We start from the raw sequence: 72,089 nt of genomic DNA, 5'->3' as shown, positions 1-72,089 counted from the left end.
TATCAAAGAGTTATTCAATGATATGTTGCTGTGATGAAGTTTTATTTCCATTGGAATCTTTAAGAAATTTTAATTGTGGTAAAAAAAAAATCTCACAGCATAAAGGTCACTCTCTTAACCATTTTAAAGTGTACAGTTCAGTAGTGTTAGGTATATTCCCACTGCTGGGCCACAGATCTGCATATTTTTGTCTTGTGAAACAGAAACTTCATACCTGCTGAACTTCGGCTCCCCATTTCCTCTTCCCTCCAGCCCCTAGCAACCACCATTCTACTTTCCATTTCTAGAAGTTTGACTACTTTAGAGGCCTCTTATCGGTGGAATCGTATAGTGTTTATCCTTTTGTGAATGACTTATTTCACTTAGCATAGTGCCCTCAAGGTACGTCCATGTAGTAGCATGTGATAGAATTTCCTCCTTTTTTAAGGCTGAGTAATATTGCATTGCATGCATATGCTACATTTCCTTTTTTCTGTCATCCTTTGATGGACACTTGGATGCCTACCATGCCTTGGCTGTTGTGATAATGCTGTGATGAACATGAGGGTGTCCTTTGGGTTCTTTTTTGCACAAATATGTTTAAAATGTGGGGACAAATTGCAGCTAGAGATCCTTTAGGAGTCCTCTTAAGAAGAGTTGCTAACCTATAGTATAATATGTAGAAATGTATGCAAAATAAATGACATTAAAAATGCTCCACGAGTGAAGAGAATTAGGGAGATAAGATCGAAAGTATAGCTTCAAAGTGTCCTTTACTTGAGGAAAAACAAAAAGAGAGCTGTGGAGAAATGAAATGCATGTGTGGGCTGCATGTTGGGGAAGCTTCTATTGCCCCCACAAGGATAAAGAGAATAGAGTGAAGTGTGTAGATGGGAGTGGGACATCAAGTTTCAGGTGAATATCTCTCACTTGAGAATCCCCATTCCATGTTCAACTGATCATCCTGTTTTCTATCGAATCACACATCACATTAATCAGCGTTCCTGAAACACAAACATTTGGTGGCCCTTAGCCTATGGAGTAAAACTCTCTATCTTCACCTAGCAATGGAAGATCTTTATTATGTGGCCCTGAATTTATTGTTTTATTCCTCACTCATTTTATGGAAGCTATGTGGGGGAAGATTTAGCTGCTTGACCTAGGTTTTATTTTCAAACCTGTCAACCTTCTAATTGTGTGATCTTCAACTACTTATTTAGCCTCTTGGAATCCCAGTTTCCTCATCTTTAGAAGAGAGATGACACTACCTACCTTGGTGGTGAAGATTAAATAGAATAATACTTGTTTAAAAATGTATATATTTACCAAATTGAAAACAACAACCCAAATTTCCTACCTGAATCTTATTTCCTATTAATTATACCTTGTGGGCGTCCTTGGTGTCTCAGATGGTAAAGAATCTCATTGTAATGCAGGAGACCCGGGTTTGATCCCTGGGTCGGGAAGATCCCCTGGAAAAGGGAATAGGGACCCACTCCAGTATTCCTGCCTGGAGAATTTCATGGTCAGAGGACCCTGGTGGGCTATGGTCCATGGCGTTGCAAAGAGTTAGACACGACTGAGGAACAAACAGACACACACACATCCCTATCCAATTGTCCAATGATTGATTACTTCTCTGACTCTAAATTTGCTTATGTCCTACTATTTACATATAAAACATTCATCTTTTCTACACAATTCGAATCTTCAACATTTCCCAAGGGCTAAATCAAGTGCCAGTTCCTACATGGAAGCTTTCTTGGTGAATCTGAGTGGTGACAGGCAACTTTGCAAAGGTATGACATTGTGATACATGTAAAAGTGTCATCCAAATTCCAGTTTCTCTTCTTGTATGTCACACAATCAAGTTAGTCCAATAGAATTTAAGTTTCATTCAACTAGTGGAATAGAATGACTTAAAGTCCAGCTTCTGACATTCAATTCAGGCTATCTAGATTTCCCTGCATGCGTACGTGCTAAGTCAATTCAGACCTCTCTGACTCTTTGCTACCCCATGGAATGTAGCCCACCTTGGTTCTTCTGTCCATGGGGTTACTCCAGCAAGAATCCTGAAGTGGGCTACCATTCTCTTCTCCAGGGGATCTTCCTGACCTAGGGATCAAACCCACATCTCCTGCGGCTCCTGCATTGCCGGGTGGATTCTTCACCACTGCACCACCTGGGAAGCCCTAAAGTTTCACGATTAAATATTTAAACTTTGTTTGTAAAGGAAGGAGGGATATTTTAGGATGTGGTAGATACAGAAGGAAAAGATATGAGTTGCCCATCCCTGTGTCTCATACTCCTGGGCCAAAGTAATCTACTTGAATGGCTTAGGAGTCCTCTCTGAGAATAAATGTGTCTAGAGATGGATGCAAAATCAATGGACTCACATCAAGCTCAGCTGTAGTCATTCTCTATCACTGTTCTTTGAATTCTTCACACAGGAAAGTCTTTAGGTTTAAATTGGTACCTGGAGCATCTTTGAAAGAAGCAAACAGAGTATCCAGCTGGACACTTTCCTTCCCCACTCTATTGTCACATTACCCTCCTCCCATCTCCACCCCAACTGTCCCCCATGTATATCCCTTGTAATCAAGCTTGGTCCTTATTGGCCTCCCAAGGCTATCATATCAGAGGCAATGACTATTCCTCATTGAAATTTCCTGTTAAGACTGGATCAGAGGACCAGGATCTGATTATTACTGATTCAGTTGCTGCTGCTGCTGCTAAGTCACTTCAGTCATGTCCGACTCTGTGCGACCCCATAGATGGCAGCCCACCAGGCTCCCTCGTCCCTGGGATTCTCCAGGCAAGAGCACTGGAGTGGGTTGCCATTTTCTTCTCCAACGCATGAAAGTGAAAAGTAAAAGTGAAGTCACTCAGTCATGTCTGACTCCTAGTGACCCCATGGACTGCTGCCTACCAGGCTCCTCCATCCATGGGATTTTCCAGGCAAGAGTACTGGAGCGGGTTGCCATTGCCTTCTCCGACTGATTCAGTTACTTCATCTTAATTGGGAGAAATCACATCCTTCATATGGCTAGGTTCTACTGACAAACACCTGTTGTTGTTCAGTTACTAAGTCATGTCGGACTCTTTGCAACCCCATGGACTGCAGCATGCCAGGCTTCCCTGTCCTTTACCATCTCCCAGAGACTGCTCAAACTCATGAAGCTTGTCATCTCCCGAAATCTGTGTCCAGTAGCCCTCAAAAATGTCTGTGTGTTGTCTTTCCCTCAGTGCAGTTAGCTGAATAAATACTTCAGACTCTTTTTTGGAAAGAGTAGGGCAGTCAATACAGTTTATACATAGTGTGATGCAGCAAGGGCTTTCTTCTGGAGACTTGGCCGTCCTTTTAGGTTCTGGGTCTAAATTGACTCAGTTCCCTAAAGTGCACAAAAGATTATTTATCTAGGAATATCTTTATTCGTCCTTCAGTTTTCAAAGATATTTTTCAGGATATAGAATTCTTGTCTGACGATCTTTTTCTCCCCCCCAGCACTTTGACTATGTCATTCCACTGTATTCTCTTCTTCACTCTTTCTGATGAGAAATCGGATGTTAATCTGATGGAGAATCCCTTTCATGTGCTGAATTGCTTCTCTCTTGCTATTTTCAGGATTGTCTTTGTCTTTTGATATTTTGACTAATAATAACTTTCTCTATCACCATGTCCCTGTTGCCACCATGTGGGGACCTTGAAACCCAGCAGTTCCATAGTCACAGTGAAAACCAGAAAACTAGCAACCATGAAGGAAGTAGAATAGAGAATGCTTGGCTCTCCTCTTAAGTTTCCATTCCAGGGAATTGTTATTTGACCATCCTGATAGTTCCCTGAGAAACTCCACTTTCAGGGCTTGTGTTTATTTGGCCTGATTCAGACGTTGCTCAATGCAAATAGCCTTTTTTTTCTAAGAAGTGTTTGCCAAGTATAGAGTACAATTAGTTAATATCACAGCTGTGCCACTGATAACTAGCGGGGCAAACAACAATCACACACACAAAGGAAAAAAATAAAGGGAAATTTTGACAATTAGTTGCTCTGAAAAGCTCCAACATGTTCTAGGAACATCTGGAAGGCCATGACCATGTACAGGGCTACATGCGTGCTCAGAACACACCTCTGGCAGACCCTGAGGCTCTTTGCAAGCAGGAAGTGAAAGGTAAGCTAGAGTTGTGAACTGCCTGCTCAAGGCATGTCCCAACACAGTACACAGAGCTCTTTGGCAAAGACTGGGAAACTTACTGGTTCCAGGAATTTAAGAAAACCTCTGCTCAGTCATTAGCTAGCCACTATGCTAAGCAGAGACTTCAGTGGCTACACGTGACTCAGAAGCAGACTTTACATAATTCAGGAAAGTCAGTAAACAGAGACCAGCAGAACAGTGACAACAGCAAGCACAAAGAGCAGCTGTTTGTGGAATATTTTGGAAAAGCAAATGTCTAAATAAATGTATAAATATATCTTTAGATCAAAAGTGGTGTTTAACTTCAACTTGGCTTCTTATATGCAATTATTGGTATTTTTCTTTAGCTCTACAGTCAAGATATGGTCAAACTTTTGCCAAAGCCTCTTTAACCTTTAAAGATGCAATGCTTATTCTCTTTACCACTGTAGCAGATCTTCATATTGCCCCCAATTCTTCACTATCTCATTATAAATTATATATCCAGTGGCCTTGCACTGTGGGCAACCTTTATTTTCTTATCCCATTGATACTGATGTTGGCCATAGGACTTGTAAGCCGAGAGCTTAAATGTGCTGATATTATTTAGCCTTGCTTTCTTAGGCTCTGACAATTATTATGAGAAGAATATGCCCTGGGTTGCCACTGGCCCAAGGACAAGGAAGAGATGAATGACACAGATCTGCATTCAACCTGCAGGCTGGAGCAAAGCTCAGCTCACTGACAGCCTAAATTGAGCCATCCTAACCAATCAGAAGAAATACAAGGAAGAAAAACAAATGCTGCTATAACTCACTGCTTTTGAGAAGACTTTGTTACACAAGGTTATTGCATTAGTGGCTAATACAGTCACTAATTGTGCAAACAATGTGATTTTATGACATTTTAATTTTGACAAGTTAGACTTTTGTACTAATTTTAGTTTTTCTTGAGTTGATCTAGATTGTAACTCTTTGGAAATCAGAAAAAATATTTGAAGAATGGGGTTTAAATAAATATAGGACATCAAATTAATGCCCAATAAAAATTTGCTGATGATGAAGTATAAAATTGTCCTATTTTGTTTTTTTTAATGACAGTTCTGCTTCCTAGATCATTTTTGCTAATAATTATCAGTAATTTCTTAACATCCTCTGCAGATGCAATCTCAGTTACTACTGTAACTGAGAAAGTTAGAACTATATTTTGAAATGAAATCTCAAAGGACTTTTCAGTTCTGATAAGGTCTCACCTTCTTATTAATTAGGATCCCTGTGAAACACCAGTTCTAGAATATAGAACAGCATTGGACGTTTGTTTTCTGTTTATGCTTGTTATTCAGAAAATGGATACTTTCTCAGGTCTGACTCACAATTATTTACTAAAACCTACCTGACAAATGGACTTCTTTCTTAATTGAACCAGTAGGTAAAAACGGAGTACTAGAAAATCAAAATTGTAAAACTTCAACTGTGTTAAGGCGAAAAAACAGTGTAGAAAAGGTCTATCTACTTTAAGAAAAGAGTGCTTTGTCATTAAATTACCTTTTACTTCTTTTTAAATGCTGCTTCTGTTTTCACCAGCTTTTTAAACAAAGAAGCATTTATTAAATTAAAATCTATATGGATATGCAGAAAGAAAGTTTGATAAAGGGACTAAAAATAGCATTTACCTTGTTATGAAAGGGCTTCTCAGTTGGCACAGTGGTAAAGAATCTGCCTGCCAATGCAGGAGATAAGATGCAGGAGGCTGGGGTTCGATCACGGGGTCAGGAAGATCCCCGGGAGAAGGGAATGGCCACCCACTCCAGTATTCTTGCCTGGAGAGCCCCATGGAGAGAGGAGCCTGGCAGGCTAGAGTCCAGGAGGTACAAAGAATTGGACACGACTGAGCACGCATGCGCAATAATTTTTAGGCGAGGTGAAACCTTTACCCTCAAAGCCATACCTTATGTGTACCTGTTCTAACTTTGCTGCTCACAGGTACTGCTTCATTTAAAGTGATGGTGTAACTGATGTTTAAATGGTATGCTGTTATTTTTGGGGAATATAACTAATAAGAAGAGAGAAAGTAGTTTATTGCATTAAGTAGTTTATTGCATTGTCGAACAGTTAGTTTATTATTATTTTCAAAAAGAGGAGGAATACAGATAGAAAGCCTACTGGAAGTCTACACTCAGCAAAATTCTTCACATCATTGTTAAGCAGCTTATTTCCTGGTACCTTCGGGTCATCACAGTTGCTGTCAATTTTTACCATTTTGAAAGAGCAAGATTTGGGAAAGTTCAGTCAATGGAGTCACAAAGAGTCGGACATGACTGAGTGACTGAACTGAACTGACTGAATTCCAAGAGGCATCCTAAAATAAATCTGAATTTCCAATGAGCAGGTGGGAACATAAGTATCTAATTTAGTTCCCAGTTCTTACCATTTTAAGAGTACATTTGCAAACCCCAGCTTTGTGTCCTCATGGGCAGGTACAAGATGGGGGTGCTGGTTATCTCTGAACAGGATGCAGTGAGAATTAATTAGCTAATGGGTGACAAGTGCTCTAACTGTCACTGATTATGTGCGGGAGTTACAAGAAAAGATATGTACGTATGTGTATACACACACACACACACACACATATATATACATATATACATACATATATATATACACACACATATATACTATCTCTAGTATATGGCCTTTCATTTCTTTCTCACGATCTTGAGAACCACTCTCCCCCATTTTTATCCAGCTAATTTGGTCATTACATTGAAGATCCACTTGCATGAGATTTATTTTTTTAATGACTTAGAAGATTAATTTGGAAGGACAGAATATATTACTTCTCCTGTTGAGGAGATAGAAAATTAGACCAGCAATCAGAATCACAACTGGCTTCCTTCTTTGCTCTGTGAACTCAAGAGGCTCAACCTGAAGGTGTCACAGTCTTGTCAGCTTCACCTGAGAAGCAAAGAGGGCGTGCATCACAGGTATCCCTGCTCTAGACCATTGGCTCAGCTCAAATGAGAGACCAGCTTGAAGTTCTGCATTCCCCTCCCATTGCAGGCATTGTTCTTTCCTCAGGCACTCAATTACTTAAATTACAGAATTGGCAGGGACTTTTCAATTTTAGAGTGCTAATTGAATGTAGTCGTGTGAGATGAGAGACCTGTGATGCTCCAGGGAGAGCCCTGTAAATTTCATTGAGGTTTTTAGAATCAACAGGCTCAGACACAGGTGTGGTGCAGTAGAGGGGAGGGGATTCAGTGGAAAGTTTGTTGCTGTCCTTGAAGTTCCTGCTTTGGATCATTACTGAATGAGGTCTGTTGGTCCGCTTCTTTTTTTATTGTTGTTGTTGTTCAGTCTCTAACTGGACAACAGTTTAGACTGTTGTTCAGTCTCATGTCTACTCTTTGCTGCCCCATGGACTGCAGCATGCCAGGTTTCCCTGTCGTTTAGTATCTCCTGGAGCCTGCTCAAACTGATGTCCATTGAGTCGGTGACGTCACCCAATCATCTCATGCTCTGTCACGTTATTTATTTAATTACTTACTTATTTTTGGCTGTGCTGGGTCTTCATTGCTATGCTGGCTTTTCTCCAGCTGTGCTGAGTGTTGCGGTGCACAGGCTTCTCCTTGCCGTGACTTCTTTTGTTGCGAAGCACAGGCTCTCGGGCGTGTGGGCTTCAGTAGTTGTGGCTCCCAGGCTCTGGGGCACAGGCTCAATAGTTGTGGCACATGGGCTTTAGTTGCTCTGGGGCACGTGTGATCTTCCTGGATCAGGGATTGAACCCATGTCCCCTGCATCAGCAGGTGGAAACACTGAGCCACCAGAGAAACCCTGTAAGTCCACTTTTGAAGCTCACTTATTGATATTTGATATTGATTGTTGATAGCAATAATATTGATGGAAATATTGATGATAATGTTGATGAGATGAGTGTAAAGCAGGCAACGTTGGAGTGAGTATCAGTGTCTTCATTAGCCTGGGATGCTGTAAGAAAATACCATAGATTGGGTGCTTTGAACAACAATCATTTACTTCTCACAGTTCTGAAGGCTGGAAGTGCCAGATCAGGGTGCCTGCATGATTGGGCTCTGATGAGGGCCCACTTCCCATAGGAGACTGCCCTGTATCCTCACATGGCCAAAAGTGAACACACCTAGCCCTCTGGCCTCTTCTTACAAGGTCAGTAATCCTATAATGTACTCTACGCTCATGAGCTAACTCAAAGGCCCCATCTTCAAATACCATCAACACCAGTGTTGGGGTTCAACATACAAATTTTGCGGGGACATAAATGTTCAGTTCCTTGCTAGGAGTACAAACAACAATTCTTTCAAAATCCCAAGTGGTACTTTATAAAGACACACACACACACCACCAATACATGTCACAGTGAATGATTTCATGGAAATGAGAACAGAAGTTCAATAATAGGATCTTCCAGTTGGCAACTCTACTGATTGAAATGTCTGCTTCTGTAGTTGTTCTAGTGATACAACCTTGACCAGGGCAGACTTAATGTTTTTCTCTGCTTGGCTACACTTCAGGGAGATTTTTTCTTGCCTAGAGGCTCCGGATGTCCCTTTTCTTAGAGCATGTACTTTAGAAGACTAGTAGTTGTAAATTCTTTGCTCCTTGAAATGTATGTAAATCTTCATCCAGCTTCTCAACCCAAGAAATGACTTTCTCAAGGACTTGAGGAGTCATCTCTATGAAACTTAAACATCAAGTAAGAAACACCTCCACACACCCATCTTTGTCTCTGTGGGAGGTGAGGGCTAAGTTGGATGGGTGCCGACTAGAAACCTGATGGCATAATTACAGAGAAAACTGTTCACAAATATGACAGGAGGAGAAGGGGGGTGGGTGACAGAGGATGCGGTGGTTGGAAGGAATGTGCTGATACAATGGACATGGGTTTGAGCAAACTCTGGGAAATAGTGAAGGACAGGGAAGCCTGGCATACTGCAGTCCACGGGGTCACAAACAGTCAGACACGACTTAGTGACTAAACAACAACAACAACCATGTGGGCAATGCATCTCCTTCGATGCACCTACCCTCATGCTTAAACCCCTCCCCACCTTTGGTTTCAAGAGGAATTCATTCCTTTAGGTTCTATCTCTCATTGCAATAGCCTGAATAAAATCTTCCTTACCTGCTTACCTTTATCAAACCCTGAGATTTTTGCTCTGACATCCTACATGTTTGAGAATTGAAGTTACAAAATCCATAGAGACAAGAAGATACAGGATCGACAAAGAAGACTGAGGAAGCTTTAGGGAGATTGTAGATGGGTGGTGAGGATTATTATATTCTCTTAACACTGAGAGTTAGTCAGCAATCTACATTTCAAATGTAATTCTGGTCAGAAAATAAGCTCAAATCCAATACTCAGAATATAAGAGATTATAGAAAATATATAACTGTTTGCAGCTGTGGGTAATATGTTCCCCCACTTTCTCAAAGTTCCTCAGAAGATACTACATATTAGAAGATGGTTCCAAAGAAGAATTGCTGAAAACTTAAAACTATAGGAAAGAAACACAGTGTCCCTTGTTTGTGATAGAGTTCTTGTTTTGTTTGCAGAAAGAACCACTGTCAGATGTGGCTATTATAAAAACAATGTCACATTTGTAACAGTGGAAATCAGGTACTGTAGAATATGGAGTTAAAAAAACTTGAATATCTATAGTGAATTTTGTACAGTAAGATGATGGAGTGAGTGAGTGAAAGTCATTCAGTCATGTCCAACTATTTACCACGCCATGGATGGTAGCTCACTAGCCTTCTCTGTCCATGGATTTCCCCAGGAAAGAGTAGTGGAGTGGGTTGCCATTCCCTTCTCCAGGGTTAAGATGATTTATCTCTTGAAATTACACCAAGACATTGTTTAAAACAGATTTCTAAGTACCATTTTTAACTTATAGCTATTAAATTTAATTTGTTATGCTTATTGTGGCATAAAATATCTAATAATGTTTTACTTTTAATTTTCATCAAACTATTATTTGCCAACTGCTATAATTCAGGCATAGAACTAGGTTTTCTGGAAAACAGAAAAAGTTGCAGTTCTTCTCCTTAGGACACACATGGGTTAATGGTGGAAAGAAATGTATCAACCAGTATCTTAATGCCATATGATAAATGACCTAAGGACTTCCCTGGTTGTACAGTAGTTAAGAATCTGTCTTGCAGTGCAGGGGACATGGGTTTGATCCTTGGTCAGGGAACTAGGATCCCACATCCCACGGAGCAACTAAGCTTGTACACCACAACTGAAGCTCTCACCTGCACAACTAAGGTTTGACTCAGCCAAATAAATGAATACATATTTTAAAAAATGATCTAGGAGCCTATAGATGTAAACTTAAATTCCACCAGTCCACTATGCCCTCATTGCTGTCCTTTAAAATAACCCAAATAACCTGCAGAGATGTTCATAAATCTGTTGCAGGTAGCTTCATACACTCATTCATTTAGCAGGTATTTATTGAGCATCTACTATGCACCAGCATTGTTTGAAGTGTAAGAAACACAGTAGGATAAAAGAAGACCAAGTCTCTGCTTCCCTGGTAGCTCAGCTGGTAAAGAGTCTTCCTGTAATGCAGAGACCCTGGTTCGATTCCTGGGTCGGGACGATCCCCTGGAGAAGGGATAGGCTACTCCACTCCAGGTTTTCATGGACCGTTCCCCGCCCCCCCCCCCCGACTCCGGTGGCTCAGATGGTAAAGAATCCACCTGCAATGTGGATTCATAAACCTGGGTTCATTCCCTGGGTTGGGAAGATCCCCTGGAGGAGGGCATGACAACCCACTCCAGTACTCTTGCCTGGAGAATCCCCATGGACAGAGGAGCCTGGCGGGCTATAGTCCATGGAGCCGCAAACAGTCAGATACAACTGAGTGACTAAGAACAGCAAGTCCCTGCTGTCCAGGATGAAGGAGAAATAATAAACAGAAGAGAGATTTCTAATATATATGGTTGTGATGTGTTCTATAAAGAAAGACACAGCTACATGAGCATGATCAGCGAAGAGGGGAGAGTCCAATTTAGATAGGGTGGCCCAGGAAAGCCTCTCCAATGAGGCGTCACCTGTGAACACAGAGCTGAAGCAAAGGAAGGGAGGTGGAAAGTCAGAGCAGAAGTCAAGGGCCAACGCATAGAGACCTTGGAGGTGAGGCAAGAGTTTCAAATTTTACTTGACATGTGAAGAGGAGTCTTGAAGAATTGAGAGTGATATGCTCTGGATCAACAAACATTTTGTAAGGATGACTCTGGGCAATGTAGGAGGCAGGCAGAGACCTACTCAAGAGGAAGGTACTGACATCATCCAGGTGATAGCCGATGGTGGTTGAGATGAGTGTTTCCCAACCTTGGCACTATCAACAATTGAAAGGAGAGAATTCTGTATTGTAGAGAGCTATCCTGTGCATTGTAGGATGTTTAGTAGCATAACATGCCCACAGTGATGGCAACAAAAATGTGTCCAGACATCATCAAATATCTTTCAGAAGGCAAAAGTCATTCTCACTTGAGAACCACTTACTTAGACTAAGAAGGCACTGGCAGAAGTGATGAGAAAGGCTGGATTCTGGGTGTGTCTCACAGGCAGAATGGCGATTTGTCTTGAGTGTGGAGTCTAATGGACGGAGAGGAGGTAAACATAAAGGAGGTAGGAGATATGAGGGCTGTAGGAGAAGAGAGGTGATTCAGTGATGCTGGAGTTCACCTCATTTGATTAACTGGATTAATGCTGACACCATTACCCAGAAGAGACTTGAACAGACAAATGTGTTGGATCACGGTTATGCAACTGAAATTGTTTTGTATAGAATATTTTGATTTTGTGCATCTAAATAGCATAGCTTTTAAGGTACATTTGACATTTCAATCTTAAAAGGAATAAAGTTTGAAACTTTTTAGGGAACAATATCCCTTCAATATAGAGCCTGATTTCAGTGCCAATGACATTTTTCAAGAAGTTATGTTTCTGACCTATGCTCATCCAAACTCAAATTATTCCATAATGGTTTCATGTTCTTGCTAAGGTTTCCATATTTCTCCCTAAAGCACTAGATAGTTATGCTCTTTCCTGATTGATGTCTTGCCTTTTATCAACAAGACTAAGTGGGAGACAAGATGGATTAGAGCAGAGTTCATTTTCTAACTAGCTGAGGCTCTGTTAGATATAAAGTTTCAGTGCTAAACATTGTCCCAAATTCTGCAAGTTTGCTCAGTCTGCAGAAATACATTACTGACACTTACATAGAATGGCTTTGAACATGCATCAAAACATTTTAATAATTTAAAAATAAAATTCAAACACCTATCTATTCAAAACTCTTAATATAAGATTTTTGAAATGAAGCTAAATATGCAAAACAGTTTTCCTAAACCCTTGAGCTTTTCTCCAATCGTGCACTTTCTAGTCTCTGTGCTTATAAGCTCCTCACTGCAAGTACACCCTCTTCACCACACACACACACACACACACATACACACACACACACACACTGGCATCCTTGTTGGGTCTTGGAACCAATTCCCCATGGATAATAAGAAGCAACTGTAAATGAGTATATATGTGCAAGTACATATGTATGCATATACATAAGTGTGTATAAACAGAATACAATAAAATATTCTTTCTCTACACCAACGTAATTCTTGGACAACATCTGCAGATTTTCTTGAGTATATAAAGCACAATCACATAGGTCAGCCACTATCCTTACAAAGGAAAGTAAATTGGGAAATGTGCTGTTAATTGTTTTCTGTAAAATCCTTGTCTCAGAAAGTGAATTTTAGGGTTACCTGAGTCACTTTAATGTGGCATTCTTTTTGTTTAAAATGACATCTTTGAGGTGTAATAATAGAAGTGGTTTTTTATTCAAAACAAAGCGGCACAGTTCCATAATGCTTTCTGGTGAACTAATTATTCTCAAATATTATCAAGACCATCTTCTGGAAATTTTTTTCTCTCCTGTCCTCTCTCACATTATAGTTCTCGCCATTTATGACTGGCAATGCTCTGTGCACACCTCCTCTGTAATATTCTGTACTACATGTGCCCGATTATTCTTTTTTTAGCCTTTTAAAAAAATTTACCTTGTGCTATACTGTAGATTCTTGTTGTTCAGTTGTTAAGCTGTGTCTGATTCTCTGAGACCCCGTGGACTGCAGCATGATAGGCTCCTTTGTCATACTATCTCCCAGAGTTTGCTCATATTCATGTTCATTGAGTCAGTGATGCTATCTAGCCATCTCATCCTCTGTCATCCCCTTCTCTTTTTGCCTTCTATCTTTCCCAGCATCAGGGTCTTTTCCAATGAGTTGGCTTTTTGCATTAGGTAGCCAATATTTTGGAGCTTCAGCTTCAACATAGAAAAATGCTGCAGAACACTAGTCAGGTAGGGAATAGCTGAATTTACTCCTTCTTGCTATGAAGGAAATGGAGAGATGTAAGAACTCCACAAGCCCAGGGCCCTGAGACTCACTGACCTTCCATGCTAAAGTCGGCGATCACTTTCAGAAGGGTCAGTTTTCAGCAGCATGAAATTTTCCTTCTCTTTTACTTATCAGGCTTGAAGACATATCTGGGCTTCCTATAATACATATAAGTTATTTCTACAATAATTTTCAAAGAGTTCAATTAATATTGATAGGAGAATAAAGCAAAATGAATGTTTAAGTGTTTCCTTGCAGTGCCTTGTCCTCTGTCCTGGGAGTCCAAGCAGGGGACATCAAAACCATTTAACCACACCCTTCATAGCATGCAACCCAGGACATCTTCCTGTAGAGTTCCAGCCCCAGGCTTCACTATTGTAAGGCTCACCAATATTTCTGTCATTCTTTCTTCTGTTGATTATCCAGTGATAGCTCTATATCTAGATCCAAATGCTCATCTCTTATAACATTCCCCCTTAATGTCTATTACTCTCTTTCTGTGTTTGTTCATAGGTCTGCCATCTTGAAGACAATATCTTGATCGCACAATAATATTGATGCTTGCAACCATCCCTCACCCTCTCATTGCACTTGCCCAGCTCCATTTTCATAGCAATTATCACCTTCTAATTCACTGTATCATGGAGAAGGAAATGACAACTCACTCCAGTATTCTTGCCTAGAGAATCCTGTGAACAGAGGAGCCTGGTGGGCTGCCATCCTTAGGGTCTCATGGCGTCGGACATGACTGAAACTAGTCAGCATGCATGCATGCATTGGAGAAGGAAATGGCAACCCACTCCAATATTCTTGCCTGGAGAATCACAGGGACGGAGGAGTCTGGTGGGCTGCCGTCGATGGGTCGCATAGAGTCGGACACGACTGAAGCATTTTAGCAGCAGCAGCAGTAATTCACTATAGAATTAAACTATTGATTGTGCTTATATTTCATTTCCCATGTCCTCTCACTAGACTCAATTTATATAAAATTTTGCATTTGGGTTATTAAGGTATCCCATTTGGAATATAGTAAATACATGAAAACTGAAGGATGAGTGAACACTTGGCCTTTTAGCCATTCCCACTAGTGCTGACTGCACTGCACCCCCTGGACATCCCCTTCTGGCAGTCAGTTGAGGACTCATCAGTGTGACTATCTTTCCGTGATGCCTGGCCTGGAGTCCACCACACACTGACCGAAGGTCTCTATCTATGGCTTCTGTGTTTTGGTTCATTGTGAATTAACCTAGATTATCTCTTGGTGGCAAAAAACTGTATTTTCTGGATGATAGTTTTTATTGAACCAGAAACTGGCAGATTAGAAGAACGTTTATGGCACATTCAAGTTAACTTTTCACCCAGCTCTCTAAGACTTTGTTACCCTTGAAAAAGAATATAATTCGTTCTTCCTTGACAGGTCAACTTTCTAAATTTTTGACCTTGTCTTATTAAGAGGTTTTCTATATTTGAAACGATGAAGTCCTAAAATGAAACTTAAGATGTAAAGACTACAGGAGAATGGAACAAATTACTTGTTCTACCACATTCCAGGTTACTGTTCTGAATACAAGACTTGTTGTTTAGTTCGCTTAGTCATGTCTGACTCTTTGCAGCCCCATGAACTGCATCACGCCAGGCTTTCCTGTCCTTCACCATCTCCCAGAACTTGCTTAAACTCATGCCTACTGAGTCAGTGATGCCATCCAACATTCTCATCCTCTATTTTCCCCTTCTCTTCTTGCCTTCAATCTTTCTAGCATCAGGATCTTTTCTAATAAGTTGGATCTTACATCTGGTGGCCAAAGTATTGGAGCTTCAGCTTTAGCATCAGTCCTTATAATGAATAACCAGAATTGATTCCAGGATTGACAAGTTTGATCTCCTTGTAGTGCAAGAGACTCTCAAGAGTATGTTGAATACCACAACTCAAAATCATCAATACTTTGGCATTCAGCCCTCTTTATCGTCCAACTCTCACATCCATACATGACTACTGGAAAAACCATAGTTTTGATCATAGACCTTTGTCAGCAAAGTAATACTGATTATAAGATAAACAAGGATGAATTATATGTGATAACAGTCAATGACTAAAGGGGTCTTAAGTTCAGTTGCTCAGTCGTGTCTGACTCTTTGCGATCCCATGAATAGAAGCACACCAGGCCTCCCTGTCCATCACAAACTCCTGGAGTTTACTCAAACTCATGTCGATAGAGTTGGTGATGCCATCCAGCCATCTCATCCTCTGTCATCCCCTTCTCCTCCTGCACCCAATCCCTCCCAGCATCAGGGTCTTTTCCAATCAGTTAACTCTTCACATGAGGGAGCCAAAATATTGGAGTTTCAGCTTCAGTATCAGTCCTTCCAATGAACACCCAGGACTGATCTCCTTTAGGATGGACTGGTTAGATCTCCTTGTAGATCAAGGGACTCTCAAGAGTCTTCTCCAACACCACAGTTCAAAAGCATCAATTCTTCAGTGCTCAGCCTTCTTCACAGTCTAACTCTCACATCTATACATGGCTACTGGAAAAACCATAGCCTTGACTAGACAGACCTTTGTTGGCAAAGTAATGTCTCTGCTTTTTAATATGCTATTTAGGTTGATCATAACTTTCCTTCCAAGCAGTAAGCATCTTTTAACTCCATGGCTGCAATCACCATGCGCAGTGATTTGGAGCCCCCAAAAATAAAGTCTGACACTGTTTCCACTGTCTCCCCATCTATTTCCCATGAAGTGATGGAATCAGATGCCATGATCTTCATTTTTTGAATGTTGAGTTTTAAGCCAACTTTTTCACTCTCGTCCTTCACTTCTATCAAGAGGCTTTTTAGTTCTTCACTTTCTGCCATAAGGATGGTGTCATCTGCATATCTGAGGTTATTGATATTTCTCCCAGCAATCTTGATTCCAGCTTCTGCTTCTTCCAGCCCAGCGTTTCTCATGATGTACTCTGCATATAAGTTTAATAAGCCAGGTGACAATATACAGCCTTGATGCACTCCTTTTCCTAGTTGGAACCAGGCTGTTGTTCCATGTCCAGTTCTAACTGTTGCTTCCTGACCTGCATACAGGTTTCTCAAGAGGCAGGTCAGGTGTTCTGGTATTCCCATCTCTTTCAGAATTTTCTACAGTTTATTGTGATCCACACAGTCAAAGGCTTTGGTGTAGTCAATAAAGCAGAAATAGATGTTTTTCTGGAACTCTCTTGCCTTTTCAGTGATCCAGAGGATGTTGGCAATTTGATCTCTGGTTCCTCTGCCTTTTCTAAAACCAGCTTGAACATCTGGAAGTTCAAGGTTCACATATTGCTGAAGCCTGGCTTGGAGAATTTTGAGCATTACTTTACTAGTGTGTGAGATGAGTACAATTGTGTGGTAGTTCAAGCATTCTTTGGCATTGCCTTTCTTTGGGATTGGAAGGAAAACTGACCTTTTCCAGTCCTGTGGCCACTGCTGAGTTTTCCAAATTTTCTGGCATAATGAGTGCAACACTTTCACAGCATCATCTTTCAGGATTTGAAATAGCTCAACTGGAATTCCATCACCTCCACTAGCTTTGTTCGTAGTGATGTTTTCTAAGGCCCTCCTGACTTCACATTCAGGATGTCTGGCTCTAGGTGAGTGATCACACCATCGTGATTATCTGGGTTGTGAAGATCATTTTTGTACTTCTGTGTATTCTTGCCACCTCTTCTTAATATCTTCTGCTTCTGTTAGGTCCATACAATTTCTGTCCTTTATCGAGCCCATCTTTGCATGAAATGTTCCCTTGGTATCTCTAATTTTCTTGAAGAGATCTCTAGTCTTTCCCATTCTTTTGTTTTCCTCTATTTCTTTGCATTGATTGCTGAGGAAGGCTTTCTTATCTCTTCTTGCTATTCTTTAGAACTCTACATTCAAATGGGAATATCCTTTATTTTCTCCTTTGCTTTTCATTTCTCTTCTTTTCACAGCTATTTGTAAGGCCTCCTCAGACAGTCATTTTGCTTTTTTGCATTTCCTTTCCATGGCAATGATCCTGATCCCTGTCTCCTGTACAATGTCATGAACCTCTGTCCATAGTTCATCAGGCACTCTGTCTATGAGATCTAGTCCCTTAAATCTATTTCTCACTTCCACTGTACATTCATAAGGGATTTGATTTAGGTCATACCTGAATGGTCAGTGGTTTTCCCTACTTTCTTCAATTTCAGTCTGAATTTGGCGATGAGAAGTTCATGATCTGAGCCACAGTCAGCTCCCATTCTTGTTTTTACTGACTGTATAGAATTTCTCCATCTTTGGCTACAAAGAATATAATCAATCTGATTTCGGTGTTGACCATCTGGTGATGTCCATGTGTAGAGTCTTCTCTTGTGTTGTTGGAAAAGAGTGTTTGCTATGACTAGTGCGTTCTCTTGGCAAAGCTGTATTATCCTTTGCCCTGCTTCATTCTGTAACTCTAAGGCCAAATTTGACTGTTACTCCAGGTGTTTCTTGACTTCCTACTTTTTGCATTCCAGCCCCCTATAATGAAAAGGATATCTTTTTGGTTGTTAGTTCTAAAACGTCTTGTAGGTCATCATAGAACCATTCAACTTCAGCTTCTTCAGCATTATTGGTTGGGGCATAGGCTTGGATTACCGTGATATTGAATGATTTGCCTTGGAAACAAACATAGATCATTCTGTCGTTTTTGAGACTGCATCCAAGTACTGCATTTCAGACTCTTTTGTTGACCATGATGGCTACTCCATTTCTTCTAAGGGAATCCTGCCCACAGTAGTAGATATAATGGTCATCTGAGTTAAATTCACCCATTCCAGTCCACTTTAGTTCACTGATTCCTAGAATGTTGACGTTCACTCTTGCCATCTCCTGTTTGACCACTTCCAATTTGCCTTGATTCATGGACCTAACATTCTAGATTCCTATGCAATATTGCTCTTTACAACATCGGACCTTGCTTCTGTCACCAGTCACATCCACAGCTGGGTGTTGTTTTTGCTTTGGCTCCATCTCTTCATTCTTTCTGGAGTTATTTCTCCACTGGTCTCCAGTAGCATATTGGGCACCTACCGACCTGGGGAGTTCCTCTTTCAGTATCCTATCATTTTGCCTTCTCATACTGCTCATGGGGTTCTCAAGGCAAGAATCCTGAAGTGGTTTGGCATTCCCTTCTCCAGTGGACCACATTCTGTCAGACCTCTCCACCATGGCCCATCCATCTTGGGTGGCCCCACACGGCATGGCTTAGTTTCATTGAGTTAGACAAGGCTGTGGTCCTGTGATCAGATTGGCTGGTTTTCTGTGATTGTGGTTTCAGTCTGTTTGCCCTCTGATGCCCTCTCGCAACACCTACCGTCTTACTTGGGTGCCTCTTATCTTGAACGTGTGGTATCTCTTCACGGCTGCTCCAGCAAAGCACAGCCACTGCTCCTTACCTTTCACGAGGGGTATCTTCTCACGGCCGCCCCTCCTGACCTTGGACGTGGAGTAGCTCCTCTCGGCCCTCCTGCGCCTGCGCAGCCGCTGCTCCTCGGAGGTAGGGGGTCTTAGGTATAAATATACATGTACGTATCTGTACCTAATATATCTATAATATATATATCTGATCCTGGAACAATGTGGGCTTTCAACTGTGTGGGTCCATTTATCTGTGAATTTTTTTTCATTTTATATGTGTATATATATATGTATATATATATATTTATAGATATACATACTATGGTACTAAATGATCTGTGATTGGTTTAATCCATGGTTACATGGGTATAGAGGGCCAGTTATTAGACTTGTTTCTGGATTTTGGCATTTTTGGTGGATCCTGGAGTCTTGTGAATAACCAGGAGTGACTGTATATGGCTATATATATATATAAAACTATGTATATATACAAATATATGTGTAAATGTAATATAATAAAATACTTAAGCTTCTCTCTCTATTCTGACATTATTCTAGGGCAACCCTTCAGGTTTTTTAATTATAAAACATAATCACTTATGTTAGCCACTTTGCTTACAGGGAAAGTAACTTGGGAAGTTTGCTTGTTTTGGGTAAAATTCTTGTTTCAGGAAATGAATTTTAGGGTTACCTGAGTTGCTTCAATATAGTCTTTTTTTTGCTTAAAATGACATCTTTGGGGTTTAGTAACAGAAGTGTTTTCTTTTTATTGAAAACAAGATGACACCTTTTTTTTTTTTTTTTTGCCACTCACAGCGAATGCCATCAGTGAGCTGGGTTCATGTGTTCCTGTGTGTGAAATGCTCTGTTTCACAAGGGTTGTGCTGATTCCTAATACATTGCTTCTGTGCTGTCGATGAAGTCTGCCTTCGCTCTTCTCCACTCTCAGCCATGCAATTTTGTATAATTATAAGCACTGCCTAAACCTCTATTACTATGACATGAAATTTCCAGCTTGAAGACAAGATGCATTTATACCGGCATGTTAACATTATTATCAAAAGCAAAAGCAGGTCTAATGTTATTCTTCTTACAGACAAGGAAATAACTCTTCCTTTTCATCCTACTTCATATTCTGTACTAGCATTATCCAGGTTATTTATTTATTTATTTATTTTTTGTCTTCCAAAAATTCTGCATAATTCTCTAAGAGCATTTAGCCATTTTGAGAGAAATAAACATGCAAACTTGGTGAAAGTCCTCTCCTCTTTTGAAAGGTTTATTTTCCACACCGTCTGCTCAGGTGACTGCTTTAAAAGGCACATCCTCTTTATCCAGCTCTGCATCTCAGGACATTTCTACACAGAGTTGGACGGAAGAGAGAAGGGCTTCTCAAGCTTCACTCACCCTCTGCTGTCCCTGGTCAGTCTTGGGACATGAGGTTCCTTTGGGTCTGGGAAAAAGACATTGCCTAGAGCTGCACCAGCCGGCATAGCTCATTCTGTGCCCTTCAGCAGAGAGAGCCTCTATGTGTCATGACCTTTGTGACCCTGTGACCTAAGGCTGCTTCTTCAGAGGCAACACAGAGAGGCCTGGGCCTTTGGTGCTTAGAATACAGAGTCAGGACATGAGGACTGGGGTCCTAGGGCAGATAGTTTTAAAATTTTATTGTTTAGAATCCAGAATTTCCTCTAATTATTTGATGTCAAGTGTTTTTCACAGAGCAGCCAATGGCTCCATTGTTTCATAAACTGCAGTTTGGCAAGGCTCATCTAACTTGCAGATGCACTGTCTTGCAGAATTGTATACAATATCCTGTGATAAATTATAGTGAAACAGGATATGAAAAGGAATACACACACACACACACACACACACACACACAACTGAGTGAGTCATGCCACTGCACAGAAGAAACAACCTAATATTGTAAACCAATCACAACTCAATAAAAAAAAAATATTTAAGGAAATCAAGTCTAACTCTGTAATTTTATAATGAAAACTCTGAGACTGTGAGAGCTACAGTAGTGCAAGTCACACTCTTACCTCTGGGTGTCTTGGGCTTTGAATCAGGTCTTCTGTGGTTGTTCCACAGTGGAATGGTTAGTACTCTGGACTGTGAATCAACTCCTCTGATTTTAGGCCAGGTGCTTTACTTTATTTTTAAAAGAATTCTTTTAAAAAAGAAAAGTTTGTTCATTTGGCTGCATTGGGTCTTATCTATGGCACACAGGATCTTCATTGCATCCTGTGGGAGTTTTTGTTAGGGCTCAAGATCTCTCTTGCTGTGGTGTATAGACTCAGTAGCTCTGTGGCATGTGGGATCTTAGTTCCCCAACCAGGGATTGAACCCTTGTCCCCTTCATTGCAAGGCAAATTCTTATTTGCTGGATCACCAGGGAAGTCTCCAGGTCAGATACTTTAAAAGTACACAACTCTCAACACAACTGTATGCAGTAGATACAATTATCTACATGTGGTATTGATGCTTATATTCACTACAGGTAGCAAGAGGGACCAACTGTTCATAAAAATTAAAAAAAAGAAATAGGAAAAAGAAAACTTGCCCCAAACTTCACGAGTGTTAAACAGCAGATTCAAGGTCCAGTCAACCTGGTCTCAGGTTTCTAAGCTCTTTTCTAATTCTCTGTGGCCTTCCTTACTCTCACACTGTCTAGAACATGCTGATCTCTTTGGGTATTTCCAGATAGCCAGCCCTGCTATTTGATCACAGTTAACCTTTTTTGAACAAATATAATATATTCTTATCAGTTAATTAGTTACTGCAAGGGAGACAGAGATAGAGAATATTTTCTTTGCCCTCAAGGAGCAATTAGAGATGAATGGATAAAAACAGGAATACCTGGTAAGTTGCCACACAGGGAACTGTAAAGCATTTCTGAGAGGAGCAAGGAAAATCTTCAAGAAAGAAGTGATGCTGAATATAGATCATGAAAATATAGAAAGGATTTTGATAGGAAGAAATGAGGGTCTTAGGATTCCTGGAAAAAGTGGAATCCTGAACCAAGATACATAGTTAGAAGACTTCTGGACGTTGTCTAGGGATGGTGATTGGTTTATTTTGGATGGCAGACAGGGTAAGAAAGAAGCAAGATGAGATGGTTACCTTAGGAACCTGGTGGTTTATTCTATAGGCAAAGGGGACCTATACACAGGCATAAGCCAGGAGAGTAGTGCACTGATAATGATGCTTTCTGAAAATAACATGAGCCATTCTAGGAGAGCAAATATAAGAAAGTCTGTTACTGAACCTGCCACTGCTTGTGGATGAACAGTCATTTGCTCTCCCAGCACTTTTTCAGAGGGCATATGTGAAGTGGCTGTGTCTCTGAGAAGCATGTCAGGGAGACAGAAGGGAGAGGGAGGTAGCCCATGGCTTCAGGTTGTGTCTGCAGCATATTGACCAGCTCCTGTGCTGTCTCTGGCTTTAGTGGTTGCATAGAAGTTGCAAGGCTGGAAGTGAGAAGCATATGAAGAAGGGAAAAAGCAAGATGATGAGCCGTGTCCATGAGCAACAGGAGGGACTGGCAGTTACTGCTTCAGTGGGTTTCTTGGTCTATAGCACAGGAGCAACTTGATCTATGACCATGGAAATAGCATCACCATTGCTAAAGTTGCTACAGGTGAAAGTCAGGCAAGTGCCCTAATCTGGGCTGGCGCATAACACAAACATGGGGCAGAATTGGGATTTACATAGAATGGCCATAAAAGACACCCCTGAAAGATGACTTTGAATAAAGCAGTGAATAAAGGAAAATAAAGCCAAACTCCCTATTGGCTTTCAGGGAGAGGTTTTTAAAGACAGCGTGAGGGAGAGTGTTGTAGGATATGTGATCAGCTTGTGGACCATCTTCTAATTGTTTGGTGGTGAACCAAAGAGGCAGGATCATCAAACTTCTGGTCCAACTGGTTTGGGGATTTACATGTTTGTGGGCAGTATGTAGTTATCTTCTACTTGGTGGGAGTTTTAGTATCTGCCAAACAGCTCAAGGGACATGGTTCAGAATATTTTCTATAACCTTAAAGGAGGAACTAAAAGTCTTTGACTTTGTTTAATGACTAAACTGTTATTATTTTGTCTTGTTTGACTGTTTCCTTTTGTTTCTGAAATTTCTCATTTCTCTGCTTAAATTTATTCTTTGCTACGTGGAGAATGCCTAGGAGGTTAAAGTTTTTCCACAAACAAGAGGCAGGTGCAGGACATGGAGGTGGAGGATTCTGTCTTGGGAAGGCCACATAGAGTCTTAGTTGGTTACAATATCATCATATTGCATGTTCAGTTCAGTTCAGTTCAGTTGCTCCATTGTGTCCGACTATTTGTGACCCCATGGACTGCAGCACACCAGGCCTCCCTGTCCATCGCCAACTCCCAGAGTTTACTCAAACTCATGTCCATTGAGTAGGCGATGCCATCCTACCATCTCATCCTCTGTTGTCCCCTTCTCCTCCTGCCTTCAATCTTTCCCACATCAGGTTCTTTTCAAATGAGTCAGTTCTTTGCATCGGGTGGCTAAAGTACTGGAGTTTCAGCTTCAGCATCAGTCCTTCTAATGAATGTTCAGGACTGATTTCCTTTAGGATGGACTGGTTAGGGCAGGTTAGGGCTTCAATATGAATTAGCAGGGGAGTAGGGGAGAGGAGAGTGGTGGTGGTGATGTCAAACATTTAGTCCCTAACATTTGTTGTTTGTTGTTCAGTCACTAACTCATGTCTGACTGTTTGCCACCCCATGGACTGTAGCATGCTGGCATTAAACTTCAGTTACTATCAAGTGTGGGCTAAAAGCTAAGAGGTAGTGACTGAGGACTATTGAAATTGCTAATGTTAAGATATGACTGCGGGAATAAATTGACAAGGTGGGGTTAAAGAGATCTTTAGAAGAGGACAGTTCAAGCAATTGAGAGGCTGGGGTTCTGAAAGGTTGACCAATGTGGGTTTTAATTATAATTGGAAGTATTGGAAAGAATGACAGTAGTCACATGGGAGGTGATTGTAACAGGGAGGCAAAATGTCTGATGAGATAACTCAGTCCTGGGAGTTTCAATAGATGGGAGAGAGAAAGTTCTGGACATGATGAGGAACAAAGGGGACACTTACTTTGGGTTCAGAGGCCATAGCACACAGACAGTGGAAGACAAATAACCATTGCTCCAATGCAAAGGGCCGACTCATTGGAAGAGACCCTGATACTGGGAAAGATTAAAGGCAAAAAGAAGAAGGAGGCATCAGAGGATGAAATGTTTAAATAGCATCATCGACTCAATGGACATGAACTTGAGCAAATTCCAGAAGATGGTGAAGGACAGGGGAGTCTGGTGTGCTGTAATCCATGGGTTTGCAAAGAGTCAGACACAATTTAGTGACTAAACAATAACAGAAGGCTGGAAGGAAAACAGTGCCTTTAGGGGCAGCCAGGGCTCAGTCATTTTAAGAGTGTGATGGGGACATTGGGGGAAGATGTTGGGGTTAAGGGGGAGGACTGGCTTAAAGTTTCAGGGGTGCAGTAAATGAAGGGTTTCAGGAGATGGAAGGTGGGCGATAGAATCAGGAAAAGCAGCTATGGAATCAGGTGTGGATTAACCTTTGGGGGATGAAGAATGACCTTGGAGTCCTAGGTCTTTGGTGGTGGCTAAGATGAACAGGAATAAAGCACACAGTTAAATATTTTTGGCTGGTCGAAAGTCCAGACTGATGGATATGGGGTGAGGGTGAAGGGAATGAGTGATACAGAGGCAACTTGACAGAGCAGGAAGAGTTCTGGTCTCCCACTGGAGTTCGGCACAGGCATACCCTTCTTGCTCCTGGATTTAGTTCAGTAGTGATCTGAGCGTTGGCCTTCTTCTAAGTGCAGGCACTCCCCTGACTCCTTCATAGTATTTTCCTCATTCTAAGTGCTTAACAAATGTTGAGTGGTTAAAAGGGCCAAGAGTGAGGACGGTATGGGCAACATCCAAAGCAATTCCAGGACTTAATTCCAAAGGATGGGGTTCAGTTCCACTGGGATCTTAATCCATAGTGTGATTTTTCACAAAGGAAATGGGAAAAGGGCAGTTATAAAATTTATGTTTCAAAGCATAAAAGGAGAAGTCAAATGAATTTTTATGCAAAAAATATATAGAGCAGAAGCTAGAGATTTTTATAACCAAGTTATAGTTTGTGAGATACACTATTTTTTCCTGGAGAAGTGTATTTTTCTTTTTCTTTTTTTTACCAAAGCAAGATGAAAAACAACTGTCCTAAAAGAGAGAACTTCTACCCCCATTAGCACAAGCTCTGGAAAAAGGGAGAAATATGGAGAAAGAATAAATTTTGGCAATGCATAGAACTCTATACCTATTAACACCTCAAGACAACTCATTAAAATGAATGTCTCTTGGTGTTTGGAATTTTTCCAGTCAAATGAGTAGTTTCTTTTGGCTTCATGTGTCTTCTTAGAAACTAGCAGTTTTCCTACATTTTTTTCTTTTTCCAGGGCTTTAGCTATCTTTGCAATGAATTTATAACAGCAGAGCATCTGTTAAGGGAAAGTTTCTCTTGATGTTTCCAAGAATCAGAGAGCAAATGATGCTCTGAAGACTTTAGTTATGTCCTCAGTTAAGAACAGTGAATGTTGAAGAGTTTGAGGAAAGTTTGTGGATTAAGTAAGGCTTTTCCAGGTGGCATTGGTAGTAAAGAACCAGACAATACAGGAGACATAAGAGACGTGGGTTCAATCCCTGGGTCAGGAAGATCCCCTGGAGAAGGAAATGGCAACCCACTCCAGTATTCTTGCCTGGAGAATCACATAGATGGAGGAGCCTGGTGGGACGCAGTCCGTAGGGTCACCAAGAGTTGGACATTACTGAAGCGACTTAGCACATATGCATGCCTGGGGATTAAATAACCTAGTCTGCGCTTTACTTCTCTGCCCCAAGCTCCTCCAGAACTTTTTCAAAGTGGCCCAGAGAAGTTAACTAGCTTGTTATGGTCTCAGTCAATTGCAGCTTACACCAATATCAGGAATGCACTAAGCCTGGAGGCTTGGTCATTATGCATATACATGAACTTGAGGCCCTTCAAGACAGGGTGGTGGTGTGGGCAATTAGAAATCACTGAGCTGCAGAGGAGAGTTAGATTTCTCCTTATACTCGTGTCAGCTACTCCTGGAAGAGAAAAAGTGGGGAAGTTGGGATTGTGACATGCCAAGGGAAATTATAATCTATGGTTGATTTATGGTTCACATACTTTGTGGCTTTTTTTCTATTTAAAGAAGCATACTTGAAAGATGATTTTAAATATATCAAATAACAATCACCTCTATATAAAATAAACTTTGTTGCATTTATAAGTTTGTAAAGTTTACTCTAAATTGGATTGATTGTAAAATAAAGAGAAACATTTTTGAAAAACAACTAATAAATTTAACATCATGAGAAACGCTGGGCTGGAAGAAGCACAAGCTGGAATCAAGATTGCCGGGAGAAATATCATTAACCTCGGATATGCAGATGACACCACTCTTATGGCAGAAAGTGAAGAGGAACTAAAAAGCCTCTTGATGAAAGTGAAAGAGGAGAGTGAAAAGTTGGCTTAAAGCTTAACATTCAGAAAACTAAGATCATGGCATCTGGTCCCATCACCTCATGGGAAATAGATGGGAAAACAGTGGAAACAGTGTCAGGCTTTGTTTTTTTGGTCTCCAAAATCTCTACAGATGGTGACTGCAGCCATGAAATTTTACTCCTTGGAAGGAAAGTGATGACCAACCTAGACAGCATGTTAAAAAGCAGAGACATTACTTTGTCAACAAATGTCCGTCTAGTCAAGGCTATAGCTTTTCCAGTGGTCATGTATGGATGTGAGAGTTGGACTGTGAAGAAAGCTGAGTGCTGAAAAATTGATGCTTTTGAACTGTGGTGTTGGAGAAGACTCTTGAGAGTCCCTTGGACTGCAAGGAGGTCCATCCTAAAGGAGATCAGTCTTGGGTGTTCATTGGAAGGACTGATGCTGAAGCTGAAACTGCAGTACTTTGGCCACCTCATGTGAAGAGTTGACTCATTGGAAAAGACCCTGATGCTGGGAGGGATTGGGGGCAGGAGGAGAAGGGGACGACAGAGGATGAGATGGCTGGATGGCATCACCGACTCGATGGGCATGAATTTGAGTAAACTCTGGGAGTTGGTGATGGACAGGGAGGCCTGGCGTGCTGCCATTCATGGGGTCACAAAGAGTCGGACACGACTGAGTTACTGAACTGACTGACTGACTGAATAAATTTAAAATACATTTTTGCTTTTGTGTTTTAGTATGAAAAAATTCTGTATGTTACTTGTTAATTTTTTTTCTATTTTAAACTCATTTTTGAAACAAATGTGCAAAAACCAGATCAGTGGAGTATATTTGCTATGAAATAACTAATTGGAATATGAGCATTTACTTAAACACTAGTGAATACTGATGCCATAGGATTTAGATTGACTACTACTTTACTGTATCTTTTTATTATATTTACTATGAAAACTCATAACTGATTCCCTTTGAATCACATATTTAACATGTGTGTACATATATGTATGTGTGTACTTGTGTGTATTTGTATTTAGATGTGAGTATATATATATATCAGAGAAGGCAATGGCACCCCACTCCAGTATTCTTGCCTGGAAAATCCCATGGATGGAGAAGCCTGGTAGGCTCTGGTCCATGGGGTTGCTAAGAGTCAGACACAACTGAACAACTTCACTTTCACTTTTCTCTTTCATGCATTGGAAAAGGAATGACAACCCACTCCAGTGTTCTTGCCTGGAGAATCCCAGGGATGGGGGAGCCTGGTGGGCTGATGTCTATGGGGTCTCACGGAGTCGGACACGACTGAAATGACTTAGCTTAGCTTAAATATGTATATATAAGTGTCTATTTGTGTGTATGTATATATATATATATATATATATATATATATATATATATATATACACACACACATATTCAAAATTTTAAGGATAATTTTAAATCTTGCAAGCTTTCTAGTACTAACGTCATCCAAACTAATACTAAAATTGATGAAGAATTTGACCTAGAAAGCTGGAACCATGTAGGTTCTAGTCTCAACTTTTCCATGACCTTGAAGAAGGAGAGCAATGATGTGTGCCTCAGATTCATTTTTTCAAAATATATTGTCATTAATACTATTTTTTTCAGAATGGGATTAATATCAGCTTCTTTGAGGATAATTGAGAAATATAATTTGCTAACTTAAACAATATTAACAACCTAAAAGCTGACAGCTACTTTTTATTTGGCAGGAATTTTTAGGACTTCAAGCCCAGGAAGCATCATCTCAAGTATCACTGAGAGAACAGTTCTGGGGAGGTAAGGGGATATAAAATTTTGCAATGAAGGGCAGGTAGTCTGAATGTCAAAAGCTTATTATTAGTTATAGGAAAACCAAATATCTCAAGGAATTTAGTGCTTCTCTATATACGAGGAGACACAATAGTCTAGGTTCACTGAAAACATTCCTTTGATGTACACCTTAGCTATCTGGGGCTAGAATCCTGTTTTGTTTTTTCTTTTTTACATTCTGAATTTCCTCAAGGCTCACTGTAGGGAGTGGCTGCAAACTGATGGCTACTAGAGCACAGGTTTTCTTCTCTTTCCTGAGTTTCCTCAGAGCTCACGAGCTCACCATCTTTGGCGGTTTCAACCACTGATGACTGATATCTTTTGTTTACTTATGTGGCAGGGGATATTCCACTTCTCAGATTAATAAGAAAAAGAGAGGTTTCTGAACAAAAAGGCTGTCATTTTCTATTCCCAGAAACCTCTTATATCAGGGCTGAGGTTGTACCGGGCACATTATGTGATACTTGAAAATTGATCTGGGGCTACCCTTCTGTCACCCTTCTTAATCTCTTGGAGGCTTTTAAAAAAAATCTTGGAGATTTTAAAACACCTGATTTCTGTTGACTATTCCTCTAGGAACTGACAGTGTTAGCCTAGACTGCTGAGTACTTCAACTCTCCAAATTTCTTCCTTCCTTCCAAATTTCTCTTATAAATTCTTTCCCATGTGAATAGCCCTGTAATTTGTTTAAGTCACTTCCCAGGAGTCCCTTGGAGGGATACAAAAGAAAGTAAGCTGTACATATGGGTGATCAGGAGACTCTGATTTGTGATGCTATCTTCTGTTTGAATTTGCCGATTATTATTGGGATGTCATTGTGCCTCCATTATACCCAGCAGCACCAGCATCCTGTGAAACATTAAAGAGTTTGAAGACATGGATTGTTAAACATAAACTCTCCATCTATCTGGAGTAGTAAGGTTAGTCAACAAGGTATAATGACATTAATTGTTAACTACAGATGTCTTGAGTAAAAAAATATAGTCACAACCTAAAAGTTGAGAGTTATGTTTTATTCAGTGGGAAGTTTTAGGACTTCAAGCCTGGGAGTCAGCAACTCAAGTAGCCTTGATAGAACTGCTCTGAGGAGGTGGGGAGAGGATTCAGGTTAGACAGAAGTTTGCAACAAAGGGCAGGTGGTCTGAACATCAAAATTATTTTTGGCAATTAAAGCAAACCAGATATCTCAAGTTAAGGAGTTTAGCACTTTTCTTTATATGGAAAGATGCAAGAGTCTGGGCTCATTGAAATCATGCCCTTTTATATACATCTGGGGCCAGTATCCTGCAATTTTTCACATCCTGAGTTCTTCAGGTCTCCCTATAGGGAGTGACTCTAGCCTGATGGCTGCTGGATCACATAGGTACTCTTCTACTTCATGAGTGTCCTGGAGGGCTGGGATCGCTGATGACTGTGACATCCTTGCTTACTGATATGGCAGGAAATATTCCATTTCTCAGATACATTTATAAAAAGGATATGACAGTCGCTATGTTAGACTCGTTCATATACACTTGTTCATATATCATCCATCATTGAATGCTGTCAGGGAGGGAACATCTTACACGTGTTGAATCTGAACTTTAGAGATAATAAGTAACTTACTTAGTGTCACTCACATAGAAAATAGAAAAAGAAGTATAGTACAACCACTCTGTATGACTAGACTCCTTTTCTTTTCACTGATAAGAAATTTACTGGCAAAATTTCTGGAGCAAACAATATTTCCTTTTGTAAGGGAGAAAAATTTGCCACACTAAAATATTTCTTGAGTGTGCAGATAATTTCAAGCTGAAAACAATCAAGGCCGAAAAGACTCAGGAAGAAACTTTGGACTTCTCTTTAACTTCCTAAAACAATTAAATAGAGGGTCTAGTCCCAGTCTAGAGTCATCAACAGAGATAGCTGCAAAGAATAGAGGCTGAGTGTGATGGGGAAACTCAGCAGGGCCTAGAGATCAGAGCCCACTCTGCGTCCCACTATCTCTGAAGGTCCAAACAAATACTTGCATTTCCATCTCCATGCAAATTATCATCCTTTCCTTTAATATCCCAAACCAGGACTCCCAACATTCTCTTTTATCTTTAGCTGAAGATGGTGAAGTAAGGGTTTCAGCCATTTTGACAAGTTACTGTTTCCTTGGTCGCTCCCATGTATACATGTTATTAAACTTTGATTTTCTCCTGTTAGTCTATTTCTTGTCAGTTAAAATCTTAGACCAACCAGAAGAACCTAGAGGGGCAGAGAGTAATTTCTTCCTCCCTGAAAGTTTTCTTGGAGATACTAATGAATTCTCAAGGATGATACTAACTTAAGAATCCCAAGTGGCAACGTGCTTCTGTCCAAGGTAACTTAATTTTCAGAATAATGGAAAAAATTATACAATCTTATGAGTCTCCCATAGCAGTAGCCAGTTCCTCTGTTTTTTAGATTATTACACCATGAACTAGTCTCAGCTGAGACTAAACATTCCAAAGCATCTGAATGCCTCAGAACAGAAAGTTGTAAGAACAGCAGCAGACAGCTATGTAAGTCTTCCATAGAATCATATTCTCCATTAGTAAACATAACCTTTCTGTGTGTGAATGCATGCTTAGTCATGTCTAACTCTCTGTGACCTGATTATTTTTTTTAAAGTGTGAGGCACATAGATGCAAAAATCCTCAACAAAATTCTAGCAAAACGAATTCAACAGCACATTAAAAAGCTCATATGCCATGATCAAGTTAGGTTTCTTCCAAGGATGCAAGGATTCTTCAATATACACAAATCAATCAATGTGATACACCATATTAACAAATTGAAAGACAAAAACCATATGATCATCTCAATAGATGCAGAAAAAGCCTTTGACAAAATTCAGCACCCATTTATGATAAAAAAAATGCTTAAAAAATGGGCATAGAAGGAACCTACTTCAACATAGTAAAAGCAATATATGAAAAGCCCACAGCAAACATTTTTCTCAATGGTGAAAAACTAAAAGCTTTCCCTCTAAAATCAGGAACAAGACAAAGGTGTCCACTCTCACCCCTGTTATTCAATATAGTTTTGGAAGTCCTAGCTACAACAATTAGAGAAGAAAAAGAAATAAAAGGAATCCAGATAGGAAAAGAAGAAGTAAAACTCTCACTGTTTGCATATGACATGATACTATACATAGAAAACCGAAAAGAAACTATCAGTAAATTACTAAAGCTAAACAGTGAATTCAGCAAAGTTGCAGGATACAAGGTCAATACACAGAAACAACTTGCATTCCTATATACTAACAATGAAATATCAGAAAGAGAAGTTAAGGAACAAATCCCACTCACCATTGCAAAAAAAAAAAAAAAAAAAAAAAAGAATAAAGTATCTAGGAATAAACCTACCTAATGAGACAAAAGAACTATATATGGAAAATTAAAAGACACTGATGAAAGAATCAAAGATGACATAAACAGATGTAGAGATATTCCCTTGCCTGGGTAGGAAGAATCAACATTATGAAAATGACTGTACTACCAAATGCAATCTACAGATTCAATGCTATCCCTATCAAATTACCAATGGCATTTTTCACAGAAGTAGAACAAAATATTTCAAAATTAATATGGGAACACAAAAGATCCCGAATAGCTAAAGCTGTCTTGAGAAAGAAGAATGGAGCTGGAGGAATCAGCCTTCCTGACTTAAGAAGATACTACAAAGCTGTAGTCATCAAGACAGTATGGTGCTGGCACAAAAACAGAAATATAGACCAATGGAACAAGATAGAGAGCCCAGAGATAAACCCACACACCCATCGGTATCTTGTTTTTGACAAAGGAGACAAGAATATACAATGGGATGAATATAGTCTCTTCAATAATTGGTGTTGGGAAAATTGGACAGCTATGTACAAAAGAATGAAATTAGAACACTTCCTGATGCCAAACACAAAGATAAACTCAAAATAGATTAAAGACCTAAATGTAAGACCAGAAACTATAAAACTCTTAGAGGAAAACATAGGCAGAACACTTGATGATATAAATCAAAGTAAGATCTTCTATGGCACACCTCCTATAGTAATGGAAATAAAAACAAAAATAAACAAGTGGAACCTAATAAAGCTTAAAAGCTTTTGCACAGCAAAGGAAACTACAAATAGGGTGGAAATACAATCCTCAGAATGGGAGGGAAATAATAGCAAAGGAAATAATAATAGCAAAGGAAACAACTGACAAAGAATTAATTTTTAAAATATACAAGCAGCTCATACAACTCAATACCAGAAAAACAAACAACCCAATCAAAAAGTGGGAAAAAGACCTAAAAAGACATTTCTCCAAAGAAGACATACAGATGGCTAACAAGCACATGAAAAGATGCTCAATATCACTCATTATTAGAGAAATGCAAATCAAAACTACAATGAGATATCACCTCACACTGGTCAAAATGGCCATTATCAAAAGTCTACAAACAATAAATTCTGGAGAGGGTGTGGAGAAAAGGGACCATTCTTCCATTGCTGGTGGGAATGTAAATTGATACAGCCACTATGGAAGACAGTATGCAGATTCCTTAAAAAGCTAGGGATAAAACCATCATATGATGCAACAATCCTACTCCTAGGCATATACCCTGAGGGAACCAAAATTGAAAAAGACACATGTACCCCAAAGTTCACTGTGGCACTATTTACAATAGCTAGAACATGGAAGCAACTTAGACGTCCATTAACAGATGAATGGATAAAGAAGCTGTGGTATATACATACAATGGAATACTACTCAGCCATAAAAAGGAACACATTTGAGTCAATTCTGAGGTGGACAGACCTAGAGCCTATTATACAGAGTGAAGTAAGGTAGAAAGAAATATAAATATTGCATACTGATGCATACATATGGAATCTAAAAAGATGGCACTGATGAACTTCTTTTCAGGGCAGCATTGGAGAAACAGACCTGTGGACATGGTGGAGGGGAGGAAGGAAAAGGTGAGATGTATGGAGAGTAACATGGAAATTTACAATACCATATGTAAAGTAGATAGCCAATGGAAATTTGCCGTGTGACTCAGGGAACTCAAAAAGGGCTTCTGTGACAGGCTGAAGGGTGGAATGGGAGGGAGCAGATGGGTGGGAGGTTTGGGAGGGAGGGGACATGTGTGTACCTGTGACTGATTCTTTCTGATGTATTGACAGAAAACCACAAAATTCTGTAAAGCAAGTATTCTTCAATTAAAAATTAAAAGAAATCAAATACAATAAAACATGCCTAAATACATTAAAAATGCAGATTATAGAGAAATCATTCTTTTATAATTGCTTAATAACTGATGTTTTTAAGGACCTGTCATGAATGCAGTGGATTATTCCAAAGGGAAAGAGGAATCCTAAAAAATGAGAAATAAAGTTATTGTATTTCTAGCCTTAAAAAAAGAAACACAGAATTTTATTGAGTTATAATTGATATACAAAAAGCTACATGGATTTAATGTAAACAATTTAATGAACAAAGATATATGCATATACCCATGGTATCACTATTATCAAGGTAATAAACATACCTCTTAAAAAAAAGTGTGAGGCACAAAGCAATAATCAGAAGGATCTTAGGATCTTTACTCTTTACAAATGGTTTTGACAATTTTAAATAAGGTGTGTTGTGAGGTTCCAGTAGTGATTTTACTTTTACCCATGAGCTGTCCCTCAAAACTCTAGTATCTTTCATAGTGCTGTGTCATATTTAAGACATAGAACATTTGCCCATGATTAAATCTACTACCTTTATCTAGAAAATGTCTTCCGTTTTACTAGTACATGACTTGTGTCACTCACATCTACTAAAAAAAAAAATGGTATATTTTCTTAGGAGAAAATATTTACTGCAAGTAATTCGAAGTTCATTGAATATTTAACAGGTGTTTTTTTTTTTTTTTCCATTTATTTTTATTAGTTGGAGTCTAATTACTTTACAATATTGTAGTGGCTTTTGCCATACATTGACATGAATCAGCCATGGATTTACATGTATTCCTCATCCCGATCCCCCCTCCCACCTCCCTTTCCACCTGATCCCTCTGAGTCTTCCCAGTGCACCAGCGCCAAGCACTTGTCTCATGCATCTCACCTGGGCTGGTGGTCTGTTTCACCCTTGATAATATACATGTTTCGATGCTGTTCTCTTGAAACATCCCACCCTCGCCTTCTCCCACAGAGTCCAAAAATCTGCTGTGCATCTGTGTCTCTTTTTCTGTTTTGCATATAGGGTTATCGTTACCATCTTTCTAAATTCCATATATATGTGTTAGTATACTGTGTTGGTCTTTATCTTTCTGGCTTACTTCACTCTGTATAATGGGCTCCAGTTTCATCCATCTCATTAGAACTGATTCAAATGAATTCTTTTTAACGGCTGAGTAATATTCCAAGGTGTATATGTACCACAGCTTCCTTATCCATTCATCTGCTGATGGGCATCTAGGTTGCTTCCATGTCCTGGCTATTATAAACAGTGCTGCGATGAACATTGGGGTGCACGTGTCTCTTTCAGATCTGGATTCCTCAGTGTGTATGCCCAGAAGTGGGATTGCTGGGTCATATGGCAGTTCTATTCCAGTTTTTAAAGAAATCTCCACACTGTTCTCCATAGCAGCTGTACTAGTTTGCATTCCCACCAACAGTGTAAGAGGGTTCCCTTTTCTCCACACCCTCTCCAACATTTATTGCTTGTAGACTTTTGGATAGCAGCCATCCTGACTGGCATGTAATGGTACCTCATTGTGATTTTGATTTGCATTTTTCTGATAATGAGTGATGTTGAGCATCTTTTCCATGTGTTTGTTAGCCTTCTGTATGTCTTCTTTGGAGAAATGTCTGTTTAGTTCTTTGGCCCATTTTTTGATTGGGTCATTTATTTTTCTGGAATTGAGCTTCAGGAGTTGCTTGTATATTTTTGAGATTAATCCTTTGTCTGTTGCTTCATTTGCTATTATATTCTTCCAATCTGAGAGCTGTCTTTTCACCTTGCTTACAGTTTCCTTTGTTGTGCAAAAGCTTTTAAGTTTCATTAGGTCCCATTTATTTATTTTTGTTTTATTTCCAATATTCTGGGAGGTGGGTCATAGAGGGTCCTGCTCTGATTTATGTCGGAGAGTGTTTAGTCTATGTTCTCCTCTAGGAGTTTTATAGTTTCTGGTCTTACATTTAGATCTTTAATCCATTTTGAGTTTATTTTTGTGTATGGTGTTAGAAAGTGTTCTAGTTTCATTCTTTTACAAGTGGTTGACCAGTTTTCCCAGCACCACTTGTTAAAGAAGTTGTCTTTTTTCCATTGTATATTCTTGCCTCCTTTGTCGAAGATAAGGTGTCCATAGGTTCATGGATTTATCTCTGGACTTTCTATTCTGTTCCATTGATCTATATCTCTATCTTTGTACCAGTACCATACTGTCTTGATGACTGTGGCTTATACTTAGAAATACAGCTTTCATAACTCGACCTTGACACTTTAACTCTGACAGGTTAAAGGCTCCAGGAATAGTAATATGATATAATTGAAGGCCAGAAATGCCTAATACTTCTTCTGCTTTTAGGTATTGCACACCAATCTTTCTGTATTACATGCATTTTCAGCTTTAGAATGCAACTTGATCTGTGTAATGTTTGTTTTTTCTCCCTAGTCTTGAATTTGAATAATTTGTACCCCTGAGGCAGTTTACGCAACTCTGATTATTCCATAATTAGGGTTTATTGTCAGAGTTGGGCAGCACATTATTTGCCATAACATCCTAGTGTAGAAACTATACTCCCATAGTAACTAACTGAAACAATAATTAACTGTTTAATTATTGTTCGGAAAAGATATCATAATTCTTTAGTCAAGAAATGAGCTAGTATTAAAATACTGCAGTTATAAGAAAAATGACTCTGTTACAGAAAATTATACAGAAAGGCAAATGTTTAAAAGGCACTACTATTGCAAATTGTATTTTAGTTGATTGCTGCTTTATATAATTTAATTTTTTCTCATTTTCCTCCTCAGTTTGAAGGTATAAGCCTCACCTGACTTTTTGTATTTCTGATCAAATCCGTCTGCATGTCTGAATAATATTTCAGTGTGCTAAATCCCTTCACTAGTGGAGAAAAAATGTCAATTTCCTGATTACACGTTATTCTTAGCAAGGTTTCTCTCTCTTTTTTTTTTCCTTCAAGTTCCTTGCTCGCAACTCCTTTTATTTTTGCCAAATCACACAGGAAAAAGAGAAAGATAATTCTACCACTTAAGGCCAATTTTTTTACTATATGAATGCTCTAATGCTGGCTTTCTTTTCCATTACTATTGTCTTGTTTTCCTTTTTGTTTTCTTTGCTCTAATCTATTCTTTCTTCTCAGATAGAAATTACTTGCCCCTCACACACAAGAAATTTTAAAATATTTATTGTTTTTAATTGTAATATATTTGACATATAACATTATGCAAATTTAAAGAGCACAACATTTTATTTGATACATTTGTGTGTTGTAAGATAACTGCCATTGTAATAATAATTAGCAAATAAGCTCTAGAGATCTAGCGCATCAGAACCTTGACTCATTTGAGTCCCATCAGAACCTAAAGTCATTCAAACAGACCCAAATATCCCTGTTCTAACTGGACTGATTGTTATTCTTTCTTCCTCCCAATCTAATTTGATTATGTTGGGACTTCATTTGAATAGAGTGTATCCAAAATAATAATCCTCAAGTCATACGAAATTTTTCCATTCACAAGAAAACCCAAATTATGACTGTGAAATTGAAAGTCGCTCAGTTGCGTCCAACACTTTGCAAACCCATGGACTGTAGCCCGCCAAGCTCTTCTATCCATGGAATTCTCCAAGTAAGAATACTGGAGTGGGTAGCCATGCCCTTCTCCAGGGATTGAATCCTGGTATCCTCATTGCAGACAGATTCTTTATGGACAATATTTATCTCAAGTGAAGAATTCGAATGAAGTCCATCTCTGACTTGGAGAACATTTTATGGATCAGGCAGAAGACACATCACCCTGAAAATGTAGGGTTTGCCTTTCCTCACCAAAAATGAAGGGAAAAAGGGAGAGTACTAATGTTAATGCAAGTTCATGTGCCCAGTACACAGTGAGGTCAAACAAAGTGAAAGTCAGTGGAGCAAAGAAATATTTATTTCAGGGCCATGCAAGGAGATGAGGTGGCTCATGCCCTAAAAAGCCTTGGGCTCCCCGAAGGGTTTTGGCAAATCATTTAAAAAGCCACATGAGGGAGGGGGCATCACAAGGCACTTGATCAGAACAGTCACAATTCTCTGATTGGCAGATGGTGAGGGGACAGGATGGTGGCACAGGGGTTAGCTCTATCAGTCCTGAGGCTACAGGAGGCCTATGTGCTCATTGTCCTCAAGCATCTTACATTTGTTGGAGAGTTTTCACATCTGCAAAACAACTCAGGAAATGTGCATCAAACGTTATTATCTAGGTACCTCAGAGAGGAGCTAAAAGCAGAGGACGGAGGGGGGAATCTCCATAGGGCCCTTCTTAGTTACACTAAGTGGAAATTATTTCTTGCTTGAAATGTCCTAGAGCAGACCTAGGTAATGTGAAACTCGTTTGCAATTTCTTTTCATAAGTAAAAGTCTGAAGAATAAAAGTTTAGCAAACATATTAGTACTTACTGAAATCCAATAGGATGAGCTAGATGAAGTGGATAGGAAATGTGAAGGGAATTAAGGAAGAAGCAGCAATGGATCATGCCTAATGTCAGTCTTGAATGGAGAATGTGATACAATCATCAGATGAGACACTGTCAGAAGTTGCAACTTGTAACTCATAACTCTCATGGCTACAAATTGTTGAATATTATTGTGATTTTTTTTTAGTGTAGATTATTCTTCATACTCTAAGGTCATACGGTCTAGTTGGAAGTCTCTAATATACAGAAAATGGTTAGAGGCACCCTTCATTAAAATATTTCATCTTCTGACCATAAGCTTTCCTGCTTATAAAATAGGGTTCAATACAGATGGCTAACTGTGCTTTAAGGGGCAATGCTCATAATGACTTTCTATGGCCCTGAATTCTTCTATATTGTACTTTATTTGATAGTGAGTAGCTGATGTTAGGTGATCCTGTAAAATGCAATATTAATCATGAACATCACAGTTATGTGCCTACACATAATAGGTACTCAGAAATATTTATCAATTGAAAAAAGCAAAATTTTGATATAAAACATCTAGTAGTGTTTAGATATTTTCAACTATGCTCAATAGTATTGTCTTTGCACACTAGTATTTTCTACTATGCTCATTCGTATTGCCTTTACTTATGAACAACAATGAGATAATTTAATCGTTGTGTTAACTGAATATAAATGTTCATAAGTAAGTACAACTTTGTACTATTTTTTTAATACATATATGTTTATCTAGTATAACTTTAATTTTTATTTTTGCTAAATGTCACAAAAGTAGTCTCAGTTTACCAAGGAAGAGGACATTTCCATAGGCATACAAAGGATCTGGTTTCCCCTAGCAACTAAAAACTCTCCCAATTGCAACATTCCTTTAATTCAGCTCACATATTTGCACAATTTTCTTTTATCTTTTAAGTGAAAATGCAGTTTTAAAATAATGGGTACCAAATATGGATAATAGCACACATCAGAAAACCATTTACATAGATAGTTGGAGTGTTATTATATTTTTATTCCATGTTCTCAAACAGATGATTTGACTACTTAATGGTTAAATAGCAATGATCTCTAATCATTTGTAGTAGCATTATAAATTTTAAAAAATTCCCCATGATTCTAGAATTCCGTTAATTAATAAGACAGCCTTATTCTTCTGATCAATAACTATTGTTACTGTTTAAAATGCATAATTAACTGTGGGCATATATATGTGTGTATAGTATTTACATTGCATTCAAAATACTGTTAGTAATGCTAGAATTTCAAGATTTCCTGTCTTTGGAAAAAGCAGTTAGAAACTAGCTAGCTGATGGTGGGGCTTTCTGCCAACATAAAAAATAATTCGAATGCTTCTGTTTATGTTAGGCATTATGATTTACATCCAAAGTTAAAGAAAATCAGTCTGTGCTTACTGAATATAATATATATTAAAGCCTTAGTGCTGACATAGACCCTTCCCTTTGGACAAGACATTTAAATACTGATGTTGTGGTATGACCTTTCTGGTGACGTGTTTAATGAGGCACATAGAAAATGCTGGAATCTTAAAGGTGGTTTTCAGCAACTGTCATCCTTTGCTCCTCATTGCTACAACTCTATCTTATTCTTTGCTTCTCTAACCCTGTTGCCAGGTCTAGGAAACCGAGACCCAGTGCTCAGGGTGAGAGAAAGAGACCCACAGTATCATGCCATCACAGGTATTAGTTTGCTGAGTTTATAAATGAAAGCAAGTAATCCTGAAGAAAGCAGCTGATAACTACCTAATAATAAAGTCTACATTTTAAACAAGTGCATTTGCAATATCTAACACTTTAGTGAAAGGTTTTGAAGCAGCAAGTTTCAGATCCTCTCACCAGAATTTACATGGCTCGGGACCAGGAAAACAGAAGACAGCCAGCATGAAAACATTTTCCTTAGCCACAGTCCTTTTTTAAAAGGGACCTGGAGACTGATGTCAGCATTACTGTATATCCTTGCTGGTTTGTTGTAGTTGAGTCTTTGTGGACACAGTGGTCTCGGTTATTCTCAACTGATTATCTGTCACCTTTGAGAGTTCTGGTGAGAGGATCTTGCTAGTTATTATCGAGTGCACACAGGATAAGCACATAATTAGGGATTGCACATCTCAGAACAGACTAATTATTAGGCAGTTCCTTGTCTAGAATTAGTAACCAGGACTTTTTATTTGTTTGTTTATTTTGGGGGTGCTACAAACAAATACTGTGGTTTTTGAGAGATTAAGCTAGAATGTGTGAGTTAATGAACTAAGTTAAGTCAGGAATCAGATGTAAATCACCTATCAACATGAAGCTTAATCTTTTCCAGCCCTCTGAATTCAATTTAAGCTACATCAGTAGCATTCCAAGGACTGTGTGATTGACCTTGGCTGGAGAAATAAACTGAATGGTTATAGATTAACTCGAAAAGATGAGCATGTCCTTAGTTGATGATTTTACAAAATTTACACAGTCACATAAAATGGTTATGTCCACCATTCCTCCTAAAAGAATTATCTTTCTGGTTAATGAGGCAGTCAAATCTTGAGTTTTCTAAGATGGATGAGAGAGAAAAATGTCACAAAAATTCCTGAACTGCATTTAACATGATGAGAGTCCCTGATAGGTAAGTCCATTGTGTACATAAAGCCACCTCCTTATGCGTGTATGACTCTGTTGCTTGTATCCCAATTCTAATTTAGTTTCATTTTTATTCCAAACTCCTGGGGGATCAGGAATCCCTGATGGGAAATTTTGAATACTGTTTTAAGACTCCAAGATTGGAGCAGTAGCTTAGTACAAATATCCATGAAGATCCAATGTGAAAGTAGAAGATTATGCATGATAGATGGTTCCCTTCATTTTCTGCAATGTATTATAGCGCTTAGAGCTTGCATTTTTTAATGACCTTTGTACTAATTCATTGCTTGTGCCTGGGGATATCTTAAGCCTTGACTAAGTCTCTCTGAAATGTCTGTGCCAGGCTGCCATCATATCCTCTGCCACAGTCTTCATAATTCCTTTCTTTTTAGTGAGTTCTTGTTCATGTTTCAAGTCACAGATCAAAGGACACGTGTATTCCTTCCCTGGTGTCTCAGTGAGTAAAGAATCTTCCCAATCCAGGGATCGAGCCCAGGTCTCCCGTATTCCAGCCAGATTCTTTACCATCTGAGTCACTAGGGAAGCCCCTTGAAAACATACATGTATATAATATTGTTCTTAATAGTTAACAAACTTATACAGAAAAACTTTGAGTCTCAGCCTGTGAACGCTTTGCCAGATTTTCCCTCCTGCCTGTCTTGGAGTGCTCAAGGACACTGCTGCTTTCAAGAGCTGTGTTACAATGCATTTCCAACTGTCTTCCTGCTATTAAATGTACGGCGCACAACAAGCGCACATTGCATTTCTGCAATGTGTTCTCCAAAAAGTAGCTTTGAACATGGCACATCAAAAGCAAAATGAGTTTGGCAATCTTAACACAACATCTGCTCAGGGATTTCCCCCATCGCCATGAAGGGGGAAAAAAGAGAAATAAATGTATACTACATGGCATATTGAAAAAAGAATCAAAGAAAGTTGTTGTGTGGGGAAAAAAAGGAATAAAAGGAAACCCGAGGCCGAAAATATACATGAAACTATACACTGGCCCAAAGACAAATTCCCATTCTACCATATTCTGATGGAGATGCTATCCGGGTGGCAATGGAAATATGGAGCCACAGCACTTTCCTCGTGCTTCCCTGTCCTCAGTAAGCCATCAGTTACCATCGGGCAGACGACTTACTCCAAACACATCTGAGTAGTCATATACTTTCATTATTCTGCACTTTGTTTCAAGGGCCCAAGTGTACCTAGAGCACCTCTTGAGGCTGCTGTGACATTCATTGTGGCAACTGCACCTGTTAGGAGAACATTTCTGCGTATTGCAAACATGTGGAGCCCATGAGAACCTGCCCACAGAAGGCACCTGGCTTCGAGTTCATATTGGATCATCTGTCTTCAAACACTCTTGTCTTCAGTTTCTCATAGTCTAGACACACACACACACACGCACACGCACACACACACACACACACACACACACACACACAGTGAAAGGGAAATGTGCTTTTCAAGCAAAACAAGCCCACGGGGAGGATTTTGCTCACCTTCTCCTCCTTCCCCGGGTGTGCTATTGGTAGGTTGTCCTTAGTTATCTATTTCGTCTGTGGTGCTGTGTGTATACCAATCCCAATCTCCCAATTTATCCCCTGCTCTTTCCCCCCCCCCCCTTGGTGTCCGTACATTTTTCTCTATGTCTGTGTCTCTATTCCTGCTTTGCAAATATGTTCATCTATACTATTTTTTCCTAGATTCCACACGTACTTGCTACTGTGACGGGAATGTAACTTGATCCAGCCACTATGGAGAACAGTACGGAGGTTCCTTAAAAAAACTCATGCTAACTTATTCCTGAAATTTCCTGAAACAGTGTGATCAAGTTTGCCTTGAAAGTGAAACTGGAGTGAAAGTCGCTCAGTCATGCCCGACTCTTTGAGACCCCATGGACTATAGCCTATCCCTTCTCCAGCGGATCTTCCCGACCCAGGAATTGAACCGGGGTCTCCTGCACTGCGGGCAGATTCTTTACCAACTAAGCTACCAGGGAACTCCGGGGAGTTTGGTTTAGTGCTTTGCAGGTTCTGTCTTCCTATCTCTCCCCTTTTCACCACCGTGCCCCCAACTATTCTTCAGTTGTGGGAGAAGCTGAAAAGAGAAGGGAGTGAAAAATGACATTAACATTCCCTTTTTAGAACCATTCATAGCATAACAGAAGAAAATTGATGTGGACAGGAAATGATTAGGTAGGCTCTGGGTCTATCACATCAATAGCTACTTAACATAGCTTCGGCTCTCTAATTTCTATCCTTCCACCCCAGTATCTTTTCACTGTATGCATGGATCAAGTGCTTAGCCAATTGCAATACTCTCCAAACGCCTTGATATCTCTTGTCTCTCTTCCTCCAATTTATCCACACTTTTATGAAAATTGTCTTCCTGAAACAGAGGTCTCTTCACATACTGTGTGTATGGTATCTTCCTTTGCCTTTCTGCATTGCCTCCATGGGTTCTGGGGCAGAGAAATATATGTGGGAATGAAACATGTTGCTTGCATTGCAGTGCCATGACTAATAAATCCCTTGTCTCTGATCCAGCAGTCTGGGTTCTTTCACAAGAATCGAGAAAACCATGCAACCTGTTAGCTGCTGGTGGTGGTTTGGTTGCTAAGTTATCTCTGACTCTTGCAACCCCATGGACCGTAGCCCACCATGCTCCTTGGTCCATGGGATTTCCCAGGCAAGAATACTGGAGTGGGTTGCCATTTCCTTTTCCATTTGTTAACTGGCAAGTAGAGTAAATCTCAGATTCTACACAGTTCTTGATAGGTTTTGACAAACAATTTCAAAAAAAAATTACAGAAACATTATTTGCTTTACCAAAATGTTCACTTCAGGGTTCTTTCCAAAAAATATATTTAAATTAGTTAAAATATTATGTAATTTGAAATGGTCCACATGGGAAGCACCAAGGCTGGTCAGGAGGCAAAAAGAGCGCGGGGGAGGCATAGAGGAGTCTTTAGTGTGGTTTTCCTAGGAAGGGATGTTGGATGCAGGGTAAGCAGTGCCTATGTGCTCATTCATCCTGTCGTGTCCAACTCTTTGCAATTCCATGGACTATAGCCCACCAGGCTCATCTGTCCATGGAATTATCCAGGCAAGAATGCTGGAGTGGGTTGATGTTTCCTCCTCCAGGTGATCTTCTAGGGATCAAACCAATGCCTCCTGTATCTCCTGCATTGGCAGGTGGATATTTTTTTTACCACTGAGCCACCAGAAATTTGCAGTAACTTCCAATATTCTCCTTCCTCCTTCCTCCAAACCTTATATGTCTTCTTTCCAGGAATGTATGTCAACCTGTATATTCATATGTTTAAGAAAATATGTCAAGGGAGGTAGTAACCTACTTTGCAAAAGTTGCTACAGTCTACAAGTAACTGTCAACAAAATGACAGGTTTTTCATATATTTTTCTGTTGGTTTTGCACAGGTATCTGCAGAAGTCTCTGTACCATGCCTCATTATATTTAATATAATACCAAAATAATGCACTCTATATTTAATGGTATCTAAGTAGGTCATTTTCAGACATACATAACAGTATATGCAGTTGATATATTTCTGCTTTCAAAATTAATTGTCTTGAAAACATAATTGGCTGTTACGTATATTTTTAAAGTGCATTTTAAAATTGATAATCTGATACTTGAAATTTTGTTTTTCATAGGCAAATAAATTATGGTTTTCATTTCAGGGATTCAAAGAGAACTTTTAAATATAGCCATAGCTAAGTAGGCAGCCTGGGACAACAGAACCTTTATAAATATGGCTCTTATTACTGACTATTCCTCTGGAATGACTTGTATACAAATATTTTAACCTAAATCTCCAGTCTTTTTTTTTTTTTTTCAGGTTAATGATGAAAGTTGAATTCAGAATTTATATAGAAGAGCAGAGTTGTTTTTTTTTTTAAATTCTCTCAAGTCTAGCTCAAAAGATACTTTCTCCCTAAAACTCCCAATAAGAATACATTGCTGTTTTTTCACTCCTCTAGTGTCCTAGTTTTGCCTTTATTTAATAAAGTGTACAAACAAATATATATAAGATAAAGTGGCCTAAGAATGGTAGAATTTTCTTTTTTCTCCAACTGATACTGTGGTGTCTTTGGAATCACCAGTCTCAAGCTGTTTACCATTTATTCTCCTCGGCATGTGGCTTCCCTCCTCACAGTTACCTCCTGGTTCAAGAAGCTTCTGGAATCTCTAGTCATTATGTTCCCATTTTAAGGATTCAGTGGGAGGGAAGAAGTCAGCTCTTTTTAAAGAGACTTTCTTGGAGTTCTCACAGAATCCTTGGTTACATCCTATCTCCCAGAGATAGGTCACGTGATGTGCTAGCTTAGCTGCAATAACAATATCATGACCTTAAACAAGAGACTTTTATTTCTTGCAGTTCTGAAGGCTGAGAATATCAAGATCAAGTTTCTGGAAGATTCAGTGTCTGGTGAGGACTTTCTGGTTCGTAGACAACCATCTTTTCACTGTGTTCTCATGGGGTATAAGGAGTGAAGGAATTCTCTGGGATCTCTTCTGTAGAGTCACTAATGAGGGTTTGACTCTCATGACCTAAGACCCCACTTCCTGATGCCATTGTACTGGGGGTTAACATTCAAAGTATGAATTTAACATGAACAGAGACATTCAGTCCATATCATATGACTGCTACAGCAGCGAAGGGTACTGGGGAACACTTTCTGGAGGGTTGTATATCCAGCTGAAGTTTGGTTCTATTACTCAAAGAGAGAAAAATAGTAGCTGAGTATGGAGTTATCAATCTCAACCACATATTTCTACTTAGTTTTTGTGTTATTTTGCCTGATGATTAGCTTTCACATGAATGCTGCCATCACTAGAAAAACCGTAAGTCTTGTGGAAGAAGAAATTGTGTATTATTTATCTTATTCTGAGTGCCTAGCAGCATCTTGTTATGTAATTTATCTTTTATCAGTGTATGCTGTCTTTAAACAGTATGTATTGAATAACAGAGGCTACTCTATACCAATTTTTAGGGAAAGGACTTCAAATCCCCATTAAAGAATTCTATAATTTCCATGATAAAGGCCTATGAGGATACTTTTTATGTTTGTAACTTTATTTAAAACATGTCTCAGTCAATCTCAGATAAATCATTCACTAAGCACCTGAATTGAATGTTGAATGTGAGCACAGAATTTATATTCACCTGTTCCTTAATTAGTTGGCTCCCTCAGCCATAAAATATTTATTGAGCATTTTTCTTTGTAAGGCATTGTGGCAGGTGTTTGGCATTTAAAGTTGAATAAGACATAAACCCTGTTTTCAAAGAACTCAGAATCTAGTGGACATCTGTTGTGTGTATGAGTGTCATTGCCTGCTGTTTACTTTACATATGGCTCAGGTTTTTAATATTTTTACATTCTGATCTGAGTCATTCTCTTTTGTAATGTTTTCCTTCGATTGCCGCCATAGACTGGTAGCAACAAAAAATGTAGCTTACCCCACTCTTCTTTCTCTTGTAATTTTCTCTAGGAAAAAAAGACAGATTTGAATCTTGATATTCCTTAATAAGGTCAACATGTTTATGAAGCCAATAGCAATTAATAGTGCTGGGATGGACTGTGGTGGGGAATGTGGTGCACTCCCCAGGTACCCCTCAGAACTAACGCACTCACTTTTCAAGTTGTGGAGGGTGATGCTTGCCTAAGATTCAAATTCAAGTCCCTCTTGAGGACTTGCCGTCAGTTGAAGGAGCTGCTTCCTGGAAGGTTATGCCCCATGCCCAAGGAAGTTTATATCCAGTGATGATGAGAAGACAAAAATTCCAGCTCCTTTTGTCAGTGGGAAACATCTCTAAGGACAATCCTGATCCCGTAGTTCTTCCCAAGTTCAGATGAGTTCTTTGTTGTGGTTTAATCTCAGTTAAATTTCTCTTCCTGCCTACATGATTTCCTTCACTCGCTCACTCATATGTTGCTCCCAAGAACACGCCTTAATAAAATTCCTCCATGCAAATCTCCACTGCAGATTTTACTCCTGAGGAATTCCAATGACAGCACTTTGTTCCCTCTGATATTTTTAAAGCTTTTCTCTAACACCCCACCATTGTTTCTTCTCAATCATAGCTAATGTGTATTAGTCACTCAGTCGTGTGCGACTGTTCCTGACCCCATGGACTGTAGCCCACTGGCTTCTCTCTCCATGGGATTTCCCAGGCAAGAATACTGGGGTCAGTTGCCATTTCCTTCTCCAGGGGATCTTCCTGACCCAGGGATTGAACCCAGGTCACCCGCATTGCAAGTGGGCTCTTTACCACCTGAGGCACCAGGGAAGCTAATCATAGTTAATAGTAGCTCATTATTCTACTTTACAGTGTATATCCATGCTGCAAATTAAGCAAGGAAAATACATGTTCTATAATTTGCATCTTTTGCTCCATTGTATACTCTTGATTCGATATTTCCTCTTAGTTCACTGACTAATCCTATAGGAAACATTTTATCTGATTTGTGCTTTTCTGAAGAACACCAATTTATTATAGTAGTGTTATGTTATCTATTAAGATTATCTATCATTTTCTAATAAATGTGGAGTTCAAGTTTCTTTCATTTTATCCTGTGAAACAGACTTTTCAAATTCATGCAGAGACATTACTCTTCTGCTTCAGTGCGAGTTTCATTAAATGCATAAATCAAAAATGTCTTTTTGCAGGATAGAGCAAATCAGTATTCAAGTAAGTAACTAAAATATTGCTTTTGGGAAGGCTGACTAGTTTCCTATCCATTGTCTTGATCAATTTCAACAAACCTCATCCAATTTCCAATCTTACCCACTACCTTTTTTTATGTGTCTTTATATCTATGCACTGGGGCTTCCCTGGTGGCTTAGAGGGTAAAGCATCTGTCCGCAATGCGGGAGACCGGGGTTTGATCCCTGGAATAGGAAGATCCCCTGGAGAAGGAAATGGAAGCCCACTCCAGTGTTCTTGCCTGGAAAATCCCATGGACGGAGGAGCCTGGTCAGCTACAGTCCATGAGGTCACAAAGAGTCGTACACGACTGAGCGATGACACATTTGACACATATCTATGCAATAAGATCTTTTGAACATCTATCTTGCTGCACAAGATTCATAATTACCCATGCCCCTCAAACACATGATGCTGGTAACAGAAAAGTTGCTTATCTATGTTAGCTTACAAGGGAGGTTTCCCAGGTGACACAGTGTAAAGAATTTGCCTGCCAATGCAGAGAATACAGGAGATGTAAATTCCATCCCTAGGTTGGGAAGATCCCTTGGAGGAGGAAATGACAACTCACTCCAGTATTTGTTCTTGCCTGGGAAATCCATGGACAGAGGAGCTGGTGAGCTATAGTTCATGGGGTTGCAAAGAGTTGGACCTGACTGGGGGACTGTGCACACACACATGCAACTTACAAGGACAGAAGAAAGTATAGGATCTCTTACAGTGGTTCCCCAGGGACATGTCTGTGCCAGCAACCTCAAGAAAGCATCCTAAGAGAGAAAACATCACTCCCAATCTGAGGTCCAACTTTGTGTGTGGATCAGAAAGGTGTGTATTAGTTTTCTGGGGCTATCATAATGTGTAACTTCACAGAATGTGTAGCTTAATCATGTGGCTTAAACAACGGAAATGTATTTTCTCACAATTCTGGAAGTCTAAGAGTATGATGTCTTTAGGGTGGGTTTCTTCTGAGGCCTTCCTCCTTGGTTTTTAGATGGCAATCTTCTTTTGGTGCCTTCACATGGTTCTCCCTCTGTTCATGCCTCTGTTCCAGCCTCCTTATAGTGACACCAGTCAACACAATATTGATGGAGAACAACAAAATTTGAGGACTGGTGTTACACAAAGTCAAGACGTAGTGTAAAACTACTGTAATCAAGACAGTGTAGTATTGTAAAAAGGATCGAAAATCAGATTAATAAAACAGAACAGAAAAGCCAGAATAGTCCTTTGTAAGTATAGTCAACTGATCTTTGACAAAGAAGCAAAGGGAAAACATTAAAGGAAAAGTAAATATAGATTTTTCAACAAGCTATGTCAGAACAATGGCAAAAAGAAGTCTAGACAGAGGTCTTCACCATCACAAAAATATATTAAAATAAATCATACATTTAAATATAAAATGTGTATGCTCAGTTGTGTCCAACTCTTTGTGATCCTATGGGCTGTAACCCTCCAGGCTCCTCTGTCCATGGAATTCTCTTGGCAAGTATACTGGAGTGAGTTGCCATTTTTTTCTCCAGGGGATCTTCCTGATCCAGGGATCAAACCCATGTCTCTTGCATCTCCCACATTGGCAGGCAGATTCTTTACAGCTGTGCCACCTGTGAAGCCCAAATATAAAATGAAAAACTACAAAAATCCTAGAAGATAAATAGGAGAAAGCCTAGATGACCTTGAGTATAAGAATAACTTTTTAGATTTAATACCAAAGACATTATCCTTGAAAGAAATAATTAATAAGTTGGCTTCATTAAAAGAAAAATCTTCTGCTCTGCTAAAGATATTATCAAGAGAATAAGATAAGCTATAGACAGAAAATGTTTCCAAAAGACTCATGATAAAGGACTGAAATTCAAAATATATAAGGAACACTTGAAATTCCACAATAAGAAAACACTTGACCTTGTTGAAACATGGGCCACATACATTAATGAACACAGATAAGCATATGAAAAGATGCTCAACATCATAGGAACATCAGGGGAATGAAAATTAAAATAGCAATGAGATACCACTATATATCTATTAGAATGACCAAAATCCAGAACCTTGAAAACACCAAATACTGACAAGGATATGGAGCAATAGGAACTCTCATTCATTGCTGGTGGGAATGAAAAATAATACAGCAATGATGGAAGACAGTTTTGCAGCCTCCTGTAAAATTAAATATACTCTTACTCTATAATTCAGCAATCATGTTCCTTGATATTTACCCTGAAGAAAATTAAAACGTTGCTGTTGAGAGACTGTCATGTCTGATTCTTTGCAGTCCCATGGACTGTAGCATGCTTGGCTCCTCTGTCCTCTGATATCTCTGAGAGTTTGCTCAAATTCAAGTCTATTGAGCCAGTGATGCCATCCAACCATCTCATCCTCTGTCACCTCCTTCTCCTCCTGCCCTCAATCTTTCCCAGAATCAGGGTCTTTTCCAATGAGTCAGCTCTTCTCATCAGGTGGCTAAAGTATTGGAGTTTCAGCTTCAGCATCAGTCCTTCCAATGAATATTCAGGGTCGTTTTCCTTTAGGATTGACTTGTTTGATCTCCTTGCAGTCCAACAGACTCTAAAGAGTCTTCTGCAGCACCACAATTCAAAAGCATCTATTCTTCAGTGCTCAGCCTTCTTTATGGTCCAGTTCTCTCATCCATACATGACTATTGGAAAAAAAATATGGTTTTTTGACTAAGTGGACCTTTGTCAGCAAAGTGATGTCTCTGCTTTTGAAAACATGGTCTGGTTTCGTCAATTTCCTTCATTTGCCCACATAAAAACTTCACACAGATAATGAAAGCATTTATTCATAGTTGCCTAATCTTGGGAGCAATGAAGATTTCTTTCAGTGGGTGAATGAATAAACTGTGGTATATTTTGACAATGGAATATCATTCAGTGCTAAAAGGAAATGAGCCATGAAGTGACTTGGAGGAAACAAGTGCATGTATATTACTAAGTGAAAAAGCCAATCCAAAATGACTACATACTATATAACATTATGGAAAAGGCAAAACTATGGGGGCAATGTAAGTATTAGTGGTCACAAAGGGTTGAGGGAAAGGAAGACATGAATAGATGGAGGGCAAAAGAATCGTAGGACAGTGAAAATACTTTCAGTGATCCCATAATAATAGATACGTGTCATCACGTGCTGCAGTGTCCTTAGTTGATCAGTTGTGTCTGACTCTGCAACCCCATCGAATGTAGCCTGCCCAGCTCCTCTGTCCATGGGGATTCTCCAGGCAAGAAAACTGGAGTGGATTACCATGCCCTCCTCCAGAACATGTCATCATACACTGGCCCAAACCAATAGATGCACCACACCAGCAGTGAATTCTAACATAAACTGTGGACTTTGGATGATTAAGATTTGTCAATGTAGATTTATTAATTGTAACAAAGGTACCACTCTGAGGGCAGATGTTGACAATGGAGAGGTTATCCACGTGTAGGGACAAGGGGTAAATGAGATATCTTTGTATCTTGCTCTCAGTCTTGCTGTGAATCTAAAACTGCCCTGAAAAAAATTAAGTTCTCAAGCATAAGCCCTCCCTTACCCTCAAATGAAAATAAAGGTAGGAAAAAATAAGCTGAATACCATACAAAATAGGTGTATCTCTTAGAGGTGTGCTGCATATTTACTCTTAGCTTCATAACACCCAGTGGAAACAGGACTGGGTCATCCATTATATGATACATAATAATCTCAAGACAGAAGTAAACCAGTTATAATTATGCTTTGATATTCCTAGTAAACGTATGAGTGTAATTATTCTGCACTGAAAATTGAGGAAGACAAGAAGTAAAATGTAACTCTTTGGATTTTAATCATCATTTTTTTTTTTTTTTCTATAGAAATTTTGCTTACTCTTTGGGAAAAAAATTCTTCTTTACATTCTAACCTTTTATTTTTTTTCAACTTCTTTGCTCCACATTACTTTTTTTTTTCTTTCCTTATTTTCCTCCATTTCTGCTTACTAGCAAAGGGCCAAAAAGATTAAAGAGGCAAGATCAACACTGGAAAATATGTCAGGATTAACTGGGGAGAATAGTCTTAATTACAATACTTGTCTTCTTCAAAATATATTTTGGATGCACATTTCATATCATTCATCAACTAAAATGCCTCAGTAGTTAATGATCTTCACTATTTCACAAACTTATCAGATAGCATTTTAATTCACTTATTCATTAGTGCATGCAAGCATCAAGAGAAGTTTTTGTATCATAAACAGTAAGCATTTACCAGGAAATTTATAAATCTATAATTAGAATATTAAAAAAAAAAACTTGAATATGTGTTAACATGCATCACTCTGCTTTATTGGCTTCCCAAAGTCTAAGCACCAAATTTTACCTTCAAAAACTTACTGATTTTTAGTTTCAATAGTCAACTCTTTATTGCAAACCATTTATTTAAAAAAAAAATAGTATGTTTACCAAATGCCAATACCAGACAACCAAACAGGATAAAGGTGGCCAGAGCAGTAGTTGCTAGAACATGAAGACAAATTAGCTGTTATGGTGCCAATAATACAAATTGCTCTTGGCCTTGTTTTTGTCCCTCTCTTAGTCTATCTGTGTTTGGGGCAGTGAGGTGTTAATGACACCCTGAGGAGCTGGGAGCAGGCAGCTGGTCACAAAATTTGGACATGTACTAATTTAATATAAATTTTAGTGACTTGGAAGAATCTCAGAGATCCACTGTGAAGTGATGAGTTGAATAGGAAATTGGATACTAAAGCACACAAATTAAATAGTACAAAAATGTCTCTTCTCTTTCTGAGACATATATTAAAGCTGGCAATTATTTTTAATGGTCTGTGAAAACAGAGAAAAAAGTCTTTGGTTGAGCAGCTGAAAGGAGTTGTTGCACTCGTTAACCCTTTCTCGCCCTAGCTCTGTGGATGGCATGCTCTCTATTTCTCTGCTTTCCCTTTCTCTTTCCCTAGGGTTGCAGTTTTAGGGCCAGCACCCAGGGGGACACGCTATGCCACACAGTTGTTGATAAGGAGACTCAGAAAGGGTGTCATCTATGTGCTCATGTCATCTAGGATGCAGGAAAGTGTTGAAATGTCAGAGTGAAAAGCTGGTGGTTTGAAGAGGGTCACCCTAAAAGAATGGACCATGGCCAAACCTCCACGCACTGTCAGTAATAGGTGTGGATCAGAGAGTTGACTTCTGAATTCCTGAAGTGTTACTGGAACAAATGGGTTCACTGGCCTGATGGGCAGAAAAGTCAATTCACTGATACCAGGTTTATGCCAGGGGAAGTGCAGCCATTTTGGCAGCGCCAAGTGGAGAGAATGGGCAGCTCATGTTCAAAAGACCCAGACTCCAGGACAACTTGCAGGAAAGGGCTGTTAAAGGCAAAGTGAGGGAGAGGGCTGCAAGTTGCATGATCAGCTGTGGACTTCCTTCTGATTGGTTGGTGGTGGGATAACAGAGTGGTGTTTTAGGAATCTCAATGATGAATCTCTGATTCCAACCATTTTGGGGTCTATCTGCTGGTGGTCACGTGCAGCTAACTTCTTTCGCCTGATGGGGATTTTAAGTATCTGTAACACAACTCAAGGATATGTTTCAGGATATTATCTATAGACCTTGAGGATGAACAAAAAGTTCCTTGGCTTTGCTTCATGGTTAAATTATTACTATTTTGTCCTTCTTGACTGTTTTGAATTTTTTTTTTTGCTTATTTCTGTTTTTTTTTTTTTTTTTTTTTAACTTCTATGATTAAATTTGCTCTTTGGAAGTTGGATAAAACCTAGGAGGCTAATGGTTTTTTACAAACAAATCGCAGGGACAACAATTTGTCTACTCCCAAGAAGGCCCTGCAGATCCTGCTTGGTTTTAGATGAAAGAAAAAAAAAGAAATAGGGAAAAGAGAGCAAGAGAGGGGGAAGGAAAAGAAGAATGGTGAGTAGGCTCTGAACTGGGCCCTAGTGATCCCTGATTCTTGATATTTATGACCTTAAGTAGTTCCCCTTCTCTTGAGGGTGATCTGTATTTAGTCATGATTCTAATGAAGAGACTGCAGCAAAAGTGATGAAAAGTAGCTTTCAAGGTTAGGTTTCAAAAGAATGTCTCTGCTTTGGCTGTTTTTTCCTCCCTCTTTTTCTCTCCCACTGCCCTCAGTCTGGAAGAAGCTAGCTGCCATGTTGTAAGTAATTCTGCGGAGATTACCACATGGTGAGAAACTGATGTCTTTGACCAGTAGCAAGCGAGGACCTAGCCCTGCCAACAATCATGTGAGTGTGCTCAGAAAAGAATCCTCCCAACTGAGCCTGGAGATGACTCCAGTCCCTTGACTGTAGCCTTTTGGGAGACCTTGAGCCAGAAGCTCGAATCTATACATACTTACACACATACAGATTTACTGTAGGAATAGACTCCATGGCTATAAAGGCTGAGAAGCCCCAGGATTTGCAGTCTGAAAGCCGGAGAATTAAAGTGAATTAATAGCCAAATTCAATAATTAAGTCCAAGTCTGAAGACTTGATAACCATGGGGGTTGATGGTGTTAAGTCCCATCTGAGTCTGAAAAACTTGAAAACAAGGTGCCCCAGTATCCGAGGAGGGGAGAAAATAGATGTGTTAGCTGAGACAGAGAGAGCAAATTTGCCCTTCCTCTGCCCTTCTGTCTTTTTGTTTTACACACAAAACTATATATTGTAATTTTAGTTTTTAAAAACTACCATCTTTGTAGTTCAAGGATTGTTTGCATGCTGCTTGTTTGAAGTCCAGACCTTCCAGCCATACCAAATGTTCCCTACATCTTTGTCATACATTGCTCATCAGTCTCCATTATCTTTCAGTATTTTAAGGGCACTTGATCTGGACTTGGGAAATTTATAGTCAATTTCATTGTCACAGTCCTTAAACTTGTCTGTGTGAATGTGCCTGTGTGTGGGTTTATTTTTTATTTTAAACTTTTATTTTTTATTGGGGTGCTGATGGTGGCTGCAGCCATGAAATTAAAAGATGCTTGTTCCTGGGAAGGAAAGCTATGACAAACTTGAAAGTGAAAGTGTTAGTCCCTCAATTGTGTCCAACTCTTTGCAACCCCATGGACTGTAGCCCGCTAAGCTCCTTTGTCCATGAAATTCTCCAGGTAAGAATACTGGAGTGGGTTGCTATTCCCTTCTCCAAGGGATCTTTCTGACCCAGAGATCAAACCCGTGTCTCTTGCATTGCAGGCAAATTTGTTACCCTCTGAGCCACAAGGAAAGCTCCTTGACAAACCTAGACAGCGAATTGAAAAGATCACTTTGCTAACAAAGGTCCATATAGTCAAAGCTATGTTTTTTTCTAATTGTCATATATGGATGTGAGTGTTGGACCATAAAGAAAGCTGAGAACTGAAGAATTGATGCTTTTGAACTGTGGTGTTGGAGAAGACCCTGAGTGTCCCTTGGACTGCAAGGAGGTCAAACAAGTCAATTCTAAAGGAAATCAGTCTTGAATATTCATTGGAAGGACTGATGCTGAAGATGAAGTTCCAATGCTTTGGTTACCTGATGTGAAGAACTGACTAATTAGAAGAGACCCTGATGCTGGGAAAGAGTAAAGGCAAGAGGATAAAAGGACAGCAGAGAGTGAGATGGTTGGATGGTATCACTGACTAGATGGACATGAGTTTGAGCAGGGTATGGGAGTTGGGAATGGACAGGAAAGTCTGGCGTGTTGCAGTCCATAGGGTCACAAAGAATTGGACATGACTCAGTGACTGAACTGAACTGAATAGACCAGCAGCAACAAATGTGTGTGTGTGTCTCTGTGTGTTAGTAGCCCTCCAGGCTCCACTGGCCATGGAATTCTCCAGGCAAGAATACTGGAGTGGGTTGCCATTCCCTTTTCCAGGGGATCTTCCTGACTCAGGGATTGAACTTGGGTCTCCTGCATTTCAGGCAGACTCTTTACCATTTGAGTTACCAGGGAAGCCACCTGGCAGCAACCGAGGATGTAGTTTATCTCACTCTTCTTTCTTCTTGTACTTTTCTCTAGGAAAAGACCCCTGCCTTCCAGACTGCCCCATGACATTGAGCAGAGATCCATGTGCTACACAGTAGGTACTTGCTGGTATCCAGTTTAAATATAGCAGTGTGCCCCTGTCCATCACAAGCTCCCTAACTACGCTCTCATACATTGGCCACTGGCTCACTCAGTATTCATTAAAGTTTTTCTCCTTTCTACATGAAATATATTAAATTAAAAATGCACTAGTTTTGCTCTGTCCCCTTTCTCTCCAGTTGGCCACATTCTTGTTCCTTGATGCCCTTTCCCTCCTTCTGGGTGCTTGGGCTGCGTGTGTGACGTTTCCTTCGTGGCAAGCCAAGCCATGTATTGAGGGTCCTCCATGTGCTGGGGGCAGCTCAGAAAGCCTGTCATATGGCCCCTGTGCTCTGAACCATAGAGTAGGAGGCGGTTCTTCCATCCAGGGTGGGAGGACTAGATGGTCCTCCTGCAATGAAATTCTGCCTCCTTAAAAATGCAATGTGAAGTTCTCAGCATTTATTGGTAATACAAGGATTTTACTTTATTTTTTAAGGAATATAGTGAGCATATATCTGTAAGTTTTTAGAATTAGTACTAGGAGTTGAAGGGCTGCCCAGGTGGCACCATGATAAAAAAGAAAATCTGCCTGCTAATGCAGGAGACACAGGTTCAACATCTGGGTCAGGAAGGTTTCCTGGAGTTGTTGTTTAGTCACTAAGTCATGTCCGACTCATTGCAACCCCATGGACTGCAGCACGCCAGGCTTCCCTCTCCTTCACTATCTCCTGGAGTTTGCTGAAACTCACAACTGCTGAGTTGATGATGCCATCCAACCATCTCATCCTCTGTGTAACCCTTCCCCTCTTGCCCTCAGTCTTTCCCAGCATCAGGGTCTTTTCCAGTAAGTTGGAATCTTCACATCAGGTGGACAAAGTAGAAAATGGCAGCCCACTCCAGTATTCTTGCCTGGAAAATCCCATGGACAGAGTAGCCTGGTTGGCTCTAGCCGATGGGGCCACAAAGAATCCGACATCACTAAGCAACTGAGCACACAGATGATTTATAGGAAGCACTCCATTTTAGTTTTTATTATTATTCTAGATCTCAAAATTGACATTACAGTCATCCCTTGGTATCTGCAGATGGCGGGGGCGGGGGGGCGGCAATTGCACTTTTAGGAGATGACTCCAAGAGTCTCTTAGTCACATCTTCCTTTCTTCCTTCCTTGTTTCATTGAGAAGAAATCTGCATTGTTTTACGTTTCTCTGTCAATTCAAAATCTAGCCATATATGGTAGGAAGGTTTTCAGCTTTAGAAAGAAACAAAGACTCTGTATGCTTCTGAGATTTTTTGGACAATATGTTTCATCATTGTGCCTCAAAAGCCTGGGATAGGCTCCTTTCAGTGTGTTGGACCATGAAAAGAGGAAATAAGAATAGATCTTTACATATTTTAAGTGAAATAATAGCCAAATGACTATAAGATTCACTGCTTTGGCTATTTTTGCAGATAAAAGCAGGCTTTTTATGACGAACCAGTTTCTCTATTCTGCTTTTCATGGTGAGATCACTGCTTCTGTAGGAGGCATGATTTCTTAAAAATATTAAAAGTTACGGCGTGTTCTGGATCTAGAGTCCTCTCAATCTTTTCGGTGTACCTGCAGCTTAAAAATCCACATAATTCTGAAATATTTAAAGTAGAGATCTGGTAAATAATTAACTGAAAAGTAATTTCAATCTAACTATCAATCTGATCCTTATGGATGACATTTAACTGGTGACTCTAAATTTCACAGTACTGAGTGTGGGTTTCCCAGGTAACAGAGTGGTAAAGAATCCATCTCCAATGCAGGAGATCTGAGTTCAGTCCCTGGGTTGGGAAGATCCTCTGTAGAAGGAAATGGCAACCCACTTCAATATTCTTGCCTGAGAAATCCCATGGACAGAGGAGTCGGGCATGCTGCAGTCCGTGGGGCTGCAAAGAGTCACACATGACTAAGCAACTAAACAACACCACCACCACCTCCTCTTGCGATTGCATTTTCTTTCATGTGGTTTTAGAGTTTGTATGATACTGATTTCATAAGGCAAGGTATGTCAATTAAAGGAAACCAATTGACTGTTGTTGTTGTTGTGTGTGTGTGTTTCCTGAAACAAAGTTTTTTGACAACATTAAATGTAACATCTTCCAACATCTTAAAGAAAGCATCTGGACTATGGTTATAGATGAGCATTTCTCATTTCATTGTCTGAGTACAAAGCCATTTATAGGGCAACTTATCACAAAAACACCCCTTGGCATCTTATAATAGAAATCAATAACAGCAAAAAAGAAGACAGGCACAATTTAACCATATGCTACTCCAAAAAGAAAAAAAATAAACGATATCCTGTGAATGTTTTTAAAATCTTTCAGCATGCTATAATCACCTTGCACTGATGCCTGATATATACATTTAATTTTCATTAGTCTTTGGCAAAAAGAGAGTGATATGTTTGCTCTAATAGTAAAGTGAGAAAAATTGTCATTTTTAGATTCATGAAACATTTTCAGATTTCTTACTGTTTTTAAGTGCACTCATAGAAGTGTGAATAAATGCTTTTCAGATATGAAAGAAAGTGGAAAGGGGGACGTTTACCAAGAAGTAGAAATCTAGGAAGGAGCAGGAAATTATTGTGTCTTCTCAAGTGTGGGTCAAGAAGTCACACATGTCCTTCTCATGTGTGAATGGGAAGGACAAGCTGATTGTTCTAATAAGGGAAGGTACAGACATGGGGAGATGATGAGGAGCTAGGGATATAAATGTAGCTGATGCTCTGGACAAGAGTAAGACCCTCGGATTGAAAAGAGAGTGACTCAGCCTGATCCTGGGTGAGGCAATGATGGCAGCTGTGACCCCAGAACATCAACAGTGACCCCAAGAGGCAGCCATCATCTATTAAAAGAAAAAAATGTCTGAATGGCAAAGAAAGTAACATGCTTGGTGTTGATGGAAGCAGGCAGATTTGGAGAAGACACAGAGAGATCTCATATGACCCTGTTCTGGGGAAGCCAATGCTGAGGGAGGCAGTGGAGGGAGCTGGAGTCCCCAGGATTGATTTATGGTAGTGGGACCACCACAGAGACTGGTGGTTTTCTGCTAATTGTCCCTCAGGGAGACTGAAGGTCTTTATTTTGTCTGGGTACCAGAAGGGCAAGGTGATGCCGTCTAGTAACCATGCTAAGCCCTCCAAAGCTGCTGCTTTTGCAGAAGTCCTCAGTTTGAAGAAGATAAACTACTAATTTGTGTTTCACTATTAAGACAAAGCCAGTCAAACATCCCATCATCTCTTGCAATAATAATTGATGGATGTTCTCATTTAGGTTTTGCAACATTTTTTTTTTTTTACAATAAATGTCCATGACTTCAATTCCTTCTGTTGTTTAGTATCAGAATTTCACATTCACAGGCAATAGAATTGTTTTTATTTGCTTTCTTTTAGTACATTTTAGTATATCTAGTACATTTTAGTATTTTAGGTTACTTTTGTGATTTTATTAGAACAAAAAGAAGAAAACTTTTAACATTACATTTATAAAATAAAAAGTCACAATCTCATTAAAAATGATGATGAAGTCTCAGTCGTGTCTGACTCTTTGGGACCACATGGACTGTAGCCTACCAGGCTCCTCTGTCCATGGGATTTCCCAGGCAAGAGTACCGGAGTGGGTTGCCATGTCCTTCTCCAGGGGATCTTCCCAACCCAGGGATTGAACCCAGGTCTCCTGCATTGCAGGCAGACGCTTTACTGTCTGAACCACCAGGTAAGTCCAATTTTGCATCTCACTTCCAAATATTAAAGTGGGCAGTTTTTTTCCTTTCCTTTAGTTCCTTTTCTTCTTCCTTTTAAAAAATTTTTGTGGCTTCATTGAGATATAATTCATAAACCTAAAGTTCACCATTTTAAAATGCACATGTTATTTTAGTGGTTTTAGTATATCACAAAGTTGTGCAACTATTACCTCCTTCTAATTTTAGAACATTTTATTTTAAGATTTTAAAACTATTTTTTTATGTGGACCATTTTTAAAGTCCTTATTGAATTTGTTGTAGTATTGCTTCTATTTTATATTTTGGTCTTTTGGCCCCGAGGCATGGGCGATCCTAGCTCCATGACCAGGGACTGAACTTGTACCCCTACCATTGGAAGGTGTAGTCTTAACCACTGGACCACCAGGGAAGTCCTTAGAACATTTTAATCACCTTCCAAAATAAACCTCATACCCATTAGCAGTGGCTCTCCATTCTTCTCTTCCCTAGCCCTGCACAACCACTAATCCACTTCCTGTTCCTCTAGACTGCCTATTCTGGAGACTTCATATAAATGGGATCATATAGTATGTCATCCTCTGTTTGATATCTGGCTTTTTTTCACTTAACACAATTTCCCCATGCTTTAGCATATATCAGTACCTCATTCACTTTTCTATGGGAATAATATTCATTGGGTTGATATACAGAAGTGTTTATCCATTCATCAGTTAATAATATTTGGGTTATTTATGCCTTTTGTCTGTTATGAATTATGCACGAACACATTTTTGTGTGGACATGTGTTTTCCTCTATCTCGGATATATACTCTTAGTTTTCTAGGGCTGCCATAACAAAATATCATAGACTCGATGGCTTAAACACTGAAAATGTATTTTTTCACAGTTCTGAAGGCTAGAAGTTCAAGAGCAGGTTCAGTTTCTTCTGAGGCCTTTCTCCTTGGCTTGCAGATGGTTACCTGCTTACTGTATGCTCATGTGGTCATTCCTCCAATCTGTGTATTTTCTTATAAGGATACCAGTCATGTTAGATTAGAGCTTGCCATTAAGACCCTATTTTGACTAAACTATTTCACTAAAGACCTTATCTCCAAATGCAATTCCCTGCTGACCTGCTGGGAGTAAGGACACCAACATATGTATTTTGTGAGAATGCGATTCAGCCTATACTTAAAAGGAAAACTGTTGGGTTGTGTGGTAACTCTCTGCTTACCTTTCTGAAAGTGAAAGTCACTCAGTCATGTCCAACTCTTTGCGACCCCATGGACTATACAGTCCATGGAATTTTCCAGACTAGAATATTGGAATGGGTAGCCTTTCCCTTCTCCAGGGGATCTTCCCAACCCAGGGATCGAACCCAGGTCTCCTGCATTGCAGGTGGATTCTTTACCTGCTGAAACACAAGGGAAGCCCTTAACTTTATGAGGACCTTGCAAATAGATTTCAACGCAGCTGCCCACTTTACGTGCCCACCTTCCCTCCTGGAAGGGTTCCAGCTTCTCCACATCCTTACCAACACTTCTATCTGTTTTTTGCTTATAGCCATTCATAGGAAGTAAAGTTTTGAAGTATATCTTTTTACAAATTTTCCATTTCCTCATGTTTATTTCTCCTCTCACATTGTGTTTCTTGGCTGTGGTGCTAATATCACTTATGGGTGTACCTTAGTCATATTCTAAAAACTTGATAATAAGACCAGTAATATTAATCAATAATCAAAATAGGTAGGGGTGCTGTAACATCTGATGAATTGTGTAGTTTATTATCAATAAGACAGACTGCACAGATACCATAAAAACATAATGTTACTGAGAAGATCATGATATGATTGGACGTGAGTTTGAGAAAGCTCTGGGAGATGGTGAGGGACAAGGAAGCCAGGTGTGCTCTGTCCATGGGGTCACAAAGATCTGGACACGATTGAGTGACTGAACCATAACAACTGAGAAAGCAGATAATTTGAATGAGGGATTTGAATATATATTATTCAGCAAAAATTTGAAAACAGCCCAAAATATTGAAAGAAAAAAATATATGTATACACACACCAATATATAGGCATAGATTTAGATATAGATATGTAAAACCAATAAAGCACTTCCTACTGCATCCTTTCAGTAGCACCTCTTTGCTTATTGGAAGACATTGCAAATACCATGAAGATACTGCATCAGTGGAAATGCATTTTGGAAAGTGTATGCTCCATTGTAGGCTTCCCTTGTGGCTCAGTGGTAAAGAATTTGCCTGCAATTCAGGAGCCTCAGGAGACGTGGGTTCAATTCCTGGGTCAGGAAGTTCCCCTGGAGGAGGAAATGTCAACCCCCTCCAGTATTCTTGCCTGGGAAATCCCATAGATAGAGGAGACTGCTGAGGGCTACAGTCCATAGTGTTGCCAAGAGTCAGACACAATTGAAGAGATTTAGCACACACATGCTCCATTTTAATCATTCCTCTTCCAGAAGGGAATTTATTATAGAACAAAATGCCTACATGCATTGAAAATCCATTATGTACATCTAGTTGCATTTCAATGAAGAATTTTTGAATTTAGTTTTTACATTAATTTATAGTTTTTCTGGAAGACTGTATTATCTTCACATAATTGCATTCAAGAATATTCATTTTTTTTGCAATAGTCAACATAGAAAGCATTAAAATTCAAATAGAAGTATTCTACAAAGAGCTATAAGTGGGAATGATCTTCCTTTTTGCCAGGTGTCTGGGAGAAGAGTTTACATTTTGCCTGAGGACAATACTTTCCGAATGTCTTCTTAATATCTTTGAAACTGACGTCAGTGCAGAAACAAACTGATAGTATTCTAAACACAGAGGTCTCATTTACAATTAGACTTTTTGGGTTTTAATGGTAGATGCATTCAGTTTGAACTTCTTCCTTGGGTACATTTTGTGAAGTTAGTCATGTCCAGAAATTTAGCCCCAATGTCATTTCCTCTTTGAAGCTTTTGTGAATGCTCTTGGCAGAATTCCTTCTTGCTCCTGTGTTCTGCTTTCTACTCTATTGTAGCACCATCAGTATCAGTTACAATATTTCTGCATGTACCATCTCTTAATTTGAGTCAGGAGATCTCAAATGTGACAAAACATCCGTATCACCTGAAGAGATTTTCAACTGTCTGTTTCATTATGGGATCCTGACCCAGGAAGAACTAAGTTGTGTTCCAAACTGAACAGACACCTTCCGTTTCCTAGATGTTGAATTCTGGGGTGAAAGTGAAAGTGTTAGTCTGCTCAGTCATGTCTGACTTTTTGTGACCCCATGGGCTGTAGCCCTCCAGGCTCCTCTGTCCATGGAATTCTCCAGGTAAAAATACTGGAGTGGGTTGCCATTCCCTTCTCCAGAGGATTTTCCCAATCCAGGGACTGAACCTGGGTCTTATGCATTGCAGGCAGATTCTTTACCACCTGAGCCACCAGGGAAGCCAGGATCCTGACATAAGAAGAGCTATGCTTCAAAAACTGAACAGACTCCTTCCATTTTTTAGATGTTGAGTCCTGGGGTAGTTTATGAGAATCTGGAAAGGGGCAAAACGCCATTCTCCACTAGGACTTTGAGTCGGACCAAACGATTTTCCCTCTTACCCTCGTCTTTGCTTCTGTTGTGGTCTGATCCAGTCAATGGAGTTAGTGGGTGTCTGTAGAAAAAGAACTTAACGATTCTGCACCTCACAGGCACACCTAGGGGCTTGCTGGGGGCTCAGTCCATGGGATCGTAGAGTGGGACACTACTGAGTGACTAGCACTTTCACTTTTCACTTAGACACATCTAAGGAGGTGGGTTTAGGGTGTGTTTTTCAAGATGTCTTAGCTGAAAAGACATCCTACAAGAAAAATTGAACAAAGAATCCAGGCAATTTAACAACAGTTGTTTTTTTTTAAATTGAACATGTGTATTCACATGTTCATTAAATTAAGTACTTTACAATAATTTAATTCTCCCCGCAACTCCATGAAACATATATGAGCATCCTGTCTTAAAAGATGAAGAAATATCCTCAGAGAAATTAGATAGGTTGCTTGGGCTCCTACCCTGGTAACTAGTAGGGCTGAAATGAGGCAAAAGTCTTTTGCCTCCCACATAGTCTTCTGCTCAGGTAATTTTTTAAGTAATCATTTTTACATTGGAAAACAATTTCATTATAGTGTTGTGTTAGTTTCTGCTGTACAACGTGAATCAACTATTTGCATCATTATATCCCATCCCTTTTGAGCCTCACTCCCCCCTCCACCTCCCCCCATTCCCACCCCCTAGGTCATCACGAGCACCAAGCTGAGTTCCCTGAGCCACACAGCAGCTTCCCGCTAGCCATTGATTTGACACACGGCCCGGTGTGTATGTCAATTCTACCCTCCCAATTTGCCCCACGTTCCCCTTCCCCCCTGGGCTTCCGAGGTGGCTCAGTGGTAAAGAACCCACCTGCCGATGCAGGAGCCACTGGAGGCTTGGGTTCAGACCCTGGGTCAGGAAGATCCCCTGGAGGAGGAAATGGCAACCACTCCAGTATTCTTGCCTGGACTGTTCCATGTATGGAGGAGCCTGGTGGGTTACAGCGCATAGGGTCGCAGAGGGTCAGACATGACTAAGAATACACACACACATGTCTCCACGCCCCACTGTGTCCCCAAGTCCGTTCTCATCTTCTGCCTCTCTACTCCTGGCCCAAGACCAGGATATTTTTTAAAGTTTATATTTTATGTTATTATGTCGATACTCATGTGATTATGGTATTGTTGTTATTTATCATTTATGCTAATATCAGCACATATGAATATAAGTATGTTGTTGGTGTCAACAAATATTATAGCTGCAAAAGCATTTGGGATTGTTGTCTGTATCTGTATAGAACCACAATCAGTATTCGTAGCAACTGGAGGGAATGAGAAGAATGATGGGTCACTTCTGAGGAGAAAAACCATGGCTAGTGACAAGGAACAGATGAAATGGTGCTGCTCAGGCAGAACACGGGGAAATAAATGTTTAAGAAGGATTTTATAAAGTTTGGTTCTTTTCTCCATTTTCTTACAATATCATCTTGTTTTTCTTTAAGGTTTCTTGGAGTTTGATTTATTTTTCGAATTCTTCAAGTGCCTATTTCTGAAGGGACTTTTTTCAAACTAACGGATGAAAGGCGTTGATAGAGAACAGACACTATTCAAATAGTGTGTGTGTGTGTGTGTGTGTGTGTGTGCGCGCGTGCACGCGTGTGTGCGTGTGCTCAGTCGTGTGTGACTCTGTGCAATCCCATGGACTTTAGCCCACCAGTCACTTCTGTCAAATAGAGGGATAAAGTAAATGTGTATTTACTTGATCTGAGCATTTAATTTCATCAGCATAAAAATCAGTATAAGGTATCTGTGTTTCATCATTTGGGTGACTGCATTCTTCGACTGTAATTCAAAACAAAATCTCTTTTTTTTAGTGTTCTGATGCTTAGATCACTATGAGGAAAGGGCTTCTAGTGCCCTCCTCCCTCTGGTATTTTTCTGTTTGTGGAATGTGTTAGAAAGACCATTGCACTTCTACTTTGCAGCATTTTGTGTCAGAAGTAAATGTCTGTGGGATGATTAAATTGTGTGGCTTGAAAGGGGGGTACGTTTTGGTGCAGAAAATATTCAGGCTGAGGTCACAGGTTTAGTTATTAAGGTAAACATTTGAACTCCAGTGCAATGCCAAGATAGCTCCAAAGCCTGTTTTACAGCCAATAATTTGATTTGATTTTCTAAACAAATTCTCTCGTTTAATCCTCAGGCAGGATGCACATAGAATATGTAAGATTTTTCACCTCTCACCTTTCCCAGCCCAGTCATTTTAACATCTGTGTGTACTTTGTAAGACAAGCCTGAAAACAAGATTAGGAAACATTGGAAATGGCAACCCTGCTCTTTGAAGGAGATAGGAACATTTCTTGGCCATCAGTGCTCACAAATTGCAACTCTTTTTTTGATGCTGTGAAACTGCATGAGAGATGAAAATTCTCATGCTCTTTAACTTTCAGTTAATTAGTCATGGATTCTAGGGACAGAGGAAATGAAAGAGGAACTATAAAACTCTATAAATGTGGTGAATTTTCAAAATTGAGATCAGCGGTTGAGAATTAATCTTTTTTGGATAAAAGTATCATGCAGTTACTTAAAAATATTCATTCTAGTACTTCCCTGGTGGTGCTGTGGTTAGGATTCCACCTGGTAATGCTGGGGACAGGGGTTCAATCCCTGGTCTGGGAAGATCCCACATCTGCAAAGCAGCTGAGCCCATGCACAACTACTGAACCCGTGCTCTAGAGCCCGTGCTTTGAAACAAGGGAAGCTACCGCAGTGAGAATCCCGAGCACCATGACCAGAGAAAGTCCATGAAACAACGAAGAAGCAGGGAAGCCAAAAATAACAATAAGATTTTTTAAAAAAATTATTCCTTCCATTTTTATTTAAAGCACCCAGAGAATCATGAGCCTTGAACAGACATGGCAGTTTTACATTGCAAGTCAATATTTGGTAGACTTGGCAAAACTAAGTGAAGCCTGTGACCTGGAAGGCAGGATGAGCAGATTATTGAGTGCCCCTGGCAACCCACTCCAGTAGTCTTGCCTGGAGAATCCCATGGACAAAGGAGTCTCCAGTCCATGGGTCCCAAAGAGTCGGACACGACTGAGCAACTAACAGTGGTCATGGACGGATGTGAGAGTTGGACCATAAAGAAAGCTGAGTGCAGAAGAGTGCAGAGTAATAGAAAAAGGCACCTCCATCTATGTCATCTACTATGAATGAAATTATGTGAGTATCCTTTTAGGTATATTGATTAACATGCCTGTCATTTTAGGGGGTCTAAATACTAAGTGCAAATTTTCTATGCAGCAAGCATGGTTCATGCATACATTATACATTTATCCAACTGATTTGTTTCCAACTGATTTGTTGAAATAATTCCAATGAATTGGAACTGTTAGGACTAAGGATGTTCCAAACTTATGGTTGAGTCCAAACTAGATTTTTTTCTACTATGTACATCTCATCAATCTTGTCCCTCAGTGCTTATGTGGGTATGTTCCTAAAACTGCACAAATGCTATATTTTTATTCTTTGGTAATATGATATTACACAGATTGCTTTTCTTCTGGTATTGTTCAGCTCAGTCATCTTCATATATGCTTAATCCTTTCTAGTCATTTGTGTTATTTCATTTTATTCCTTTTTTTTTTTCTATTTCCTTCAGTATATCAATACCTTTGTTACTGGTTCTAAGAACTCATTTATGACTAAGGATGTTAACTGTTTGTCATGCAGTGCAAATGAAATACCATATTTTATTGCCATCAGTTTACAATGGTATTTTGCATTTTGGTTGTATATTAAATCATAATTATGTCATATTTAAAAAAAAAGAAAAAGGGCTGTTAGTCTTCAAATAGCTCTTTGGTTGTTTGTTGTCACTGTATTTTATTCAATCTGAGCCACTAGGAATTATTAGAGTGAGTTTGTTTTATTTTCCCAAAGAAATGAAAAAAAAATTCCAATTAAACTATGACACAACCATACATTTTTATTAAGACTTCTATTTTATGCTTTTTGTGTTTTTAAATAATTAATTAACTGTTAACTGGTTACACAAGCATCTCATTAGTTTGAATTATCTTTGAGCCCTTTCTAGGGGTGTAACCTGTCATTTACCTTGCCGTCAGTTTCACTGCTTGGAGTGTGTTTGATAGTTCTCACGTACACAAGCAAAACTTTTTCTTCCTGTGAATTCCAAATTCCCTTAGATTTAATTAAAAAAATTTTTTTGGGGGAAAAAAATATGTATGAGCAAAAACTCAATACCTTGGAAAGATATTTTACACCATGTTCATGACAACATTGTTTACAATAACCATTACATGGAAACAGCCTAAGTGTTCTATGATGGATGAATACATAAAGAAGTTGTGATATACACAGATATATATGATGCTGCGCTATTCAGCAATATAAAAAACGAAATCTTACCAATTGTGACAATGTGGATGGATCTTGAGGTCATTATGCTAAGTGGAATAAGTCAGACAAAGAGAAATACTGCATGAATATGCAGGATCTAAAAAACCAGGTTCCTAGAAACAGAGATGAGATTTGTGGTTACCAAAGAGAAGGGATGGAGGGAGTGGGTGAAACAGGTAAAGGTGGTCAAAAGGTGCAAATTTCATAAGAAGAATAATTTCTGAGGATGTAATGCATAACATGGTGATAATAATAATGATGTTTAATATATTGGAAAGTTACCAAGAGAGTAAATCTTTAAAGTTCTCCTCACAAAGAAAAAAAAAAAGTATGTGAATTTACTGATGTTAAGCAAACTTACTGCAATAATTTTGTAGTATGCACATATACAAAATCACTATGGTACAGTTTAAGTTTCTGCAGTTTTATATTTAATTATACCTCAATAAAGGAGAAGGCGATGGCACCCCACTCCAGTACTCTTGCGTGGAAAATCCCAGGGATGGAGGAGACTGGTAGTCTGCAGTCCATGGGGTTGCTAAGAGTCAGACTCGACTGAGGGACTTCACTTTCACTTTTCCCTTTCATGCATTGGAGAAGAAAATGGCAACCCACTCCAGTGTTCTTGCCTGGAGAATCCCATGGAGGAGGGAACCTGGTGGGCTGACGACTATGGGGTCGCATAGAGTCTTCGGACACGACTGAAGCGACTTAGCAGCAGTATACCTCAATAAAACTGGAAAATGCAATTAAAAAAGAAAATATGGAATTGTGATCATTCTTTGAGGATCAGTTTCATTTTCACCAAATGTACACCCGACTATTTTGTTCCTCTAGCTTTTCAGCTTAAATAGTAAACTAATGTTTCAATGCTGAATCACAATGTAATACTTTAAACGGATGTAAAAGTCATATAGGTATTACCAAAAGTGCACACTACTCAATTAAACTAACAATTGAACCACTCTGACCATGTTCAGGCATTTACAAGCAGTGCCAACTTGGTGCATGAATAACAGCAACTATTCCCAGGTGGTACTAGTGGTAAAGAACACATCTACCAATGCAGGAGACTTGGAGACTTGGGTTCGATCCCTGGATGAGGAAGATCCCCTGGAGGAGGGCATGGCAATGCATTCCAGTATTCTCTCCTGGAAAATTCCATGGCTAGAGGAGCCTGGGGGGGCTATAGTTCATAGGGTCGCAAAGAGTTGTACACGACTGAAGTGACTTAGCACACACTCACACATGATCAGAAGAAACTCTCCATAAGACACATCCAGCTGTCAAAGAAGCTAGAATATTTTTTTAAAAACATATTTTACAATTAATTAAAATAATTGAACAAAATCAGTGGGACCCTAATATATCTATTGTGGATACCTAAAATAGGCATAACTAGCTCTACTATATTTTAAGGAACTATTCAAATATACATTATGTAACTTAAAGATGTGAGAGTCAAACAATGTGAGTTCTGGTTAGAACTGCATCAAGAGGATGGCCAACATGTTCACTGTGCTGTATCCTCTCAGATTTTTCAGTTCCTTATGAATAATAAGCTTTATTTCAAAAGGGCATTTTTTTTTTGCTTCTGTTTACTTGTATGTGATCTTAAAACAGAGCGGTTTTTAAATTATTGAATTTTTATAATAAGAAAATATATATTTCCACAAAGTTTGCAACTTTAGGAAAGTACCAAAAAGTGAGATAAGACTAAAAATTATTTTTTAAAACCTTACTGTTTTATTTTATCTTGTATTTTTTGGGGGGGGGGTGCAACTTGGCTTGAGAGATCTTAATTCCCCAACCAGGGATCAAGCCTCTGTCTCCTGCAGTGGAAGTACAGGGTCCTAACCACTGGACCACCAGGGAATTCCCATAAAAATTAGTTCTAATATTGTTATCCAATGATAAAAGTAGCCTTTACTAACGATTAAGGAGAATTTAACACATAATTTGCATAAGACACTTGTTTTCTATCCCATGAATTTTCCAATGAATGACATTTTATTCTGTCCCAATGCAAGTAATTTTGTGCGTGCTCGGTTGCTTCAGTCATGTCTGACTTTACTACCCTAGGAACTGTAGCTCTGGGGGAAAATCTTCTAGGCTCACTCTTGTCTGCAGAAATCAAGGACTGCATGTGGAGGTACTCAGGTCCCCACTTCATTGCAGGCTGTTAAATTGGGGCTACACTTCTCAGTTCATTTATAAGTGTTAGTCCCTCTGGCTCCTCTGTCCATGGAATTCTCCAGGCGAGAATACTGGAGTGGGTTGCCATTTCCTTCTTCAGGAGATCTTCCCAATCTGGGGATCAAACCTGGGTCTCCTACTTTGTAGGCAGATTCTTTACCATCTGAGCCACCAGGGAAGTAGTTTTGTGGAGAAGATAAAATTAGTCAAATAACTATAACTTGTGCTGAGTGTTATGAGAGAGTCACTGAGAATGGATGCTACATAAAATTGGAGGGAGTTCGATGAGAAATTCTGTGTGGGAGGTAATACTTGATTTCAATCTTCATGAGTAGGTTTTGAGTTTGTATGGAGAAAGCAGGCATTTCAAAGGAAGGAAATTAATCAACAACCAAGCAAGAAAATGAATTAGGCTGATGGAAAAGTCACTAATTCTGTACCAGTTTTCCCTGCACATGTAGGATTCTACACCCTCTAGAATTTGGTTATGTGATGGACAAGAGTTGGGAAGATCCAGAGGAATCGGGTGGAGAGGGAGGTGGGATGGGAGACCGGGATGGGGAATTCGTGTAACTCTATGGCTGATTCATATCAATGTATGACAAAACCCACTGAAAAATAAAAAAAAAAATAAAAAATTAAAAAAATTAAAAAAAAAAAAAAAAGAAACTTTGAGGGCAATTGCATTAGTCTCTACTTTTTTTCCTAATAATGTTTGCAGTGGTGACTGCTCTGTTGGATTCCTGATTGATTATGATTAGCAGACTTTCTTGAAAAGTTAACAGTTTATTTGATTTACTCCATTATGCCTTTGGAGGAGGGGACATGATTGTTACTGCCATATAACCTAATATAGCCCAACCATTACAGCTGGAGATAGAATTGAATAGAGCTAGAGATAGATGTGAAGACAAAGAGAAAGAGAAGGTCAGAGTTAGTTAACACTGAATCACTCAATTTAATATCATAAAGGAATGTGGACATCTATACTACATTATAAGCAATATAAAGCTATGAGCATTTTCATTGTTTTGCTTTTTAAGGAAAATGGCATTATCAAGTTTAAATATTAAAGGATTTGTGTTGCAGTGTTCTATAGAATGAGTTGGAGGAAATACAATGGTCAAGGAAAGACATGAAATAAGAGACTACTATAGTAACCACGGGCTTCCCAGGTTCCCAGGTTACTGGTGAAGAATCCGCCTGCCAATGTAGCAGATGCAAGAGACTTGGGTTCTATCCCTCAGTTGGGAAGATCCCCTGGAGGAGGGCATGGCAACCCACTCCAGTGTTCTTGCCTGGAGAATTCTATGGATAATGGAACCTGGTGTGCAGTCCACGGTGTAGCAGAGAGTAGGACACGACTGAGTGACTGAGCATACATGCAGAGCAACCAATGTGAGAGCTTGAGTTTTTGCTAAGATTGCAACAGTAGGAAGAGAGAATAGGTGGCAATACAATACTCTCATTGTGCAGAAACAATGCAGAGATCAAGTTGAAGAGCTTTGCAGACAAAGTGCTTATCACATGGAAATGTTGTATGCGCTGAATTGTGTAGTTCCAAAATAGATTCCTTGTGTCCTAACCCTCAATACCTCTTTCTGTGACCTTATTTGGGAAGAGAGTCTTTACCAAGGAACTCAAATTAAAATGATGTCAGAAGGTTGGATCTTCATCTTATATGATTGGTGTCCTTATTAAAAGGGGAAATTTGACACTGAGACAGACATGTACAAAGGGAAGGTGATGAGTCACAGTTTGAAAATGGCCATCTAGAAGCCAAAGAGAGAAGAGTTGACAGATACCTGCCTCACTGTGCTCACAGAGAACCAACCCTAGATCACCTTCCAGCATTCATAAACACAAGGCAATAAACTTTTGTTTAAGTCATCTGATTTGTGGTGTTCTGTTATGGCAACTCTAGTGAACTATTATAATAGAAATATTGAAGTATTTTTAAATGTTAGATTCTTCAATCTGAAAAATTCGAGACCTTCCCCTTTCTTTGCTCCCATTTTTTTAATCTAAGTTAAATCAGAAACATGGGGATAACTTTCTGCTTCTCTGTATATAGACTGAACCTTCTGACCTTTGTTCAAATTTGTATTTTATCCCTTACCTATTGTCTCTTCTTATATTAGGAAGGTAGTAAACTTAATAAGTTTGCAAACACAAGCCTTACCTTGAAAGATGGAATAAGGTTACATTTTTAAAGGTCCAGAGCATCTTGAATTCTGCTTAATTGAAAAAAGCCCTTTGGTGTGATGAATGCAGCCATTAATTTATTATCTAGCTCCATTGAAATCTCTTATAATCAGCTTCTGCGTTAAAGGCATCAAGGTGAAATCCTGCCAAGCCTTAAGATTTCCATCTAATAGGAATGGGGTGCACTCTGAAGAATTTTACTTGTTCTCTAATTTCTGCAGAATGTGGAAGATGATGGCAGAAATTCATTATAGGAATAGAGGGCTTCAGGACAGGGATGTTTACAAACTTTTATACATCAAAGTTTAGTGCCCAACAGTTGATATATTAATGCCTTGTAAAATAATTCTTATTTAACCACATTTTGAGAGCCTTACATTAGTAACATATAAGTAATTTTCTTTATAATCTTAATTTGGCCCTGGGAAGTCCAATCTCTTTTA

This window comes from Muntiacus reevesi, chromosome 14, assembly GCF_963930625.1.
Source record: "Muntiacus reevesi chromosome 14, mMunRee1.1, whole genome shotgun sequence".
Lineage (NCBI taxonomy): Eukaryota > Metazoa > Chordata > Mammalia > Artiodactyla > Cervidae > Muntiacus > Muntiacus reevesi.
The sequence above is the reverse complement of the archived record's forward strand: the minus strand, read 5'-3'. Positions refer to the sequence as shown.